This window comes from Pelobates fuscus, chromosome 6 (assembly GCF_036172605.1).
Source record: "Pelobates fuscus isolate aPelFus1 chromosome 6, aPelFus1.pri, whole genome shotgun sequence".
NCBI lineage: Eukaryota > Metazoa > Chordata > Amphibia > Anura > Pelobatidae > Pelobates > Pelobates fuscus.
The window spans coordinates 63,769,629-63,841,717 of NC_086322.1; positions in this window are offsets into that span (position 1 = coordinate 63,769,629).

Here is a 72,089-nt window from a genome sequence, read left to right on the forward strand (position 1 = left end):
TTGTGAAATTTCACATAATCAAGGACATTTAATAGGATACAAATATTCCAGGAAACTCCATCACAGATAGACCAGTAACTAAAAAATATGTCTGTCAGTTTTCTTACCATTTATATATTTGTGCCAATATTTTTGATAATTTATAGAATATATTCCTGTCCTAATGTGTTTTACACCCCACCTCCTATAGAATGTAAGCTCAATTGAGCAGGGTTCTCTTCAACCTATTGTTCCCGTAAGTTTATTTGTAATTGTCCTATTTATAGTTATATCCCCCCTCTCTTAATATTGTAAAGCGCTACGGAATCTGTTGGCGCTATATAAATGGCAATAATAAATAAAATAATATTAATAATAGAGCTTTACAAAGTGTTCTTATAAAATATTTTGGAAAAGGTTCACTGTAAAATATGTCCAAACCAAACATTTGTTTCTTTTTAACATTTATATGAATTTAAAATACATTTTAAAATATTTTTTAAATCAACAGTTTTGGAACAAATTGAACAAGATATCTTCTGCAACAAGCTGTAGTGGCATCCACGACTGAATCAGGACAATAAAAAGAACAATATCTACAGATGCCCTAAAACCCAAAACAGTGTATAATATTAATTAAAGGGATACACCATGCACCTAAAGCACTTTAGCTTGCTGAAGTGCTTTATATGTGAAGCGTGTATCCTCTTTTTTTTTTCATTTTACAAAAAGTATAAATTTCAATACAAAATAGCACTTCTAGATTAACCCTGTTATACCCATCTGGCTGACCCATCCTGGTTTGGTTAGCTCATTGGAGCTAAACCTCAAAGGCAACAATTGCACAGAGCAGCTCCATTGAAAACACTGCTCATTAAGCTATATTGAAAATTCTGTGATTGGACAGCCACAGAAAGTCTGGGTGGGAAAAAAGATGAGTACCTGCAGCTTTTGCAAGCTGTTTTTAGATTAAAATTAAAAAAATGCATTATTAAATTCATGCATATTTTCATTTGGGTGTGTATCTACTAAATTGTTATTAAAAAACACAAACACAATTGGAGTGTTCCTTTTAGTTGCTTGCTAATTAGGTGCATCATCTACATCTTACTTCTGTAAGTTGTTATCTCCTGCTCTGTTAATTGAACTTTGATTACATACAGAAGGCTCCTGCTGTCTTTAGCAGGCTATTAACAGTACATATATTCTAAACTAAACAGACTCTGCAATAAAGGAAGTTTAAACATTAGATCTCTCTTTACAGGATGTACTAACTGTGTAATTCACATGTAGGACTGCATAAACAAAGTGATTTAACACCTAAATGTCAAAAAGAATGCAGGGTATGATCTATACACCAAAACTAAAGTTTAAAGGGACACTATAGTCTCAAAACAACTTTAGCTTAATGAAGCTATTTTGGTGTATATATCATGCTCAATTCTCTGCAGTTTAGGAGTTAAATCACTTTGTTTATGCACCATAGTCACGCCTCCCTGCATGTGACTTGCACAGCCTTCCTAAACACTTCCTGTAAAGAGTCAGCTAATGTTTACACTTCCTTTATTGCAAATTATGTTTAATTTAAAAATTCTTATCCACTGCACTGTTAATAGCTTGCTAGGCCCTGCAAGAGCCTCCTGTGTATGGTTAAAGTTCAATTTTGGAAGCAGGAGATAAAAACTTTCAAAGTAAGTTACATCTGATTTAAAGTGAAAACATTTTTTTTTCATCCAGGCTGTGTGAGTCACAGCCAGGGAGGTGTGGCTATGGCTGCATGAACAGAAACAAAAGTGATTTAACTTCTAAATGGCAGTGAATTGAGCAGTGAAACCTGAGAGGCATGATCCATGCACCAAAACTGCTTCATTATGCTAAAGTTGTTTGGGTGACTATAGTGTTCCCTTAAGTTGGTGTATAGCTAAAGTTGTTTGTTTGTTTTTTGAAGTTTGAAGTTGTTTTGTGCCTATAGTGGCACTTTAATATTTTCAGTCCAAACTTTTAATAAATGTGATTGAACCCGGCCTTTTAATGATGATGGCGGATCATATGTACATATGTCTGTGTTTACTTGGCTATATCAGAATAGCATTATAAAACTTAGTCTGCAAAGGATGATTGCATTTTCACATCACAGACATTTGATAATAATATGTAATTCTGCATTCTGCACACAAAAACTGATAGTCCGAGAAAATTTGGCCTAGTCATAAAAAAATATTCAGAAAGTAAAACTTTATGAGAGGAATGTCATGCTATAAAGTGATTTCTATATCCCCCTGTCATGAAGGGGTTAATATTGTAAGCACTGAATTTAGCGAAGGGTGAGTTCATAAAATGTGTGCTTCAATCTTTAGCTGACAGAAATTGCTATAACTAAGAAATGTGATGCAGGATACAGTGTGAGATAAAACACGACATTAACAAATATATGTAATACCCCACTTTATGTAAAACACAACATAATTACTTATAAATTGTACTTTTACTTTTACTGGTTTTGCACATTTTAATTCATCTATTTTCTTCAGGGGAAGCTCATTCGTACTGGTTATATGGAGAGTACCACACTAGTTTTTGTAAAGGAAAAATAAAAAAAAAGCATTGGTAAGGACTACTAATATTTTTTCATGGGGGGTACAGAGTGGTTGATTTAATGAATTTTTACTTTGAAAGTAGCATATCATTCTTTCTTATTTAGAGTTAGTGTAACATATTGATGACTGCTATTGAGAGCTAAAGTAAGTGTGTCAAAAGTTTGGGGAGTTTTGGGTAAGAAATGCCACGTTTTCACTGTATATATTACAATGATATGCTTATACCCCAACAGGCAGCATGTGGTGAGGGAAAATAATAGAAATGTATTACCGAGGGCAGACAGAATGAAAAAACAGAGCCGGATCAACGATGCCAGGAATCAGAAGCCAAGAAATAGCCACGGCAAAAGTCAGAAAAAGCAAATACACAGAGAAAGCATTATTAGGATCAAGAAGGAACCACAACAGGGCAATGTGCTCCAAAGCAAGAAGGGTATTTATAGTAATTGATGCCCATAGGATTCCTGTGTCATTCTTGCGTGCCCAAAACATAATACAATGTTACAGGAATGATGCAGGACACTGCATCCTTATTTTAACGCAGGTTAGATAGCGTATAAACTGACACAGGTTCATAGAGTCAAAAACGATGCTACATCAGCTAGTTATCTCCAGTTGTCTGATTTCACCCAATATTACTCCATCAATATGTGTACTGGCCTGTCTCTAATGTATTTAGTAGTGTGTGTGGAACTGCACTCACTCCCATAAATCTGAGCCAGGGTGCTTGCTGAACCAGAATCAAACACCAGATTTCCAAAAATGAATAAAGTAATAGAAGTCCAGGCACTCATTGGTTCAAGACAGGTACTTTATAAGGAACCACAACAGCAATGTTTCGACCCCAAAGGTCTTTGTCAAGCCTTTGTCTCTAATGTCTGTCATAGGCTAATATCAACAAGAATGTAGAGTTTTTCTTCTCAAAGTGTCCTATACTACCTACATAGGCATCTTATGGCTCCCTGAGCATAGGAGGGCTGGCTGGGGTCACAATATTACATACTGTGATCAGTGCTGCCATAAGATATTATAGGCAATTATAGGACCCCGTAAACAAAAGTGGTCCTTGATGCTTACTCTCAAAAGAGAGATACAATGCAATAAATGAATAATTGAATGTTTTGTCTGCTCTTATGTTTGTATCCATTTTAAAGGCAAGGGGTTGGTTTCCATGTGGTTTAGTGGGAGCAGAATGAACACATTGACTTCTGTCTTTTTCACAAGTTTGTGATGGGCCAGGAAGAAGTGAAATTCAGAGAACCAGAGCTGCCATACAAGAGTAGCCAAGCTGATCCATCTAGTATGGGGTCTGGGCTGGTTTGAATGATAAACACAGTCCGATTTGAGATGATATTTCCATCTCTCTAGCTTGATCACGTAGTGTTAAAGAGCCTCCTGCAGGACCTGGTTCTTGGGTTAGACACTGATCAGATTATGGTCTTTAACGGTGGCCCTGATTGTGATAATTCAGAATACCGATCAATTCCAGCCGGCCTTCTATGTGTGTAGGAATCTGATTGCTGATTGTAGCAGACACCACACTCACTGGAGCCTTACATACTGAAATTCGCTTTGTACCTCCTTCCACAGCCTCAGCCCTTAATGGACCAACAGCACAAAGAAGAGGAGTGGGTGTATGGGTGAACTGACAGTATTGACTCTGTAATGAAGAATGCTGAATTAAACACTCTAGCTATTTTATAGCTAACTACTAGCAATGTATAGTGACAGCTGTAGTGGTAATATGGTGTCTATTAGTATCCTGCTGCTGAACATTTTGAAAATTGCTGTAAGCTGACAGTCAACCTTAGCTCAGCACAGATAGATTTTCATTTCAGCAACTTCATGACTTATTATCATCACTGCAGATCTGTCACGGCATAATAATAATAGACAGAGAGGATTGGAGGCATACAGAGTTAGAGGATTGGAACATACAGAGTTAGAACAAATAGTATGGCTATCTCTGTCTTGTGCACAGCTCTACATGGGTTTTCATTGCCTTTTACACAGTACTGTATTGAGTATTATATGGGCGTCACTGTATTGTACTCAGCTCTGTGCATTCTATTATTATCTCTGTATTTAAAAGACCACTATAGTGCCAGGAAAACATACTTGTTTTCCTGGCTCTATAGGGTCCTTGGGTCCCCCTCACCCTCTGGATCCTCCTCGGCCGGGCTCTAGGGGGAGGAAGGGGTTATCCCTTACCTTTTTTCTAACGCCGAGCTCCTTTCCTCCTCCTTTCCCATCATCGGCTGAATGCGCATGCGCGGCAAGAGCCGCGCGCGCATTCAGCCAGTCTCATAGGAAAGCCTTCTCAATGCTTTCCTATGGACGCTGTGAAAATCACAGTAAGAAGCGTGGAAGCGCCACTAGCGGCTGTCAATGAGACAGCCATTAGAGGCTGGATTATCCCTATTGTAAACATAGCAGTTTCTCTGAAACTGCTATGTTTACAGCAGAAAGGGTTAATCCTAGAGGAACCTGGCACTCAGACAACTTCATTAAACTGAAGTGGTCTGGGTACCTATAGTGGTCCTTTAATCCAGTTCTTCATAGTGTGTGAGTATCTCTATATTAAATCCAGTTCTATATAGTGAAACTACACTGAACAAAATTAGAAACGCAAAACTTTTGTTTTTGCCCCCATTTTTAATGAGCTGAAGATCTAAGCCTATTTCTCTCAAATATTGTTCACAAATCTGTCTAAATCTCTGTTAGTGAGCACTTCTCCTTTACCGAGATAATCCACCCACCTCACAGGTGTGGCATATCAAGATGCTGATTAGACAGCATGATTATTGCACAGGTTTGCCTTAGGCTGGCCACAATAAAAAGTCACTCTAAAATGTCCAAGTAATTTTGAGGTATGGTAGAACCAATATATTTTGTATGGTACACTTCTTTTTGCCCTCTTTATTACAGGCCTACTGCCTTGCCGGTTCCGTCACACCGCAACAGACTGGTGTTATTAACTATGATGTTTATTACTAATTATATGCTATCTAACCATTACGGCAATATTGCCCTGGCCACACATATCATATATTCATTATCATTGTGTATACAATATTGACCTCAATAATATCTTACTTGCAAGCATCCATATAATAAAAGCTTTATTTTTCTGGAAACCTATACACTTTTTCTGTATCCCTTTCCTTTTTTACAGAATCTAAAACAATGTCAGTTAACTAAACGTAAATCCCAAGTAAGAGCTTTAGCTAAAGTAAAATGATGGTAGGGAACAGCTAACATCCAGGTGACGGTTCCTTTTTTGTAAAAATATTTAATGCTTTCTGTGAATGATAACCTTCGTGTCATATTCTCACCCTGTTTGACATACACAAGACAAAATAAAGATCATAGATAATTCTGTGTTTTGATTTAAAATTACCATTTCTCAAGCGTAATTCAAACAAATGTCAAGATTTATTAAGGAAGTGAATATGAGAACACTGTATTCCCTTAAATATATTTTTCAAATTCTTGCATAAACTGTAGCGAAAAATTATTTTGTAATACTTCAAATTTATAGTTCGTTATGAAAACTATGAAAAGAAGGCTCTATTTGAGTAATTCTTAATAGTTCAGCTTCCTGCTAAAGGAAATGGTTTATGTAGTAATTGTCTCTATCAAAGTGATTTCTTCCTTAGTGTAATTGTATATATTAAGCCAGGCATGTTAATTGACATTGCATTTATCATCCAGACAAGTATTTTTCCCAGTTAACATTTAGTGAGCACTTTCAGTGTTTTGGAAAAGGATGTTACTAAAAAAAATAAAGTTTATGTTACATGGTTTTACTCAATGATTCTTTTCTTCAGTCCTCAAGGATCCAAAACATCGGACTTTTACAGCATTCTCTCTTCTAGAAAAAGTGGTTGGGTTTTTCGAATCATCATGTAAGAAGTTTTGCTCATTGATATGGATGTAATATGGTGAAACAATATGGCAGCCAGTTTGCCCCAATGGCTTCATGGAATGCTTTAGAACAGGCAGTTCTCCCGTAATGGGTAAAAGGTTATGGCAGTGCAAATTTGTATGTATGTGTGTATATGGGATGCGTATCTATGTGTATTTGTGTTTGGGAATGTGTGTTGGTGCACGTGTGGGAGGGTGGTAGTGTCTGTGTGTCTCTATTAAGTATGTGTCTGTGTGTACACTCGTTTTGGAATGGAGTGGCCTCAGCCAATGGTTTTGCCTTGTATTTTCTCACCTTCTGAATCCTCTTGGTTATTTGTCTATTTTAATTTACTGTTATTAGAATAGTGAATCTCCTCTTTTGTGTTCTACAAACTGTTACTTTGACTTCTTACTTGGGGTTTCACTGTGACAAACCGTCCATGAACTACATCTTAGTCCAATTGTCAGTTTCTACATGTTAAATAGCTAAAAGAATAGGTCTACCATACCAGTAGTGCCAGGTAGACCCTAATTAGTAACTCTCTCTGCTAATTACATAATTCCAGTCTGCTCTGATCAAGATCTATTTTTTTAAAAGAAAACTATTCAAAAACAATAAATCAAGTAAAGAAAAGATGTGGTGGAATCTTGTGCACAAAAAAGATAGACTTGGTTCTCCACATATTATGCATGTTAACCCCTTAAGGACCAAACTTCTGGAATAAAAGGGAATCATGACGTGTCACACATGTCATGTGTCCTTAAGGGGTTAAATAGGTCAGCACTTAAATATCCTTTAAAACAAAATAAAAGGTGATTTTCTGAGAAAAAAAAAACATTTAAACGCTTTTATTCAGAAAGTTTGGGCAATTAGCTTACATGTAAAAAAAAATGTATAGCGAGAAAATCGGATATGATTAATTAGCGTATATTAGCCTGCAATTATTATTATTATTATTATTGCAATTTATATAGCGCCAACAGATTCCGTAGCGCTTTACAATATTATGAGAAGGGATTTAACTATAGATAGGACAATTACAAATAAACTTACAGGAACAATAGGTTGAAGAGGACCCTGCTCGATCGCAATGGATATTTTGTAGTAGACATGCTCACTTGTAATAGTCCTGTGTGGCTTGTGATCTCTGGGTGTATTCAATAAATTGTATTACCAACAATAAACAATTATGAAAGCCTAATAAGAAACAGAAGAACCTGGTGTCATAATTAAGTACACAGAATTATAGACCGAGATATTGAATTTCATCCCTACATTTCATCGCATTTATTTGCTTAATTTATTATTGCCCTACACACAATGACTGCCATTGTTTAATTCTGTGTTACACCGACACCATCTGTTTGATCTCTTATCACAGTCAGTTTACTAGTTCTGGTGGGCTACAGGGCACAGTCATTTGTTATTTAAAGGCCAGTGGCATCCAGTTCCTACAATCAAAAGTTTAGATCTGGACTAGATCTCTGCATACAGAGTGAATGTTGGGAGTTCAAAGTAAATTTCAAAGATTAGACCAAAATTGACAGTAAAGAACCACGTTAGTGAATCCGGAATATATCAGACATGTAGTACATATAATGTAGTGTACAAATACAGTTTTTCTTAGAGTTTACAGCAAAACAAAATTCTGTATTCTCTCATATGCTAGTACTTGGTACCAGTAATGGATTATAGACATTACAATTTTAAAGGACCACTATAGGCACCCAGACCACTTCAGTTCAATGAAGAAACTGCTATGTTTACATATGGGTTAATCCAGCCTCTAGAGGCTGTCTCATTGACAGCCGCTAGAGGCGCTTCCACGCTTCTTACTGTGATTTTCACAGTGAGGAGACGCCAGCGTCCATAGGAAAGCATTGAGAAGGCTTTCCCATGAGACTGGCTGAATGCGCGCGCGGCTCATTCAGCCGATGATGGGAAAGGAGGAGAAAAGGAGCCCGGCGTTGGAAAAAAGCCCGGCAGGAGGAGGATCCAGAGGGTGAGGGGGACCCAAGGACCCCCATTGAGAATGCTTTCCTATGGACTGGCTGAATGCGCGCGCGGCTCTTGCCGCGCATGCGCATTCCGCCGATGACGACCGAAGGAGGAGGAGAGTCCCCAGCGCCGAGGAAGTGAGTGTTTAACCCTCTTCCTCCCCCTTCAGCCCAGGGGGAGTGGGACCCTGAGGGTGGGGGCAGAAATCAGTCTGCGATTTTAAAATGGACAGAGTAGATGGCCCACCAATGTGTTTAACTATCCAGCCAATAGTACCTTTAACCCCTTAAGGACACATGACGTGTCTGACATGTCATGATTCCCTTTTATTTCAGAAGTTTGGTCCTTAAGGGGTTAATATGAGCTGTGTGATACAGTTTAGCTGCTTTTCAGACTTGCCTATTTAATTCTGATCCATCTACACAGGAGATCTATACACTAATGTTGGCCCTTCCACCAATCTAACTCATTGTAGTTCACTTTCCTGACATTTGGCAAGTTGTATGTATAAAGATTTCCTTTCAAAGTATAAAATATTCTGTGTGTTGTTTGCACATCCTTTCGGTTACACACACATAGAGCTGTAATAACAATATTCAGCACTATTACAATCACACAAGCCATGCCTTAAGGTGTAATAAAAGGTTGGAAGCTTGTTAACGCTGCAGTACTATTAAACATGTTGGTCCATGAATTAACCGTGTGATAATATTTACTTAGAGTCCCAGCATTGCTCAGTTTACAACAAAAATACAAATGAATACTTGCTACTAATGAGTATATGTTCAACATGCTGACAAAAGTATAAAAGTTGGATTGTTCCCTCTTTTTATATGCCATCTTCATTAGTATAAAGCCACTATTAAATCTGTACTCCAGCAGGTTAGTTAACATGGCTCCGTGATGTTAATGGAACGAGCCAAGGCACTTAGTACGAGGGTTGGGAAGAGGAAGGGAAAGAAGTGGCATATTACAGATAAGAAAATGGGGGAAAAAAAGAAATAATTTGTACATTGGGAAAGTTTCTTATCATAAAATGAAAGTTAAAAATATTAAAATAATAATAATAATAATAATACATGGAAATAGAGGGTTTTGTCTATCTTAAATTCATTCACATTTTTTCAGTGTTTTCGTAATGTAATCTATTTCCCTTACATATCTGGATTTTTTGCCTTACTAACTCAGCACTCTTTCCTTTTTGCCGACGAGTCAGTATTGTAGTATTTCATTTTCTAAATGAAATATCTATTGCCTTGTATTTTCTCACCTTCTGAATCCTCTTGGTTATTTGTCTATTTTAATTTACTATTTATGACAATGGTGAATCTCCTCTTTTGTGTTGTAAAACTGTTACTTTGGCTCAGAGTTACTATTATAGGTGAGCCCAACAGCTAGCTTTATAGGTTTTGGGACTACGACCTCATACGTGTAAATTGCATAATTTATAATACTCTGTTTTGCTGTTAAATCAATGATGATATTGATTTTACATGTGTGTAGGTATCATGTGGATATGTATTACGATGGCTTTGTGCACATATATATTTATATTTATATACATATTCTTATTATCATTTTATTATTTATATAGCGCCAACAGATTCCGTAGCACTGTACAATGGGTATTTATGGATGGATGTAGGTGAATGTGTGAATATTTTGTCCCTGATTAGAGCTGACCTCCATTACATAGATGTACATGTTGTCCTCTCTTCCTAAGAGAGGTTTATACATTTCTGTCACCGATGCTTCATATTGATACAATGCGATTTTAAGATAACTTCTAATGATTATACAGTTAAACAAGCAGTAACAGCAATAAGTATAATAATAAAACATGGTCAGAGTTTTTATTGTTTGTTAAATAAAACTATTTTTATGTTCTAACAAGAAGTGATATTGTTTTTAGATGTAAACATTACCATGGACGATATAGGATATTTCTACAGTGATTGGCATATATTAGTAGATACATTTTCCTTTAGTTACAATGTTATTTTGCGTGATGTATCTGGATTTATTAAAAACAGTATCTATATATCAAGTCTATATATACAAATACCGTATACCTTTCTCCATCATGGTTTAACCAGTGAACCTAGATACATAATATTCATTAATTAATAAAAAAATAAAAAATAAAAAGAATTAAAAAAAAAAAAACATCATGGCAGATGTGTTACCTCTTTTTTTTTTTTTAATTCTTTATTTTTGTGGTGGGAAAATGCCCACCGGTTTTGATGGTAGATTATAAACGTTCGTTACAGAAAGAGAAAAGTAATCAAAAAGGAATGCAATTCAATCAACACAGTAAATAATAATAAACATAATTCACTCTGAGCTTGACATGCTAGCTTCTCTGGTGTCTTCGGTGGCATGTACGGGAAGCAAACAGTGTTAATACTAATCCTGTATAATACACCAGCCGCTAGTACGGATTAGGGGTGAGCCAAGCGCTGTAGCACTTTGTCTTTCCTTTTGGGTTATAGGGTTTCAGTATGGCTCCCCAGTGTAACAGTTCTATCGGGCCTAAGGTATATATTTCCCTTTAGCTTACTTCCTGCTCTTGGGGGCGTAGGGTTAACTCAGGTGCCATGTCTTACCCGCTGGTAGGCTGGGCTTAGGGTGAGCAGTTTGGTGTGTTAGGTTATCAGCCCCTTGTAGTTTCAGTATTTAGGGTTAACTTGCCGGGAACTTAAGCGGACCTAAGGCCCGTATGGAGCTGTACGCAATTTAACAAGAAGTGGGAGAGTACACATGTTTTCTTATCAGCTAAAGTTGAAACACAGTATAATATACATGCTTAGTAAACATTGCCTTGACATGGTGCATGCAATAAGAACACGATTAGAGGCCTAATTCGAGTTAAACAATAGCCGGAATGGGCCATACGTTCAAGTGGGGTCCTGTGGTTGGTTGACGTAGTGTTGAGCCCTATCTTCCCGAGCCAATGTATTATCTAAGGCCGGTGAATAACTACACAGAGGTGAGATAAGGTAATCATTTGGTATGCTCGCGGTAATTGGCTCCTACATATACAGCCTCTCAGGGATTTTTGGAGTTGCAGAATTAAAACGTTTTAAGCGATGATATCTAAATGGATCACAAATTCTATTGCCAACAGTTCCCCAAAACCTGTAAGAGAGGATAACAATAGATGTCAGGTGCATAAGCCGCTGTAGCCTAGCCCTGGCCTATGTGTGGACATTGGCAGGTACTTGTGGCTATCCGGAGGGGGCCCTTGGTCTGGTTCCGCATGGAGAACCCAAATACATCGCTGTGGACATACTTGCCGGCAGCACCCCGATCTCCGAGTTTATTCTGCGAGGCAAGCACGTCCACAGCAAGGCAAAGCGAACAGCAAGAAGTGGCCAGCAGGCCTCGTCCAAAGCAGTGTAACCTATAGTTTACTGGTCGTCCGTGCCGTGATTAAGCACTGCCCCGCGGTCCCACATGGGCTGTGTCGTGCCCGGCCTATGCGAGCAGTATTAAACTCACATTGCAGTGAAGCATGACTCTAACCGCTGTGCGCTATACTACATGTGTCACATGTTATACGACAATAGTAAGTATCCTAACGTGAACTCTTCAGAGCCGGCACATAAAATATAAACAGTAAGCCGAAATAATAGCCAGAAAGTTACAAATGAAAAAGTCCTTAAACGTTCACCCAGCTCAGCACTAATAGGTCAGTCTCGATGCAAAGTTCAGATGTGTGAAATTCTCACAGTGGGGGAAAACTTGTTCAACGTTACTGTGCTGTTGATGAGTGATGTGAAATTGTAAGAGCCTTGGGGCTAAGCTGTAGAGTACGTGGGAGCAAGCTGTAACTATTCGTTGCAGTTCATGAAGTTTTCTTGGTAACTTGGTTGTGTGTGAAGGGTAGCTTGGGTTAGCTGTTGCTAGGTCAATGGGAGTTCTGTTCCCTGGTTTGAGTTTTAACAGCAACTATGAAAGCAGGCAAAAGTACTGATCACTTTTTGTGTAGGACTCAGGTCTTCCCCTGTGGGGCTTACTGTTTATCAGTTGGAGTCCTATGGAGGGTTCTCCGGGCGAGGCGGTTGCTGGCCTCCCCTGGGTTTGGATTGTTGTTCGCGTATCCTTGGGGTTGCCTCCTCTGTTGGAGTCCCCTGTGTGTCCGGAGCGTCCAGGTGTGTGTCCGGGAGCCTCAGAGCAGCCAAGAATCTCGTGGGGTCCTCTCCCGCCGATACGGTGAGCACTTCGTCTCCGTGGGTCACCACCAGGGTTCCGGATACCCCCCACCTGTATCTTACTCCATTTTCTCTTAGTTGCCTGGTAATGGCTTGCAGCTTGCGTCGCTCTAATAGAACCGAGAAAGGTAAGTCATCAAAAATCCTAATACGGTGGTTTTCCACTTGGACAGTGGGTTGTTTCCTGGCTTGGGTCAGTATCGACCCTTTGAATGACACATCTCGGGTGATTGCAATTATGTCCCTGGGAGCATCTACAGGCGCTGTTGGGGCTTTCCGGATTCTGAATGCTGAGACCAGTGATGGTTCTCCGTTTGCTCCTGAGATGCCTAGCGCTTCTGCCGCTTTATTCACGTAATTTAGCAAGGCCTCCGGGCCCACCGTCTCTGGTGCACCGCGGATGCGTATATTCCGTTTGCGGTGTCGCGCCTCCAGGGAGCCCACGGTGCGTGCAAGCCTCTGCACCTGTTGCGAGAGGGCTTCGACTTGGGAGCTTGTGGCTTCTATCCGTCCGTCTCTATTTACTTCTCTTGTTTCCACCTCCTCGATTCGCCTTGTGATGCTTCCCATCTCGGCCTGCACGGCCGCGAGATCCGCCTTCCAGACTGCCCGCAGGTCTAGTAGGAGCTTTTTGATGTCTCCTTTAGTGGAAGGCGAGGTGTCTGAGTCTGAGTCGGCCTTTCTGTGTATCCCACTCGTGGTCTGCGACCCCCCAGATCTCCCTTCATCGTGGAATTCCTCGGACTCGCTGGAACTTTGTGTTTCTTCCAGCGCCATCTTGGGTCGGGCCTGTTGTTGCGGCCTTGCAAACGACCGTCGGATGTCCGGTAAATTAGAATACTCTGCATGCACTGTTTTTCTGTTCTTTCGTCCCATAGCTGACCCGGGAGGGTTAGGGTAGCAGTGGGTGTAGTTTTATGCTCGTTTTTCTCTTTTTCCGTGGTCTTTTAGTCGATTTAGAGTGGTGGAGGTCGGAGCTCTCCACTAGCACGTCTGTTCAGGTTCACAGCTGGCCACGCCCCCCGTGTTACCTCTTTTAACCCATAAACACATCATAACAAAAACTAAAAAACTAAAAAACTAAAAAAAATTTGATTTTCTCCCAAAAGCTTATTTAGCCCTTGTGTTAGATGAAGGAAAGACCCTACATACACAAATACAATACATATAGTAATTTAGCATAATGAGGATAAAAAAAAAATAGCATCAGCTGTCAGAAAAGTATACCTACACAAACAAATAGCTAGCTATGAAGATAATTCCGTATTTACATCTCTATTACAATTCCGTTCTTGTTTTCATATGATAGTGTATTCTGAACTTCAGCCAAAATGGCATGTTGGTTTTTATTCGAACACAGTGACAATCCATGAATGTTTAACAATATTCTGCCAGAATGTTGCTGAACTCAGAAATCATTATTAACCTAAAACCAGGCTTAACTTTTTTCGTCACCGTTACTTTCACAATATTGAGATCAATATCAGAGATCACAAAGTTAATAACAAAAAAATGTTTGCAAGTTGAAGATTAGCAAGAGCCTTCCAATGGCCTACCGTCATGTCTTAAAAACCATGGATGCGTCTATAAAAACCCTTACATAAGCAAAGCATTTTTTTTTAAAACTGAATGCAGTGTTTATTGTTATCAAGCACAAAACTTTAAGTTTACTCATTTTAGAGGCATTGTTCAATTTGTTGAAAAGTGTTGACAGTGGATTAGCAATTTTTTTAATATATTTGATTAGGGGAAGAATTAATGTGTCATTGATGTGTCATTAATTCTTATCCGAAGTGTTTGTAATTGCCTTAGCTGCTGGCTTAACAAAAGGAATAGGTTACAGTGTCAAAGATGTGATTGTGATCACATGAATATCATTAACGACTCATTGGCAGACATTAGCTTGTCAATTATTATCAAACTGTAGATTCAAGAGTATAGTTTGAAAAATGTATATTGTGTTAGTATCCAACCCATACTTAGTCCCATCAGTTGAATAAATTACGAGGTATGGTTAATTTTAACCTGTTATGAACTATTTTTTTATTACATATAATAAATAACTTAACACTTTATAAAAAATTGCTTAGTATTTTTGCAAAAAGAGACAGATTAATTTGGAGATACTCGTATTTATACTAATGATGAATACAAAGAGGCTGGGGCTCTTTTAAACTGTGAGTGCCTAAAATCTGTTTTGGTATTTTTTTTAAAAAAATGTTTTATCCATTTCTGTATATCATGAACTATATTTTTCTCCATTGATGGCATTTATTGAAATGTAGAATGAGATTTATGTAGATTTTAACGGAGAGTGAGATGTATTATGGATTAGCACACTTATACAAAGAACACTTTGTTTTATAGAGACTCTACAAATCCTTTTAACACTAAAGCTGATTTATTTTGACATGATTACTATCCAAAGTTGATGGTTAGCAGAGCTGCAATAAATTAAACTCAACAACTAGATCATATCAGTAAAATTTCTGAAAAAAAGCCATTAACCACCCTGTGACCATATGAACTAATATCAGAAAACATAAAAACTTTGATTGAGCAAAACATACAGCATATACAATAGTATATTTAGATTTAAAAGCATTATAAGTGTGCCAACTACATGTATTTTGTGTGTGCGCTTTTCCTTAATTTATATTTTGTGTAACTATATTATATAAGTGACTTTTCAAAATCACGATGCACATCTGAGGAAATTCTAGTGACTTGTAATTTTATTTTCAACTATATATTTTTATTTACATTTTTATACAACAATACTACAATGACAATACAAGTAAAAAAAAGTTTGTATACACATTTGGTGTAGTTTGTATTTACAGTTGTGAAACAAGTAATTCAGGTAGAACATATTTTTATTTGCAATTATCAACTCATATAAATAAAAATACAAACTATAAAAAAATTATTTTTTATACACTGAATAACTAACTTCTTATACTCCCCTATATTATTTTATTAAACAATGCTCATGCCCAGAAAATATGTATCTGAGACCCTGATGTTACATTGTTGGATAAGCTTTTAGAATGATTTGATATTTTTTGATAGACTTTGTGAAAAGTTATTACATTGTTTTAATATTTTTATTTTATTTTAAATATATCGATGTGATTTTTTAATATACAATATTTTTTTTCTATTGTAATATTTTGAAATAATCATTTTCAAAGTTTATCCAAAAATATTTAATTAATTGAAATGTATTACATTTTAAATTGAGGCCTGAATATTACACATGTAAACAATAGTGTTATAAAATAAAATATAGGAGCTTCTAGAAACGGCAAATTCTTGAGAGAGTTCATGTCCTATCATATTCTTGTATTTAGATGTTCAATTAATATCTTCTTATTGGGCTTAGCCTATGATTTTGCATTGTGAATGTAAATACATAATAGATAATATGACTACTTATAATATTGTACATAAAAACTATAATTCCTCAAAATAACCCTACTGTTTGTCTAAGCACAAATGTTTTCGACCACCTTTATTCTCATAAGACATCTTGAAAGCCCAAAAAGAATATTGAAATGTCAAGTTACTAAGTACTTCTTAATGACCAGAAAATATCTCTCCCAGGGAACACACTGTAGAGTGTTCATCAGTATATATTATGTCATTATTCACACTGCTTATGCTAAGAGAAGACAAATAAACCCTCTGCTTCCCATCTGTTAAGTATTTGTAGGGGATGAATGAGGTTGGTCAAGATGATTGTAGTTATGTGAGACCTTTCGTAGGAAGATAAACAAGCTTCTGACCTACAGTAGAACCTGCCTATAGGTGATAAATGTATCATGTGCAGACCAGTCAACTTAAGCTTCGGAACACACATGCTAATGTATAAAATGCTGCATGGAAATTGTGTTAGTTAATGGGGATTTACAGGTCTTTGCAACAATTAAAAAATACATATTTACATTTTTTCATGATATATATTCACATTGTAACCATATCACAATTGTAGACAGCCATGTTATTCATATTATTATGATGATTGTAATAATAAAAAAAACACTGTCATTTTCTGCAGAACTTATACTACTGAGATGTACAGAGATATGTTACTTTAAAGAGGTACCTAAAAAATTGTAAATTTGCATTTATTAGTTCATCCTTTACAGAAATATTGAGGATATGGAAATGCATATGATTTTATATCAGACCTTTTATCTACAAGCCATTACCACTAAGTGTCCATATGTAGAAAGGACGGTGCCTATTTTGGGCCCAAATCTCTTTGTTCCTCTTTTCTATCCTAATGCCCTGCTTTTCTATGAGCTCCATATTGTTGGTGTGTCCAAGTGTATAGTAGAGCTCCACAGAAATAATACACACAGACATGTGTATAAATAACAACAAAGGATTGGGGGATAAGCACTAGGAATCAGCAGCAGAGTAACCCAGGCAGCATACACTAGAAAACAAAACCCCTCTTAACTACAAAAGAGAAGGATAACCAATAAAATACAACAGAATCAAAGACAGGGTGCACTTACTGATACTCCTTAAACAAACATTTGACACAGTATATATCTCCAAAAATAAACAGTAATAGTTGGTTTCATGCCCAAGTCTTCACCAGGTAATCTTGATCTCTATGTTGATCATCTGTTCCTCAGTGGACACATGCAATTGAGAAAGTGGACACAGAAAGAAAAAGCTATAGTGCAGTATGCTAAAGAAATGTAGCAAAATGGCCACTCACATTCAAAAGAGCTTCATATGAGCTCTAGTAGTACCTGCATACAGAGATATAGTGTATACTTTAGATATGGGTCTGATATGTGTTTCTCTCGTAAATCCAGACAAAATTATGAAATGAGAAGGAAGAGACCTTCAATACTAAAATACTGTAAGTACTGGCAGGTAGAAGGCAAATTAAATAAGTAGCTCACTTGCAAAGAAGGAATTTAAACCTAAAGCTAATAGTATCACCAACAAAATATATTTTTTTATTATTATTTTGTGTAAGCCTGCTCAAATATGAGGCAACAGGACCCTTAACATAATTGGAAAAGCAGTCGGCAGGAAGAAATTCAGGAATCAGGCTTCTACCTAAAGCCATGACAGCATATCTGTCTATTTTCAGAGGTTCTCAATTTTTTATCTTTTTTTTCCCACTGGAACAGAATTAGGAATGCCTAAGTACCTTGAGGACTGATGGTGGAAACCACTGCTCTTTTTTTTACAAATAAAATGTAACAAAGCGGATGAAACTCATGAGAAATGTAAATAAAAGATGTGGACAACATTTCTGGTCGGACATCACAGGGCAAAAACAAAAAAAGTCACTTCTAAGCCAGACTATTCCAGAAACAAACACGTGGGTTCTTATTGGTATTTCATACAGCTTCAATCCAAATGTTCAAACAATCAATATAAATTTGTTTAGGCTGACAAAAAGTATTTTTTTTCCTAAAATTGCTTTATTATGAATCATGTATTTGTCATAAACATAGGTGAACTAAGTATAGTTCACTTGCTACATACAGTATAATTTTTATTAAAACATATTGTTCCATAAAGTGAATTATAACTTTGTTAGCAGCAAACCCTGTAACCTGACAAAATGACTCCACATAACTCAATTTTTTTGCTTATGTTTTAATTCAAAACATGAGGCGGAAATGTGTTTTGTCAACTAGGAAAAATGTGGCCAAGTATAATCCCATTAAATTAGGGGGGGGGGGAGGGAGGAATTATCCAGGGAAGTTTGTGGAATTTAGGTGTAATTTTATAAACAGATTATTTAAGAGAGATACTAAATGCTTAGGGTGATGAATGACAACAGGAGATCAAACATTTATGTATTTTAAATCGTAATTTCTCTCTGGATCCAGCGTACTTAAAATGACCTATAACTTCACGAGAATAAAAGCTCTCACCTAAATTATTCAAGCATTATGCTGTTACCGGGGAAGCAATCATCATTCTGAACAAGATTTTTATTACAGATATGTTTAGTGTGAACATTACCTTAAATGGCAAATAACAGAACCAGATGTATAAAAAAAATAATGTCCTATGCAGGGACAATTCACATTCCTACTCTGCTTTTTGTATTGTACTTCTGCTTATGACAAGTTCACATTCTCTTGCCGCATGTGCTCTGTGTTTTCAAACCCCTGTGACATTCATTGCCGTTTTGTGATGAAAGCATTTTTATGTTAAGTAGTAAAATGGTGGACAGGAGGAGACCTGCTTAATATTTTGTAGGCCCAAAGCACCACCACAGCACATCCTCTTACTGAAATTGTTCTCTTCATTAAAATAAATATCTGTTGTCTCTCAGTTTTTATGCGTATTATGAAGGAAAAAATCTTTGAAAACCAAGAGCGGGTGTCATTATTTTTGTGTTGTAAGGAAACATGGCTTAGAGCCATTTCCCTTTTCTCTTGTTTTGCAAAGGTCTACAATAAGTTGTGCATTTTCTCTGTCTTGACAACTTGTTTTTTAATCCATCCCAACAACAATACACAGGGAAGGAGAAGTTAATTATTGCTAGGAAAATATATACGTATAACATTAAAGAAAATTTAATGTTTTTATGTTATACGTATATACGTATATATATATATATACATATGTCTAGCGAACACAAACATACTTTTTTCCTAACAGTTTAGATTTATGCCCCCTATCTACACTCAAAAAAATTTAAAATGAATTTAATTACCGTATTTTTCGCACCATAAGACGCACCTCACCATAAGACGCACCTAGTTTTTAGAGGAAGAAACCCAGAAAACAATATATTCTGAACAAACTGTCCCATAGTGTTTCTTACTATGGGACAGTTTGTTCAGAATATTTTTTTTCTCCCCTGTCCCATAGTGTCCCCCCTCCCATAGTCTTCTCCCACCCCCTCCCCATAGTCTTCATCCCCCCTCCCCTCCCCATAGTCTTCATCCCCCTCCCCTCCCCATAGTCTTCATCCCCCTCCCCTCCCCATAGTCTTCATCCCCCTCCCCTCCCCATAATCTTCATCCCCCTCCCCTCCCCATAATCTTCATCCCCCTCCCCTCCCCATAATCTTCATCCCCCCTCCCCTCCCCATAGTCTTCATCCCCCCTCCCCTCCCCTCCCCATAGTCTTCATCCCCCCTCCCCTCCCCTCCCCATAGTCTTCATCCCCCCTCCCCTCCCCATAGTCTTCATCCCCCCCTCCCCTCCCCATAGTCTTCATCCCCCTCCCCTCCCCTCCCCATAGTCTTCATCCCCCTCCCCTCCCCTCCCCTCCCCATAGTCTTCATCCCCCCTCCCCTCCCCATAGTCTTCATCCTCACTCCCCTCCCCTCCCCATAGTCTTCATCCCCCCTCCCCTCCCCTCCCCATAGTCTTCATCCCCCCTCCCCTCCCCTCCCCTCCCCATAGTCTTCATCCCCCCTCCCCTCCCCATAGTCTTCTCTTCTCTCCCATACTGTCCCCCTCCCCTTGTCCCATAATTACTTACCTGTCTTGTAGCGTTTCTCGGCAGCACAGGGCGCACCGCGGTACTGGAACTTGAATTTCATGCTCCGGTTTCCGGCGGGACTGAAAGGAAGTGCGCACACTGAGCTGAGTGCGCACTTCCTTTCAGTCCCGCCGGAAACCGGAACATGAAATTCAAGTTCCAGTACCGCGGTGCGCCCTGTGCTGCCGAGAAACGCTACAAGACAGGTAAGTAAAACTTCATATTCGCTCCATAAGACGCACAGACATTTCCCCTCACTTTTGAGGGGAAAAAAAGTGCGTCTTATGGAGCGAAAAATACGGTACTTTTGTTCTCCAGAAGCCAGTTTTGCCTGTCTATCTCAGCATTCAGGGACTATAGTGCATGTGCAGCATATCAATGTGTATTTATGACTCTATAGTGTTAAAACCACTATTTAGGTGGCCCACTCTCCCTTGCCCTTCTTTGTCCCCCCTCTTAAAATTTGATAAACTCACCTTTACTACAACGCCACACAGTAACGCCAGCGGTGGCTCTAATGCCACCCTACTTCCTTGGCTGAGAACATCAGAATTCTGATGATCTCAGCCAAAGAGGTGGGGTGGGTGGGGCGGAGCCAAACATAGCATTGGCCAATCAGCATCTCCTCATAGGAGCATGAAATTAATGCATCTCTATGAGGAATGTTCAACGTCTCCATGCAGAGCATAGAGACGCTGAATGTCAATGTTGCACGTTGTGAAGCACTGACCCAGGAAGTACATCTAGTAGACGTCTGAGTGACTGCCACTTGAAGCAATGTAAACTGGAAAGACAGTGTTTGCAGCAAAAAAGCTGACAGTGATATAGTATAGACTATAGGGATATACTATTTTCTTAAAAAAGATAAAAAAAATACAAATCTGTAATAGACACTAATCCATCTAACATCTACAACATGATGCCATCATTTAAAAAGCAGTCCCTAACTCATCTGCATGTTTCTTCTTTCTCAGAGGGTTAATTAACATACAGAGCTGTGCACATAACATATGAAAGTCACCGAAATAAGGTGTCTGTGTGAATGGAGCATTGTACTGCAGCCGGTGACTGTGAAAGGTTTATTAATACAACACAAATGTATTTAGTACAGACATGCCACCGTAAGACTGAGCACCTTTTCAGAGAGACTAAATATTTATGAGCCATGAATCTTGTCTGCTTCTGAACGAATACATTTAGCATTGTAAAATCTGTATGTTATTCTTACAGTATCCATGGGTGTGAACTGCTCAGTTTAATGATATGCTATAGTTAAAGACAAGGATTATACTTCATCTGTAGTAAAAAGCCACCATATGATAGAGAAGAAGGTGAACAGATGTGCAACTAGTTACACACACTCATATACAATTATGTATGCATACAGAGAACACACATGTAAACATTGTGAATTGCTCTGCACGTGCTCGCAAGTTATAAAAACATTAAGAGTAATAGAATCAGAGTTATTCAGAGTGATAGATGATGAGGCGTTGAGACATATTTCAGAATATAATTGAACCCTTTATTTTATTATGAAGTAACTAAATAACCCATCGAGAGGTTCTAAGCTGCTGAATGTAATTATGTAACACTGAGTTCTGTGGGATCTGAAATCTTTTAGGAGTAAGAAGGCATTAGAGAGTCTGATTCTCTATATCTGTGAGTGGTATCACACATAATTGCAGGTTCCATCTAAGCAATTACTTGGAGTTCCCATTTAAATGTTGATCCCCATCTGATTAGCTGGATAGTCATAGAAACATAAAACAGACTTTTTATAAGGTAACTACAGCCACATCATGGCCGGGAATGGCACACCTCCTGCATGGTTACAGTCTCTGCGCTGACAGGGCTGGTCTAAGGCCTTTAGGCGCTATGTGTGAAAAATCTTCACAGCACTCCTGTAAATTAATATTTTTTTTATTTTGTTTTTTTAAACAAAAAATATTCCCCCAATAACTAATGAGTGTGTACTTAGCTTGCAACACAGATGTGCTTGCTGTTTTTAGAACGCTCATAATCATCTTGAGTCTAGCTACTTTACCACATAAGGGCGTACCTGTCCTAAATATACACGGTTCTCGAGATATAATTTGTTCCAGTATACATAAATATAAAATTGTGCAAGTTTCATCATGTAAAAAAATAAATAAAAATAAAAATATTCCCATCCAGCTCTTATTGGATACAGTTATAGTACACTCTCACTGTATACAGTAACCATCAGCTCTCACTGGATGCAGTCATAGTCAGCTCTCACTGGACATGGTCACAGTATGCTCTCATTGGATACAGTCATAGTACACCGTCACTGGACACAGCCACAGTACACTTTCACTGGATACAGTCATGGTACACGCTCACTGGATACAGTTATGGTACACGCTCACTGGATACAATCATAGTAAACTCTCACTGGATACAGTCATGGTACACGCTCACTGGATACAGTTATGGTACACGCTCACTGGATACAGTTATGGTACACGCTCACTGGATACAATCATAGTAAACTCTCACTGGATACAGTCATAGTACACTCTCATTGGATACAGTCATGCTACACTCTCACTGGACACAGCCACAGTACGCTCTCACTGGATACAGTCATGGTACACTCTCACTGGATACAGTCATAGTACACTCTCATTGGATACAGTCATAGTACACTCTCATTGGATACAGTCATACTACACTCTCACTGGATACAGTCATAGTACACTCTCATTGGATACAGTCATGCTACACTCTCATTGGATACAGTCATGGTACACGCTCTCACTGGATACAATCATAGTAAACTCTCACTGGATACAGTCATAGTACACTCTCATTGGATACAGTCATACTACACTCTCACTGGACACAGCCACAGTACGCTCTCACTGGATACAGTCATGGTACACTCTCACTGGATACAGTCATGCTACACTCTCATTGGATACAGTCATGCTACACTCTCACTGGACACAGCCACAGTACGCTCTCACTGGATACAGTCATGGTACACGCTCACTGGATACAATCATAGTAAACTCTCACTGGATACAGTCATAGTACACTCTCATTGGATACAGTCATACTACACTCTCACTGGACACAGCCACAGTACGCTCTCACTGGATACAGTCATGGTACACTCTCACTGGATACAGTCATGCTACACTCTCATTGGATACAGTCATGCTACACTCTCACTGGACACAGCCACAGTACGCTCTCACTGGATACAGTCATGGTACACGCTCACTGGATACAATCATTGTAAACTCTCACTGGATACAGTCATAGTACACTCTCATTGGATACAGTCATGCTACACTCTCACTGGACACAGCCACAGTATGCTCTCACTGGATACAGTCATGGTACACTCTTACTGGATACAGTCATAGTAAACTCTCACTGGACACAGCCACAGTACACTCTCATTGGATACAGTCATACTACACTGTCACTGGATACAGTCATGGTACACACTCACTGGATACAGTCATAGTACACTCTCACTGGACACAGCTACAGTACACTCTCATTGGATACAGTCATAGGACACTCTCACTGGACACAGCCACAGTACACTCTCACTGGATACAGTCATGGTACACTCTTACTGGATACAGTCATGGTACACGCTCATTGGATACAGTCATAGGACACTCTCACTGGACACAGCCACAGTACGCTCTCACTGGATACAGTCATGGTACACTCTTACTGGATACAGTCATAGTAAACTCTCACTGGACACAGCCACAGTACACTCTCATTGGATACAGTCATACTACACTGTCACTGGATACAGCCACAGTACGCTCTCACTGGATACAGTCATGGTACACTCTCACTGGATACAGTCATGGTACACTCTCACTGGACACAGCTACAGTACACTCTCACTGGATACAGTCATGGTACACACTCACTGGATACAGTCATAGTAAACTCTCACTGGATACAGTCATACTACACACTCACTGGACACAGCCGCAGTACGCTCTCACTGGATACAGTCATGGTACACTCTTACTGGATACAGTCATAGTACACTCTTACTGGATACAGTCATAGTAAACTCTCACTGGACACAGCCACAGTACACTCTCATTGGATACAGTCATACTACACTGTCACTGGATACAGTCATGGTACACACTCACTGGATACAGTCATACTACACACTCACTGGACACAGCCACAGTACGCTCTCACTGGATACAGTCATGTTACACTCTCACTGGATACAGTTATAGTACACTCTCACTGGACACAGCCACAGTACGCTCTCACTGGATACAGTCATGGTACACTCTCACTGGATACAGTCATAGTACACTCTCACTGGACACAGCTACAGTACACTCTCATTGGATACAGTCATAGGACACTCTCACTGGACACAGCCACAGTACACTCTCACTGGATACAGTCATGGTACACTCTTACTGGATACAGTCATGGTACACGCTCATTGGATACAGTCATAGGACACTCTCACTGGACACAGCCACAGTACACTCTCATTGGATACAGTCATAGGACACTCTCACTGGACACAGCCACAGTACACTCTCACTGGATACAGTCATGGTACACTCTCACTGGATACAGTCATGGTACACTCTCACTGGATACAGTCATGGTACACTCTCACTGGATACAGTCATGGTACACTCTCACTGGATACAGTCATACTACACACTCACTGGACACAGCCACAGTACGCTCTCACTGGATACAGTCATGGTACACTCTTACTGGATACAGTCATAGTAAACTCTCACTGGACACAGCCACAGTTCACTCTCATTGGATACAGTCATAGGACACTCTCACTGGACACAGCCACAGTACACTCTCACTGGATACAGTCATGGTACACTCTCACTGGATACAGTCATGGTACACTCTCACTGGATACAGTCATGGTACACGCTCACTGGATACTGTCATAGTAAACTCTCACTGGATACAGTCGTACACGCTGACTGGATTCAGTAACTGTCAGCTCTCACTGGATACAGTAACAGTCAGATGTCGCCGGAAACAGCTGAATGAATCCAACAACAGACAACTCTAGTTCCTTAGCAGGTGGTTATGGACCAAATAATTAGGTACCTTCTCCTAAACACAGTTTCTTCTTTAGAAATTGCTGAGTCAACATACTATTTGCTGGGATTCCATTAATGGAAATGAAAACAAACATTTTGGTTAGACAGAAAAAATTACTTAGGAAATAGTGAATTTACAGATAATGAACGAACAGTGTTTTAAATGAATAACATTTCTGAATAACTGACAATTTTATCACATAGTCTATAATCTTTTTCTCAAATATACCTCTTTGGAAACAAAGACACATACAGTAATATGTGCTAATGCAAACACACTGATACACAGAGTCACACACATACTAGCAAAGTGTGTCTGGCAGTGATTAACAGTATCTATGTTTACATGTTTAACATTTAATACACATGTATTAATGTGCCTGAGAGTGTGTGTCTAGCAGTGAATATTCTTGTATGTGTGTGTCTGTGAATGCATATCTATGTGTATCCATTAGTGTGTTTGAAATGTCTGTGGGCATGCACATCTTGTGGTTTGCTGTGTACAGGAGAGGATGCTTGTGGGCTTGATGTCTGCGTAGGGTTTGTTTGCAAGCTTGTACTGACTGTGTGTCCATGTTGGAGACTGCTTGAATATTTGGGGTGATTGTGTGGGAGGTAATTGTAGAGGATGACTGTAGGGGTGTGAATGTGTGTGTGGAGGCTTTGTTTACATGTCCATCCCCTGCACACATTTTTCTTACATGACTACTCTCTTTATGCGGACTTCACTATTATTCATTATTATTAGTAGTAGTATTGCCATTTATACAGCGCTATCAGATTCCACAACGCTTAGGATAATTACAAGAAAACTTACAGCAACGATGGGTTGAAGAGGACCCTGCTCAAACAAGCTTATAGTCTATAGGAGGTGGGGTATAAAACACAATAGGACAGGAAATAGCATTCAAATAAGGTGGGAGTGAAGCAGAGCTGGAGGAGAGAGTACAGTGCTGCCCTTTAGGAGAGAGCAAGAGACAGGTATTTGAGATAGAGGTTACTCTGAGAGGCCATAAGCTTTCCTAAAGAGGAATACTAGGGGAGAGTCTGATGGCGGTAGGCAGGCTATTCCATAGGAAGGGAACAGCCCACAAGAAGTCCTGCAAGCGCAAGTTAGCCGCACGGGTGCTAGCAACAGACAGGAGAAGGTCACGGGCAGAGCGGAGAGACCGAGAAGGAGCATATCTATGGATCTGTGAAGAGATATAAGAGGGGCTAGAATTGTTCAATGCTTTATAGATATGGGTTAGCACTTTGAATTGACTCCTATAGAATACAGGAAGTCAATGTAAGGACTGACAGAGGGGTGAGTTGTGAGAGGACCGACGAGAGCAAAATCAGAAAGGGTTACAATAATCCATTACTAGAGCATGGACAAGCTCCTTGGTAGCATCTTGCGTAAGAAAGGGGCGGATGCGGGCTTCGTTTTTAAGGTGGAATCTACGGGATTTGGCAACATACTGCATGTGAGGTTCCAAGGTGAGGCCAGAATCAAGTATGACGCCAAGACAGTGCACTCGCAAGGATGGACTTATGTGGATACCACTAACTTGAAGAGAGAGCGAAAGAGGAGGATCAGTATTAGGAGAAAGAAAGACAAGGAACTCAGTTTTAGAGAGATTGAGTTTTAGAAAGTGGGAGGACATCCAGTCAGAGATTGAAGAAAGGCAAGTAGTGACACGCTGCAGGACGGCAGGGGAGAGGAGGTATATCTGGGTGTCATCAGCGTACAGGTGGTAGTGGAATCCAAATGAGGTTAGTTTGCCAAGAGAGGCAGTATAAAGAGAAAATAGAAGGGAACCAAGGACAGAGCCATGTTCCTTGTTTCCTGTCCAGCCTTCCCATACTGTCACGGCACAGCCCGAGCCCTGCAGACAGCAAGGTGTGGCCGCCCCTTTAAGAGACCTGGCTGGGTTTGAACTCAGAGCTCCAACATCCCAGTCAGGTTCTCTACCATGATATCCACCAGGGGGCTTCAGATTTGGTTTGCATTCTTCTGCTTTCTGACCCCTTGCCTGGATTAAGCAGTGCTGATCCACCTGCAGCCCTTTTCCAATTAGGGTCAGCTGCACCTAATTAGCAGACTGTAAAAGCCAGCCCTGCCTGAGACCTAGTATCTGGTCATTTTGCCTGTTTGGTGTTTCCTGCCGGATCTTTGCTACACTACTGACTCCTGGACTCTGACCTCTGCCTGCTGTACCGACTATGTTACAGTGGAGAATTATACTACAGATTTCCGGGAGCTAGCTGCTGACACCGGTTATAATGAGACTGGTCTAATAGAGCAATACAGATTGGGTCTGTCTGAGGCAGTAAACGATGAACTAGCCAGAATTGGGTTACCCACTTCATTGGAAGATATGTTCCTTCTGGTCACCCAGCTAGATTGCCGGTTCAGAGTAAGAAAGCAGGAGCAATTTGAAATCAGCTTTTTGCCCCATCAATGTTCCAAACTGCTGGTGAGACCTATCCCCCTATCCCCACCATGGACATAGAGGATCCCATGCAAATTGGAACACTGAATACCATGCTCACTGTAAATGAAAAAGCCAGAACTCAAGGTTGGGCTTCTTTAGAATTGGGGATACAGTTGCATGTTTGAAGGGCGCTGGAAATATCCCAGAGGAGAGAGAGAGAGATTGAGAATTTTAGTGAGAGGTGGAGAAAGAAGAAAACAGAGTACGGATGAGATGCGAGGGAATTGGATCTAGGGAGCAGGTGGTGGGGCGGGAGGACTGTAGCAGAGCAGAAACCTCTACCAATGTAGCGGGTGCGAATGAACATAGAACAGCAGAGGGAGTGAAGTTAGGTGAAGTATTGTACTGGGAGGAAGAAAGATGAGAGATCTCTTCCCTGATTGTAGAGATCTTGTCAGTGAAGTGAGCTGCAAAGTTTGAGGCGGTCAAGTTAGTAGGTGGAGGAGGAACAATAGGGCGAAGAGGAGCGTTAAATATGTGAAATAGTCATTTGGGTTCGTGGGAGAGTGTGGTTATGAGGGTATTGAAGTAATGTACATTTGCAGAGGAAAGAGCCAAGCTGTATGAGCTCAGCATAAATTTATAGTGGAGAAAGTCAGACGCACAGTGAGACTTTCTCCAACAGCGTTCAGCAGTTCTGGAGCATTTTTGGAGGTATCACGTCAGCTTGGTTTGCCAAGGTTGTTGTTGGGGGCTCCTGCGGCATTTAAATGTACAAGGTGCCATGATTTCTAGTTGAGAGGAGAGGGTGGAATTGTAGAAGGAGGTTGCAGAACTAGGACAGGTGAGGTTTGAGATAGGCAAAAGAAGAGTTTGGAGATTCGTGGAGAAATGCTCTAGGTCAAGACATTGGAGGTTTCTATGTGATGTTCAGCTGGTGGTGTCAACTGAGTCTTAGGTATGCCAATGTCAAAAGTCAGCAGATGGTGGTCAGATAGAGGAAAAGGAATATCGGAGAGATTAGAGGCAGTACAGAGGTTGGTGAAGGCAAGATCAAGAGTGTTTCCTGCTGTATGGGTTGCTAAATTAGACCATTGCGTAAGGCCAAAGGAGGAGGTTACAGAGAGCAGACGAGAACCATCAGTGCAATTGGGGTTGTTGATTGGAATATTGAAATCCCCAAGTATAAGGGAAGGAGTGCTAGATGAGAGGAAGTGGGGAAGCTAGGAAGAAAAGTGCTCAATGAACAGTCTAGGATAACCAAGGGTGCGGTAGATGATAGCAATTCTTAAAGGAGTGGGTTTTAATAGGCAGACAGTGTGAACTTCAAAAGAAGAAAATGATAGGGCAGGGGGAGTTATGATTGGTTGAAATGTACATTGATTGGTTATGATTGGTTGAAATGTACATTGAGGGGAAAGAAGGATGCCTACACCACAGGGCCTACACCAAAACATACAGGGAGTGCAGAATTATTAGGCAAGTTGTATTTTTGAGGATTAATTTTATTATTGAACAACAACCATGTTCTCAATGAACCCAAAAAACTCATTAATATCAAAGCTGAATATTTTTGGAAGTAGTTTTTAGTTTGTTTTTAGTTTTAGCTATTTTAGGGGGATATCTGTGTGTGCAGGTGACTATTACTGTGCATAATTATTAGGCAACTTAACAAAAAACAAATATATACCCATTTCAATTATTTATTTTTACCAGTGAAACCAATATAACATCTCAACATTCACAAATATACATTTCTGACATACAAAAACAAATCAGTGACCAATATAGCCACCTTTCTTTGCAAGGACACTCAAAAGCCTGCCATCCATGGATTCTGTCAGTGTTTTGATCTGTTCACCATCAACATTGCGTGCAGAAGCAACCACAGCCTCCCAGACACTGTTCAGAGAGGTGTACTGTTTTCCCTCCTTGTAAATCTCACATTTGATGATGGACAGGTTCTCAATAGGGTTCAGATCAGGTGAACAAGGACGCCATGTCATTAGATTTTCTTCTTTTATACCCTTTCTTGCCAGCCACGCTGTGGAGTACTTGGACGCGTGTGATGGAGCATTGTCCTGCATGAAAATCATGCTTTTCTTGAAGGATGCAGACTTCTTCCTGTACCACTGCTTGAAGAAGGTGTCTTCCAGAAACTGGCAGTAGGACTGGGAGTTGAGCTTGACTCCATCCTCAACCCGAAAAGGCCCCACAAGCTCATCTTTGATGATACCAGCCCAAACCAGTACTCCACCTCCACCTTGCTGGCGTCTGAGTCGGACTGGAGCTCTCTGCCCTTTACCAATCCAGCCACGGGCCCATCCATCTGGCCCATCAAGACTCACTCTCATTTCATCAGTCCATAAAACCTTAGAAAAATCAGTCTTGAGATATTTCTTGGCCCAGTCTTGACGTTTCAGCTTGTGTGTCTTGTTCAGTGGTGGTCATCTTTCAGCCTTTCTTACCTTGGCCATGTCTCTGAGTATTGCACACCTTGTGCTTTTGGGCACTCCAGTGATGTTGCAGCTCTGAAATATGGCCAAACTGGTGGCAAGTGGCATCTTGGCAGCTGCACGCTTGACTTTTCTCAGTTCATGGGCAGTTATTTTGCGCCTTGGTTTTTCCACACGCTTCTTGCGACCCTGTTGACTATTTTGAATGAAACGCTTGATTGTTCGATGATCACGCTTCAGAAGCTTTGCAATTTTAAGAGTGCTGCATCCCTCTGCAAGATATCTCACTATTTTTGACTTTTCTGAGCCTGTCAAGTCCTTCTTTTGACCCATTTTGCCAAAGGAAAGGAAGTTGCCTAATAATTATGCACACCTGATATAGGGTGTTGATGTCATTAGACCACACCCCTTCGCATTACAGAGATGCACATCACCTAATATGCTTAATTGGTAGTAGGCTTTCGAGCCTATACAGCTTGGAGTAAGACAACATGCATAAAGAGGATGATGTGGTCAAAATACTCATTTGCCTAATAATTCTGCACTCCCTGTAAAGAGGAAGGAGTAGCGCTATCAGAGGGGGACAGCCAGGTCTCTGTAAGTGCAAGCAGTGTGAGTGAGTTTGAGATGAAAAAGTCGTGTATGGTTGTTGATTTTAAATTACTGCAGATGGAGCAGGCATTCCAGAGTGCACACTGAATGTCGGTAAGTGAGGGTATAGGGCAGGGTATGGTGATGAGGTTTGTGGGGTTTCTGGTTTTCTTAGTGTGTGTAGAGAAGGTGAAGGGCCCTGGATTGGGAGAGACATCACCAGCTGCTAGAAGCAGGAGGAGAGCAAGTGAAAGGAGGTGTGATTGGGTTTTGTATGCATGGGGTCTAGGATGAGATACATGAGTTGCAACATTACAAACTCATTTTGTTTTCACAGTTTGCCATTATTAAGAAGACCGCCTAACCTCAATGTCACCGGCACTATGGCATCCGCCGGGGACATTGCATGCCAAGCTGCCATATAGAGAGCTGCAGGGAGGTAGAGGATGAGAGGCTGGTCGCAAAGACCACCAGAAGAATTGATATACCTTGCGGCAGCGAGGAGAGTAAGGAGAGCAACGGTTTCAGCAGCAGCTTCTCTGCGGACCACAGTTCCATTGGAGGCAATTACACAGTCTGGGAACAGAGTCTCTGTGTTGGAGCAGGAAACGTTAGGGGAGACAGAGGCTGAGGATTGTAAAGTAGCCACAACAGCCTCCTTTTGAGGCTCTGGAACAGGATCAGGGTTAGCTGGGACCATGATGGTGCCATTGGTCTGGTTAGGTGGTCTGCTCGTTATGGTCGCATGCAGAGTTGTACCACAGCAACAAAGGTGTTACATAGGCTGCCATGGAGGACTTGCTGGATGGTGACACAGAGCCCCCACATGGCTATGTTTAGGGCGAGGAGGACTAACTCCCCATCCATCTACAGTCCTGCCTTTTGCATCCAAGATCCTTGAAAGAGTTGTGTATGCGAGATTGTCAGACTTCCTTGAGTCCAACTCTCTGCTAGACCCGCTTCAGTCTGGTTTCCGCGCTAAGCACTCTGTGGAAACGGCACTGACCAAAGTATCCAATGATCTACTTGCTGCAAAATCTCGTGGTCCCTGCTCAATCCTAATACTCCTTGACCTGTCTGCGGCTTTTGACACCGTTGATCATCAACAGCTTCTTCTCATCCTCCGCAACATCGGTCTACAAGATATTGCTCTCTCCTGGTGCTCCTCCTACCTCTCCCAGCGCTCTTTCAGTGTTTTTTTTTCTCTGGCTCTGCTTCTTCTCCCCAACTCCTCTTTGTTGGTGTCCTCCAAGGTTCTGCCCTTGGTCCCATACTGTTCTCCATCTATACTGCCTCCCTTGGTAAACTCATCAGCTCCTTTGGCTTCCAATATCATTTCAATGCAGACGACACGCAAATCTACCTGTCCTCTCCTGATCTTTCCCTGTCCCTCTTGACTAGTGTCTCTGACTGCCTCTCTGCTATTTCTAGCTGGATGACGGCCTACTTCCTTAAACTCAACTTGACCAAAACTGAAATTCTGGTCTTTCCTCCCTCAAGTGTTGCTACTTCTGCGTCTGTCTCCCTCCAACGGTGCTACCATCAGCTCCACCATGCAGGCTCGCTGCCTAGGTGTTCTCTTTGACTCCGACCTCTCCTTCAAGCCTCATGTTCCGTCTATCGCCAAATCCTGTCGTTTCCATCTCAAAAACATTGCGCGCATCCGACCCTACTTAACGCCAGATGCAACTAAGGTGCTGGTCCATTCCACTGTCCTTTCTCGCCTTGACTACTGTAATCCGCTTCTCAGTGGTCTTACGTGCTCCCAACTTGCGCCGTTATAGTCCATAATGAATGCGGCGGCAAGGCTCATCTTCCTGTCCGCCCACACCTCCCACGCCTCACCCTTTTGTCAGTTCCTACATTGGCTTCCTATAAGATATGGAGCTCAATTTAAAATTCTGGTTCTTGCTTTCAAATCGCTACATAATGCTACTCCCACCTACCTATCCTCCCTAATACGTATGTCCCATCTAGGCCCTTACGATCTGCTGAAGACTTACGTCTATCTTCTGTCCGTACTCCCACCTCTGATGCTTGCCTTCAAGATTTCTCGAGTGCTGTACCATTCCTGTGGAACTCGCTTCCCTCCTCTGTTAGATGCTCACCCAGTCTCCACTCCTTCAAAAAAATCATTAAAAACCCACTTCTTCATAAAAGAGTATCAATTAAACTGTTAATAGCTCCCAACTGATTCCTCTCTTGCAACTGTCATTAGTCTAATACTACCCTTACCTTTTGTGTCACTTTACCCCACTCCCTGTAGCATGCAAGCTCATTGAGCAAGGCCCTCAACCCCTCTGTTCCTGTGTGTCCAACTTGTCTGGTTATAACTACATGTGCATTCGTCCACTCGTTGTAAAGTGCTGCGGAATTTGATGGCGCTATATAAATAATAACATAATAATAATGTATACGTGATTGTGGGTTATGGATGCATACCCTGGCAATCGTGTACACACAAATGCTGATGTAAGGGGATTAAAGCTCCAAGTATATGCAATCTAGAATTCTTTTGACCTCATTTGTGACTGTCTTGCAGCCTATTCTCAGTCATTTTTGCTGCCTAGCCCGGACCACTGACAGAAGCCAGATATTTGGCATCCTTTACAATGTTTACATAAACACCTACATTGGACTAAGAACAAGCTGACATGCTTCAGTTTAGTGTTTGATTTTTCTACCAAACATACTACTTGGACAATATTGTAAGATTTGTTTATTAATGGAGAGCTAGTCACAATATTTACGTTATAGATATCATATTACTGCATATGCCAAATTAGAACACATTTCTGTTAGCACACTGTTCCCAGTATATATATATATATTACATTATATGATTAAAATAATAGTAATAAATAATATTATTTACTACTTTTCTTTTTGTTGCCTATCACTCCAGCTATTTTGAAATACAGCTTCTTCAAACTAACACACAGTGAGACACACACATTCTCTCTTTCGCTCACATGCACACACACAAATTTACACAGTGCAGATCAGGTAGAGGGGGCCTCGGCGGGTCAGGATAACAGAATTCCTCCTTTCACACTTGATATAATGGGACACTGGACACTAAAGTTAATGTGTCCGTTGCCAGTAAGACAGCACCAGTACTAACCAAGGGCTTGTCCCTAACCAATGGTCCAAAAACTGAAAAAAGGAGCAAACTGCTGAAAAACTGCACTCTTAAAGCAGCACGTTCACCCCCGCCCCTCTTCTCATGAAAAAAAATAATAATAATTTATTAAATATTTATTTTGACTGTGTTGGAATTTCAGTAAATAAGTAAGGACTACTTTGTTTCTATATATATATTTCCTATGCCTGACACTTGGGTAGAGCTACCGCTGTCTAGAAGTGACAATTCCCCCCAGCCGTCATAAGTGATGGCTGCAGAGAATGGGTTCTGTCTTTGGAGGATCCCACGGTCTTGTACTCATGCATGCGAGAGTGTACAGGAAAGATGTCAGCTCCTGGCACAGAAGAGGACCCTTCAGAGGAAGATGTCGGTGCCCACAAGGGGCAAGTTCAGGTAAGTAGAAATAGCAATTTCTTAATCTTGTTACACATGTCCTCCTCCAACAGGTTTTATTAACTTATGGCCAAACGAGGAGGTACTGTATACCATATAGTCCTGTACAGAGGTGTTAATATTTAATGCCTAATGATAAAAAAAGTTGTGAAAAGTACTTGCATTCTTTAATGGGATAATCTTGCGCTTATTTACAAATACAGGAATGGGCTCACTTTAAACTTTAAGTGAAGAATGCCGAAGGTAACCCATTTTCTAATAGCCAACAAAGCAATATTTGTATATAGTTGTGCTTATTTAAAGGAACACTATAGCGTTAGGGATCCAAACATTTTTCCTAATGTTATAGTGCCATTTAGGGCATTATTTCACCATACTTCGCAGGTTTGCTTCCTTTTTAGAACTCCTCCGTTGCATGCTCTCTGTGGAACGGAAGCTAAAGAAATTGAAGGCTTATTCCTGCCTCAAATAAAAAGGTGTGTGGGGGGGGGGGGGAGGTTGACTGTATTAGATGATACTGGCTCCCACCATCCCATCAAGATTAGGCAGATATAGCCATACATACAGACAGGTATCTCAGTATCTCCATATCTTTATATGTAGGACTATTATTTAATCACATATGTATATTTAAATATATTTACTTAGATTGTAAAATTTGGAAACAAATGATAGGAAAATTATACCTCCAAAGGGTTTTGGATAAGTCATAATAGAAGTGATTTCATTATGTCTCAGGACCCTGCAATGGCATTATTTTTTCCCTAAAACACACTCCAGTGCCATAAATTCTTATGTTTCTTATTTTATTCTTTTAAATTAAGGTTAGGATAAATTCCCTAATTTGTCCAAGATTGTAGGAGTTACACTGCGGCTTCTGTCTCCTCAGCTCTTGTACAGCTATAATATTATTATTGGGAGAGGGTTGAATTTAAAATGGCCTCAGCTGCAAACAGTGACATATACAACACACTGCATTTGAGTCTAGATTTAAAATCTATATAGTTTATAAAAAAGAGAGAATAGGGAGCACTCAAATGAACAAAATACGTTAATAATATGCAGCTGAAATGACCAAACTTTATATATTATACATAGGGGGATAAGTTCATTCCGTGTACCTCAGGTTATAGACCTTTCAATGCTAAATAAAAGCATCTAAAATGAGAAATTGGATTTTAGTCTCTTAGTCACAGGTGGCTTGGTAAAAGTATCCAAGGAAAGCTGTAAATTACACCAGTCTCGGTACTTAGATTAATCTCCACCAGAAGTAGAAGCAGCAGAAATTAAGGGGATTAAAAACAAATACAGATTTGACTTCTGTGAATATAATTAAATACGATTAGAATCTGCCAAAACTGTGGTACATTGACATAGCTCTCAGGAAAAGAATGTGTATGGCCATTGTATGTAACTAAAACCAATCCAAAAATCAACACAGTATATATATATGTGTGTGTGTATATATATATATATCATACTATCAAGATCCTGCACACTCACTAAACAGCAATTTTAAAGCTCACAGAATGTATTTTTATTTATTTATTATTAAACACATTACCTAGGCAAATTTTTTTACCCTGGGGTACATTAGCATTGTGGCAGGTTTATGCAATGTATGATCATATGTTATGTGTTGGGGGAAAAAAGATAGATGTTGCTACTGTATCCTTTCGGTCATCTGAAGGAAGGATATATCAATTAGCACTCCCCAATCCATATCTTTTCACACATTCTGTCTGCATTCCTTTTTTTTATACACAGGGAGAATGTATATCTAAATGGACACACTGTAGACAGTAAGTGGAACAATTTAACTTTTCAAGCTACAATACTAAGTTCACAGAGAATGTGTATTATAGCAATTTAATTATTACTTACCTGCAGTGCACAAACACAGCCTACAACCCAATATATGTATGCTTGAATCCTTCATGTACAGTTATACTTTCTATCATGTAACGTTTTTTTGCACTATCCAATGTTTAGCTATGTTTGTTTTTAAGAACTGGTAGTGTTTTACTCAGAGGAAAATGTTACTGGAGCCTACTGGTGAAACTTGGTGATCAGAAAAAGTCTGGGTCTGTTTTAACAAAGGAACCATACACAAGATGTACATTTTAATTAAATATAAAACAGAACACTTTGTGAGTTCCTACTGATCTCCTTAAGTGTCCGACATTTAAAAGAAAAACAAATCTAGCTTATTATATTCCAGCCACTGGGGCTCACTTAAGTACTTTTCCATCTCTTAGCGTCTTTTTCAATAACGTCTACAACTAGATTTTCAAATCACCTGGGATTTATTTGTAAATGCCTGCTTTAGTAGTTTGGATGTTTTTAATGCCTGAACTGTAACTGTTAGCATATTAAGATAGATATTTTAGGAGAATTGGAACTGTGTGACCTCAAGAACATCTGGATATTGACGACACAACACACAAGATCCTATGGTATCTGTATATTATTTTCATAACCAAACTGAGCCACGAAAAATAACGTATTTGTATAACCTATGGCTGTTTCAGTATAATAATGCATAAAGGGCTGGCATATTTAAAAAAAAAGTCACATTGTAATCATGTGGCTACTTTATCCACATGCAATATTATATTTACTATAAAATAGTCATGATGTTGCAGCCCAAATAAAACAATTACGTGAGTGTGTAATGAGAAGATTAGATATAATGCATGATTCATATGTAACTATTATTTTTATTAGTGTAAACGCAGGCAGTGAAAGACCACTTAAAATAATTGATCAGTTTTCCTGGATGATATAGAATATTTGCTAATAATTTGCATTTAAAACCAGTTTTCCCACAACTGTTAATTTACGTTCTTCATGGATGTGGCACGGTAGTGGGTGATATGTTTGTTCTCTGTTTCTCTTATTGGGAATACAGACACATCTTATGAGGAGGTAATACATATAGGAGTTAGTAAATGGTGTAAAAATCATGTATGGTAGATTTATTTAAAAATATAAAAGAGGGATTGGAATACTACAAGTTAGTTTTTTATTATTCAGCTTAGGCACCAATTTTGATATTGTTTTGTTATTATACAAAACCATAAATAAAGCATGCTTACCAAGTGTACTGCATTGTTGGTAAGAGAAATACCAGAGGAAGCACTTCTGAAAAGTTCTGCCAAAGATATTACTAATATGGAGTAGGTGTCATATGTTGTCAGTCTGTCATAATGTATAAGTTGTTGGACTGGTGTTAACCTGTCTGGGCTTAAACTGCAGATTTTTGGGAAATGGTTTAATGTTTGCATGCATGAAGAGGGACATGGTTTAAGATTTTTATGATCATGTTTATATTGTGAGTTGTTTAATTCCACTAAAATAACTTGTTGCATAGTGTCATTTAATTTATTTGAACTTTACATTTATTACCAGCAAATAATTGTGTGTTCCTGTTTAAAATATATATTATATTATTTACCGAAAACAACAATTTTTATTGTAAGGGGGCGGGGGTAAGGGGGCGGGAATGTGCCAATTATCACTTCAACTGATCACTATCATCTGTAATAGTAGCCTGATGTATAGGGTTTTCATATTCCTAATTAAAATATAGATCCATCAATTTCCTAAGAAGTTAAGAGAGAAGATAGAGGTCAAGGTCCTATTGTTTGACCACACAAAATATATACTAAAGTTGTCAGGTTTTTTTTAATTTTGCCATAGTGGCACCTGACTTCTTGTGGCCATTCCATTCCTAGGAAATGGATTGAAAAATTCCTCCCTTCCCCTTTGAATGTTCTATTGGAATATATTTTTAAATGAGGGATATTTGGGGATTTAAATTGAAAGTTCAGAGCTCCAGGAGAAAAACTCTTAATTTTCTACCACAAGACAAAGTCTGGAAAAACCATTAACCCCTTCACCACTGAGGACTTTTTATTGAAAAATATTAGCAAAGCATACATTATATGAACAAAAGTATGGGACACCTGATCATTACATCAACAGGGATTTTTATGATCTGATGAATCAAGGCATGGACTCCACAAGACCTCTAAATGTGTCCAGTGGTATGTTGCGCCCTGCAAGTTCTGAGGTGGGGCCTCCATGGTTAGGATTTGTTGTTCCAGCACATCCCACTAGACTCTGAATTGGATGGAGATCTGAGGAATTTGGAGGCCAAGGCAACACTTTGAACTCTTTGTCATGTTCCTCGAACAATTCCTGGCCATTTTTTCCAGACTGGCAGGGTGCAATATCCTGCTGAAAGACTCTTTAGATGGTAGACAGAGGTAAATAAATGTACTTTTATCGGGCTGCGGCTATGCAGCAAACCGTGATACACTGTGTGTTCTGACACCATTCTATCAAGGCTAGCATTAAGATTTTTACCAATTTGAACTACATTAGCCTTTCTGTGTAACCAGATTTGTATTATTTATATGGGCTAACCTTCACTCCCCATGTGCTCCAGATGGGCTATCTTTTGCTCCCCACATGCTTCAATGTATCTTGGACACCCAAGACCCAGACACTGGCTCACCGGTTGTCTTTCATTGCACTACTTTTGGCAGGCACTAACCACTGCATACTTGAAACACCCCACAAGACTTGCTGTTTTAGAGATTCTCTGACCTATCTAGCCATCTCTGTTTTACCCTAGTCAAAGTCTTTTCACTTGCACATTTTTCCTGCTTCCAATACATTAAATTCAAGAAATGACTGTTCTCGTTCTGCCTAATATATCCCACCCCTTGACAGGTGCCATTGTAGCAATTTAACAAATCTTCCCTTCACTCATCAGTGGGATTAATGTTGTGGCTTTGTCAGTGTAATATATATATAGATATATATATATATATATATAGAGAGAGAGAGATATCAATGTTAAGGAAGATAAGTTAAAGGGACACTATAGTCACCTGAACAACTTTAGCTTAATGAAGCAGTTTTGGTGTATAGAACATGCCCCTGCAGCCTCACTGCTCAATCCTCTGCAATTTAGGAGTTAAATCCCTTTGTTTATGAACCCTACTCACACCTCCCTGCATGTGACTTGCACAGCCTTCCATAAACACTTCCTGTAAAGAGAACCCTATTTAGGCTTTCTTTATTGCAAGTTCTGTTTAATTAAGATTTTCTTATCCCCTGCTATGTTAATAGCTTGCTAGACCCTGCAAGAGCCTCCTGTATGTGATTAAAGTTCAGTTTAGAGATTTAGATACAATTATTTAAGGTAAATTACATCTGTTTGAAAGTGAAACCAGTTTTTTTTTCATGCAGGCTCTGTCAATCATAGCCAGGGGAGGTGTGGCTAGGGCTGCATAAACAGAAACAAAGTGATTTGACTCCTAAATGACAGTGAATTGAGCAGTGAAATTGCTGGGGAATGATCTATACACTAAAACGGCTTTATTTAGCAAAAGTAATTTAGGTGACTATAGTGTTCCATAGAGAAAATTGCAATCCCAGCGAGAAGTATCTATTTTATCGCCAAAGAATAAAGGGCCCAGATAGCTAGCGCTATCATTAGTTCTAAGATCAAATACTGTAATGTACATATGCTTGCTTATGCTAAACGTCACAGAATAGGGCTGTTCTCCTAATGGTTCGTCAAACCCAGCTCATAGAACACGTTGGACAACCACATTCCATATATGATGTTGTGTCTTAGAGGGCTTTTAGTAGCATACCTTTTATTACACTTGTGCAAAAAATTAGTCTGAATAAAGCTCATGTTAAATGATTAAACAAATCAATTCTGAATTGATCTCACCTGCAGACGCCATAGGAAAAACTACAGGTAAAATGTTTTGGAATACATTTTTTTTTACCAGGAATTTTATTTTGATGAATTGCATGAAATACATTTTTGCAAAGGTCTACATTGTTATATCTTGCTGATTAAAAAATCTCAACATATAGTGTCTAGAAAAAACAATACAGACTTTTTTTTTTCCCCCAAGCTCGATAACATGAGCATCATAAAATGAAGTAATAATGACATCTGGACCACAGGACCTACTGAGAAACAGGCAACAATCAAAGTGTACCTATCCTGATTTAAGAATGTAGCATTGTTGTTATTACAAGAGGCAATATGGTTTGCAAAATGTTAGGTTAATAAAAAGTTGAACATAAAATAATGTAACTTGTTGCAACCATAAACTTAAGTTACCATGAAGCCAATGCAAACTAACAATGTGAGAATGTGTAAAAATAACTTGAAAATATCCAATGCAAAAGTATGATTGGGTGCCAATTTCTAATCAAATAGCACTTGATACGTGAAAGTAATACTCTATCCAAACACTATATTCTTCTTGATCTATGTTATAGGTTAACGTCAAAAAACAGTTCTGCTTTATATCCCATGAAGCTTTGGACATGAAAGCTTGAACTAAATGCCAAGAACAATTCACACATTGCCGGCTACAACCAAGTGATACAAAACTTGTAAGGATAAATATCGGGTAAGGAACAAGAATGGAAAGGGAAGTGCGTAAAGCTTTGGGTGACAAAATGATTAATGTTTTTTTGACATTGTAAATTGTATTGCTTTAGGTGTAATATTTTTTCTTACACTCTTCAGTTTATTGATTTTATTTTTTATTACTATAAATTAAGTTGTCAATCTGAAACATTTTTGGGTGGTGCCAATATGGGTGAGTCGATCATATTTTGCTATCAAACCTCGGATTACCATCTGTTTATACATTATTAGAGAGACAAAGTACACATACGCATTGTTCTGCTTCTAAAGTAACTCAAGTTCGTTTTAACAAAAACATGCAATCAAGTGACATGTACTCAGTTCTTAGTAAATGTGTAATGTTTGAAAAAGACCACATGTTGTTCATTCACTAAAGTGGGTTTTGTTTATGTCTTGGTAGTTGCCTTGTGTCTATTTTATGACTCATGACAGTGCTGTCTTTTATATAGCACTCACCTCAATATCTTTAACTCTTAGAAAGATGAGGTGAGAACTTTACTGTTTTAAGGTCATTTTGAAAGCGCTAACAGATGAAAATGTATATCACAGGTATTATTAATGCTATAGGTAGCACGTCACATATTTGATCCTGCAGTATACCTAGAGCTACTCTGTTCCATGAAGATTCCCTATCCGTGGTATGTTCTGTGACTCTTAGTGGAGTCCTTTCATGGTAGCTTCACATAACCAGGAGAACATTTCACAAGCAAACTCCTGAATGAATCTTGGCAAGTAATTGCTCCCATCCAAGACAGTACCGTGCATCCAATAAACCCAATCCAGCTACCGTATCTTGGGCAAAGATTCATTAAGAACCATCATGAAGCAAGCTTATTAGTAATTGTGGGTTTCACTAAAGTTTACATTTTGAGATTCTACTTCAAGCAGAAAACAGGTGTCCAAATGGATCTCAGTGGTTGACCTCATCACATGTAAGAGTTATATCTGTTCCTAAAAAATGTATTACTCCAATTTTACAATCAGTATATTGAATGCGACTGGAAATGTGGGATTCACTCTCCCCACTCTGCAGAATGTGTTTTTAGTTACTGTTTATAGTTGGACATTATGCTATGTCTGTAGGTGTCAAAGCATATTCCAATTCCTTTGAGTTATTCTAATTGTCTACATACAATTGTATTTGCTCCATGCCATTCTTTATACATATTTATTTTTAGAGATCTGTTTATGTGGCTACACAATTCTAAAGTTAAATGCATTTTAATGTGTGCACATAGCTCCCCATTCCTGCTTTAATGTTTTGGCAAAAAAAGTGTTGACCATATTGTTTTGGAAGATGTTTTTTTGGCCAGTTTTCTGTCCCTCAATTCTAGTTCTCTCTCATGGCTGCTCTTTGTTGTATAAACATTTGTGTGTATAAATGTGCAGAACAGTAATCAGTTCTCCAACTGCACAAAATCTCTGGATTGCATGTTCTCGGAGATGTGCCAAACTACCTTCAGATAGACTATTCAAGCTATGGTCTGCTATCTCAGCTGTGCTGAGGAGAAAAGGAAAGCTGCCACTCCACCTTGTGGCCCATGGATGGATGATGTTGTGGGAACAGGTCTGAATCCCACGTTGGAGGAACTGGCATCCTCCAATTCCCATCTCTTGAACAAACAATCCCTAAGCAAAGTACACCAGTACACCAGTATGCATATCAGTCGGCGGTTATCAGGCTGAGCATGATCGAAAGATAAAGATGGTATCAGGAGCCCCATATGCAGATATCGATAAGACAGGCCTGGACAACTGTTCTCCACCTCAGGGTAAGCCATCAGAATAATAATGGCGAGGTCTACAAATAGACTAGGGGAAAGGAAACCAGAAGTATCCCAATCAATATCTTGACAATCAGTCAATAAAAGAACAGGACACAAAGAGTAGACAGAGTCAGAAAAGGGCGAGTTAATTCTACAGAATTCTGAAAGTTGCTGCCCTGGAATCTTGAAACTAAAAAATACAGTTATCTAACACAGGGAATAAGGAATGTGGATGACCAAGGAAATTGGAACAAAAACAAACAAGGCATAACAGGAGAATGGTAAACACAGTGGCTGGACTAGGACAAAGTAGAGCAGGTCCAGCTAAGGAAACACATAAACTACGACCAAGCCAAAGACCCAATGCCATAATAAAGTTATATTGGTACCAAACCAATGATGCATATACCCATCAAAGGACATAACAGCACACCACTCCAAGTAAAGAGGTGTGGCGTGTCCCTGCACTCGCATTATCCAATACAATGTAGCGAGAGAGGACAAACAGAATTTGCTAAGGCATGAAAAAAAAAAATAAAAGCAGTTATAGCTAACTGCCCCATTTTGGACATAATGCATACTGATAATGCAGAGGTGTAAATTCTGCATGATCAAGTCTGTTGAAGAGAGAACAGTTTTTGGGTGCTGGGAAATGCCCTTTTTTGTCAAACAGCTTACCCCCCCAAAAAGGGGGGAGGGGGCACCCATGTACTTTTGAATTCATAACCACTTCAATGAGCTATAGGGGTTCTGTTGCTTAGAGTGTCCCTTTAAATTTAACAAAGACCATTTCCTTTACCACTTAGATATATGGTAGGCTTTCATTTTATATTTTATTGAAAGTAGAGCTGATGTGAGGAGAGTTGATATTGTTTTAATACATTTACTCTTATGTACTTGATGATTGGAGACGTTTTGGTAACTGTACATGTTCCTCAAGAGGGTCTATTACTCCATTCAAGGACACAGTGTAAATCTTCAACTGTCTACCTTTTCACTAAAATGAAATGAAGTGACAACATATCATCCTCCCAGTCTAGACAGCGTACATAATGCTGCCTTAATAGTGTTTCTCTTTAAGATTATCTGAAACTGAACATACTTTCATCTATGAAAAATATTTTACTTTTCTCTTAGTACTGTAATCAATATTCTGTCACACTGCAACATGTAACATAGATGCATATTTTTGGTTTTGTAATAAACAATGCCGATATCCGTCTTTTACTCCCACATTCATAAAACTGGGCATCTTATTACTCTCTCACAGTACCATGGCAAAGTACTTAAAAAGGTATGATAGTTATTATAATTTCTCTCTGGCGTATATTTCATTTTAATTACCCTGTCCCACTTATTGTTTTAAATTTCAGAAATAAATACTGTTGAAAAGAAAGATTAACATTCTGAATGAACATACCTTGGGCTGCAGGCTAGAATTCTAGATAGGAAAAGAATATCAAATGACCAGTGTAACTATCAAACAGTTCAAAAATGGAATAATAGCATTGTAGCTCCACAGTTTAACATTTAGCCACTGGCTTTTATGCCTTTGCTAAGCAGACAGCTTTGACTTTTTGTAAACCTATAGTTGCAACCAAAATACCTTTTCATTCATATATATCTACAGCATATATGAGCAAGGCTGTAAAGTCAAAGACACAGGGGTCAAAACATTTCCCTTTTCATTTTTTAGATTTCTTTCAAGCAACTTTAAATATTGAAAACAAAAATCTTAAATACTAAAAATAACCAAAAAATGTATACTAAATTGATTAGATCCGAAAGCTTTAATGCAGACAGGTTTTTTTAATACATTAATGCTTTGATATGCCAAAGCTTCCATCTCTTGTTTCTGTTCAAAGGGTAGACAGCAACAATCTAAATCGATCATAGACAGGCAAACTTACAACCGTACAATTTAGCACATCATACTTTTTCTTTCAGCCTGGCCCGTAAATCATCATATAGAAAGATAAATTCCCAACGGGAGGATGTGAAGATCAGCGTGTCATCTCAGTATATAACATTAAGAGTGTTGAATGTCCTATGCACACATAGTTGAGAAAATGTTGAAATTTGGCTGACTGCAAAGACTTGAACAGCATTAAGAGGCCTTCAAAGTGTTCAAATCCCAGCCAAAGGATGTCTTCCAATCAGGCTCCTTAGAGACACATAGCACGACAGAGGTCAATATTTATGAAGATGCAGAAATGACACTGTCTAGAAGTTCAGGGATCAGAGGAAATATAAAACAGTTCTTAATGCTTATAGTGTTAAGGTCCTGCTGATTTACTTAACGATCAATACGCACATGGAGGAAAAGGAAGGGAAAAATAAAGATTACCGAAACACAGATATTGACTGTTTTTCTCAATATGTCTAAATACGGTCTAAAAGTAGTAGTATTCAGCAAGCTGGTATTCAGGTACAGGGACGTCGAACTATGTAAGAACTTTTTGGGATTTTGATGGGAAAAGTATAGAGTGGATCAGAGCCAGGTGGGATGCAAAAATCTGTGCGTTCTTTGGTTAAAGCAGACAGTTAAAGTCATCCAATTTTATAACAAGACAGGAGGCTCATATCATACATTAACTTTCTTTACTAAACTCCAGCAGCAAAGAATATTTTAATAAAGTTTAGTTAAATAATATAAGAAAAAAACTGTCAAGTAAATGCAATGGAATATCCAATAGCCAATCAGCTACACACATTACAGTTATTCTATATTCTATTTTAATCTTTAGTTTTGGCATATTTATATTATAATTTTTATTGGTTTTATTTACACCATTATTGTAAAAACAAATATTTATTTTTTGGATATTTTGCTAATTATATTTTCTAATTTTCTGAGGTATATATATTTTTCAGTTATTGCTACTGGCCAAAGTTAATTTGCGAGGCCATTTGCGGAAAAACCCTCAAATTATATTACTATTACATCTTATTATATTCGTTTGCGAACAGTTTGGTCATTTTGTGGATCTTTCGTGCGTTTCTAATCGAACGCTATTTGCGTGTCTGTTACTTTTCACGAACACCCCTTTCGCAATTCAAAGCTATTCTGTTTGTTTCAATTCAGCAGTTTTTTCCTCTCATTTGCGACGCAAACAGGTTTAACCGTTCGGTTGTTTCATACATTCAATTTACCTCAGATTTAATCTAACGTCATTTCCCGGTGTTTTTTTTTTTACAGCTGGTTGGTTGTCAGCTAGCTCTCTCCAGCCACTTTTTACCCGCCCATTACCACCTACTTTACCTCAGCAGATTCCTTCAGCCGAATGGGTTCCGATTGCTCATGTAGTCAAATACCTTGAATATTGGCTAAGGAAACCCCTTACTAGGCAGCTAGGAATAAGTCCGGGCTGAATGTCCTAGAACGACTTTAGCTAAAAAAAAAAGTCACACAGACCCCTGACTTAGACCCTACTCTCATAAGGTTTCTAACAAAATCAGGGAAGAATCCTAACAAAGGACTTGACAGGTCACTAAAATCCTGTCAGGACAAGCTAGTGGATATTTCTGGTCCCCTGGCTAAAAATTTGAAGTCCGAAAACAAGCTTCTGCTTCAGGGAGTTCCCCCAGTACTGACATCCTTAGAGGATGGACACAACGAATTGTATGCTTTATAGGAAACGCTTATACAGCTCTAACCACAGAAAGACAAAGGTCAATACTCATGAAGATTGACCCACAATTAGCTAACCTAGCCACTACAGAACCAGGACCAGTGGCAGAAGGACTCCTGTTTGGAGACTCATTTATTAAGGACATTAAATATGTAAACCTATTTAGTTCCTTAGACAAAGAACAAACTTCACTGAAGAGAGTTTTCAGCCCTAAGGTTTTTGGAAGGGCTGGAAGAGGATGTAACCACTCTTCCAGCCACTTCTCTCAAAATAGACAGGTTCCAATAAGTCTTTCCTGGCAAACAGATCCTCATTTAACACACAACAGACATCTCCATTTTTCCACTTCGTGGCAGACCATGGAGATCCAGAGGTCATCGAGGAATGTATCGCTTCAGATCATAGTCTAGTGAGTTCGACAATTCTCCTTTCTTCCCCCCAAAAACTGGGAGGCAGACTTTCTCACTATTTCCATGTCTGGAATCAGATTACAAACAATGCCTGGATCTTAAGTACAGCTCTTGGATCCAAAATAGATTTTTTATCAAATCCTATTCAAAGACAGGTATCTTTCCAAATAAAATTTTCGAGTCAAGACCAGACTCAGACTTGATACATCAAGAAATATAAAATTTGTTGTTTTTTTTAAAACTGCCATTATCCAAGTCCCCATGAACAGTCCAGGTTTCATAAGCAATTTATTCCTGGTAAAAAGAAAGATGCTGGTCACAGGCCAGTCATAAATTTAAAATACCTAAACAATTTTGTCAGATACCATCATTTCAAGATGGAAGGCATTTATTATCTTAAAGATTTGTTAATACTCAATGACTGGTTGATAAAAATAGACTTGAAAGATGCGTAACTCACAGTACCTATTCATCACTCTTGTCAGAGTTACTTACAATTCATATGGGAAGGGAAGAAATGGCAATTCAAATCATTGCATTTTGGTTTATCATCTGCACCTTGGTGTTTTACCAAATTACTCAAACCAATAGTATCCCTTCTTCAGAGCAGAGGCATGAGAATGATAATATACTTAGATGATATTTTAATCATGTCACAGAGTTTACATACTCTTCAGATATATTCTCAATGGACATTGAATCTATTACGAGCCTCTGTTTCATAATAAACTATGAAAAAGTAAATTTTAACCCCCTTACAAGAGATTTCTGGGGTTTCTAGTAAACTCCAAATTGGCTACTCTCAGTCTTCCATCGAGGAAATTAAAGACAATACGGAAATGATCAGATCATTTTTGAACAAGGAATTGATTTCCATCAGATCTCTAGCACGGATTGTATTCAAGCAATATTTCCGGACCCTTTACATTACAGAGGCCACCAAAGGCTAAAAAGAGAACATTTACACAATGGCCTGTGTTATTCAGACTAAATCGCCTTGACTCCAGATACAAGAACAGAACGGTTCTGGTGGCTAGATCATGTTCAGACATGGAACGGGAAATCATAGTTTCCGGATCTTATAATAGAATGCGATGCGAGTCAGATCGGTTGGGGTGCCCATTGCGGAGGAAATTCCACCAAGGGTAAACGGTCTCTGACAGAGACACGCATGTATATAAATTACCTGGAACTCATGGCAGGATTATTTGCCTTACACAGTTTTGTGAAAGAAAAATGGATAATTGTTGTGTCCTTGTTAAGATGGATAATATTTCAGCGGTTCAATACGTGAATCAATTAGGAGGCACGAAATCCAAACAACTAGCAGACATTGCCAAAGAATTTTCGCATTTTGGTCTCGATCACAACATAGTTTTGCGAGCACAATATCTTCCCGGTCTGTCCAATACGATAGCAGATTGGAATTCCCATTTCCTAGTGGATTACAATGACTGGATGCTGGATCCCAGCATTTTTCAATGACTTTGTCCCCTATGGGGCCCATTGCAATTTGACCATTTTGCGTCACGTCTCAATTGCCAGTTAAAAAATCTTTTTAGCTGGCATACAGAAACAGAAGCATTAGATCAAGATGTGTTTCTTCAATGCTGGAACAATGCATTCCCACCATTTGCGATGATATCTCGGGTTCTATTGAAAGCATGGTCTCAGAGATCAACCCTAGTGTTAGTGACTCCTCATTGGCCATCATAGCCGTGGGACCCTCAACTTCTCAGCATGCTGATAGATTATCCGAGACTCATACAAATGCGTCAGTATTCTCTTCGCGATCTGGACAGGAACCTCCATCCACTTGTGGTGTCAGACCAATTACCACTAATAGCATCACTTATATTGGGTCACAGGACTCTAATAGAGAATTTTCAGATTCAACTAGAAATATTCTCTCAGAAGCATGGGCACCAGGTACCCATGCAAGTTACGGATCAGTCTGGAAAATTTGGCTTAATTAGTGCATGGAACGGGCTGTGGATCCCATATATTCCGATTTTGCAAATGTACTTAATTTTTTGTCTTCCACTTTTGACTCAGGGAACCAGTAATGTGTATCATTCAGTTTTATCAGCAAACCATAATCCAATTGATTCCTTTCCAGCGGACAAACACCCCTAATGAAGGGCATTAGATTCAAACCTGGGTAACTATATTTCAATATATATCATATGTACTGGCATTTCAGCCCTTAGGAATTTTACTATTTTCAATTCATCTGGGCTACCTTGACTCAGAATTTCCAGTTACATGGGTCTTATCTTACCAATGACAAGATATTTTAAATGTGTTGTATTTTTTAGTTCCTTTTTTTTTTCATGGTGAATGGTTATGTTTTTTTCTTTTGCATTGATACTCTACATGCAGTTGTTAGATAGTATTTTATTAATTCCAATAAAGGTTTTATTTTAACTATCACAGGTGTTTCACAATATCTATTGTTTCCAAATATGTTTGAGGGCTAAAACCCCTCTTAGGAAAGCAGACCTGATGGGTCAGAGAAAATAGGGCGCCCCCTAGTGAATATCCGTGCATATATACAGAGGATGAAACATAACCTTTAATGATTACTGTATAAAAGAAATATACCTACAATAGGATTACAAAAAACAAAAAAATAATAGTAAAAAATGAAAAAATGGGAGGATATAATCGAGAGAACGTGCTGGATGGGGTAAAGTATCCTAAAATAATCACCTGAAGGATGCTTAATATTCCCCCCAGCATGTATGGTATCTCTCTAGTACACTAATGCCTCAATGCAATTCCTAAAAGATGCAGAGGACCCTCCAGCTAGCACCCACTGACTGTGACCAAAAACCAGAATCTGATGTGGTGAAGGAAGTAGCTAAAAAATAGCAAACTTAGGAGGGAACTGTAGCAAACAAGGATAACAAAACAAGGTCAATGTACCATATAATAGAGCACTGTCCTGAAAGGATACAATGTATCTGAAGAACGATATAGCTACTAGAGCACAGTCTCAGGGGGCCAGGAAAATAGATCTGGCGTGAAGAGAGCACAAACTATGATGAGAAAAATCACAGCAAACAGCCCTTCGCCCCTTCCCCCTGCCTCTAGTTGAACTAGCTCAGTACTCAGATTCCTAGTGTAACTAGTTCAGATTTCTAAGCTTACTAGCTAATCATTCAAGAGAACAGTGTCATCGGATATCCTCCCTGCCTGCCTGGTGATTCGGCGCCACTGTATGCGCCTTCTTCGGAGGCTAACCAAAAGATATGTGAGCTTCGGAGGGCTCCTTAAATACCCCTTCACACTGAATCCAATCTATGGGCGTGTGCAATGCGTCCGCGCCAAAATTGGCCGGCGTTGAACAAGCCACTCCTCTAATTGACGTGCCGGAATGGGATAGGGTTATGCTAGCTAAAACCCCTCTTAGGGCAGTGATTCACCTCCCCCTACCTAGCATCTACAGCGGTAGACAATATCTGCTCCACTTATTATATCATACTACTGGGTTTCAATACCCGTTATTGTTTTGTCTCACCACTAGATCCAAACATATATCAGTATTTGATTCACATAAAATAAAGCCTAAATATGACAGATTTACTCGCATATGTGGTCAATCCAGAACAATGGCAGAATGACACTTCATGTATTTTCCACTGTTCCACTCTTACAAAATCACACAAATCCACAGACAAATATTAACCAATGCTTTTTTTCCAGTGCAAAAATCAAACAAAAAACAAATTAGCACATGGTAGGAAATTAAAAGCCTTGAATCCTATTCATCACAAAAAAATGGTACCGAGAGGGTTACGTCCGGATATCCCCATGGCACACAGAATTACCAAGAAGGCACACTTACAGAGATGGCAAGAACTGCTATTACAAAGTTCCTTTAACCTAATGTCGTTCCTAATAGAAATTGAAAAAGAGAATTTATTGGAAATTAATGGAGCCCTTGAAAAAGAAATAAATAGACCTAACCCAAAGATTCCTTATTTCCTTCAATGGAAATAAATTAAAAACAAATATTGAAGAATATCAGAATTTCATAAAAGATAAAAAAAACATATAAATTTCCAAAGGGACTACCAAGACTTTAATGAGGGATGTATTTTCACTTTCCACAAACGCAGATATAGGCACGACAGTAGAGGGACTACCAACTCCTCCCACCCTAATACATCAGATTCCAAAGTATCTGAAAGTGGCTGTGATACAGATAGTTCCAAATCAGACAACTACAGGAAAAAACAAACTAGGGGAATTTTACGTCCCCCTAGAAATGTATGGCAAAGCAAAGAACAACTAGGTAAACCATTAAGTAGGTAAACCCTTTTACACCAATGAGAAACCCAAAAAGTAATTAAAACATGAATTTTAATATATTAATTAAAATATTCCTATAGAGTAAATATCCCAATCAAAAAATAAAATAAATAATAAATAATAGGACAAAGAGAATCCTAAACTTATAGATGAACCCATAGAGGATTATATTCCTTCTGTTCCGAAGTTCTATTAGAACTACTGATGTACCGAACTGTTCGCTGGCGAATAGTTCCTGGCGAACATAGCGTGTTCGCGTTCGCCACGACGGCCGAACACATGCGCGGTTCGATCCGCCCCTATTCATCATCATTGACTAAACTTTGACCCTGTGCCTCACAGTCAGCAGACACATTCCAGCCAATCAGCAGCAGACCCTCCCTTCCAGACCCTCCCACCTCCTGTACAGCATCCATTTTAGATTCATTCTGAAGCTGCATTCTTAGATAGAGGGGGGAAAGTGTAGCTGCTGCTCATTTGATAGGGAAATGTATAGCTAGGCTAGTGTATTCAGTGTCCATTACAGTCCTGAAGGACTCATCTGATCTCTGCTGTAAGGACAGCACCCCAAAAAGCCCTTTTTAGGGCTAGAACATCAGTCTGCTTTTTTTGTAATCTAATTGCAGTTGCCTGCCTGCCAGCTTCTGTGTCAGGCACCAGTGGCAATGTGCACTTGCAGAGGTTGGCAGAGTACACGCTGTAGGCCTGACACACCCGCTTGAAGACAAGTAACTGCTATTCAATTTATAACAGTGAAAAAAGTTTTTTGGTTTTAAATGCATGCTATTGTGACACCAGATATGAGTGGCAATGTGCACTTGCAGAGGTTGGCAGAGTACACGCTGTAGGCCTGACACCCGCTTGAAGACAACTAACTGCTATTTAATCTATAACAATGAAAAAAGTTTTTTGGTTTTAAATGCATGCTATTGTGACACCAGATTAGTGATGTACCGAACTGTTCGCTGGCGAATAGTTCCTGGCGAACATAGCGTGTTCGCGTTTGCCACGGCGGGCGAACACATGCGCGGTTCGATCCGCCCCCTATTCGTCATCATTGACTAAACTTTGACCCTGTGCCTCACAATCAGCAGACACATTCCAGCCAATCAGCAGCAGACCCTCCCTTCGAGACCCTCCCACCTCCTGTACAGCATCCATTTTAGATTCATTCTGAAGCTGCATTCTTAGATAATAGAGGGGAAAGTGTAGCTTCTGCTCATTTGATAGGGAAATGTATAGCTAGGCTAGTGTATTCAGTGTCCACTACAGCCCTGAAGGACTCATCTGATCTCTGCTGTAAGGACAGCACCCCAAAAAGCACTTTTTAGGACTAATAGCTTGCATTTAAAAACAACAATTTTTTTCACTGTAATAGACTGAATAGCAGTTAGTTGTCTGTAAGCGTCTGTGTGTCAGGCCTACAGCGTGTACTCTGCCAACCTCTGCCAGTGCACAGTGCCGCTCATATCTGGTGTCACAAAAGCGTGCATTTAAAACCCAAAAACTTTTTTCACTGTTATAGATTGAATAGCAGTTACTTGTCTTCAAGCGGGTGTGTCAGGCCTACAGCGTGTACTCTGCCAACCTCTGCAAGTGCACATTGCCACTCATATCTGGTGTCACAATAGCGTGCATTTAAAACCAAAAAACATTTTACACTGTTATAGATTGAATAGCAGTTACTTGTCTGCAAGCGGGTGTGTCAGGCCTACAGCATGTACTCTGCCAACCTCTGCAAGTGCACATTGCCACTCATATCTGGTGTCACAATAGCGTGCATTTAAAACCAAAAAACTTTTTTCACTGTTATAGATTGAATAGCAGTTACTTTGCTTCAAGCGGGTGTGTCAGGCCTACAGCGTATACTCTGCCAACCTCTGCAAGTGCACATTGCCACTCATATCTGGTCTCACAGTAGCTTGCACGCATAGTACCACTAATCCCCCAAAAAATGACAGGCAGAGGCAGGCCACCCCGCAGGGGCCGTCGTGGTCGTGGTGCTGTGATTCCCTTTTGCCCTAGAATAATGCCCAATTTTCAGAGGCCACGTACCCTGAACTTGAAAAGTTCTGAGGACACAGTTGACTGGCTAACACAGGACACCCAATCTTCTACAGCTTCCGCTCGGAACCTTGACGCACCATCCTCCTCCAGCTTAGCTTCGGGCACCTCTCAAGATACCACTCACCCGCCTGCCGCCACCACCAACACTAGCACCACAGCCGCTTCACTTTATCTGTCAGAGGAGTTATTTACACATCCGTTTGAAGAAATGAGTGATGCGCAACCATTATTGTCAGAGGATGTAGATAACAGGGATATGTCTCAGGCAGGCAGCATTACACACATGGACGTACGGTGTGATGATGATGATGATGATGTACCCGCTGCTGCTTCCTTTGCTGAGTTGTCAGATACAAGTGAAGTGGTTGATGATGACGATGCGTCCATGGATGTCACGTGGGTGCACGCTCGGCAAGAAGAAGAACAGGGCGAAAGTTCAGATGGGGAGACAGAGAAGAGGAGGAGACGAGTTGGAAGCAGGGGGAGGTCGTCTAAAGGAGCTAGTGGCACAGTCAGACAGCATGCATCGGCACCCGGGATCAGCCCGACAGCACGCCAATCACTGCATGCTGTGTCCACCACCAGAATGCCGTCATTGCAGAGCTCAGCAGTGTGGCATTTTTTGTGTGTGTCTGCCTCTGACAACAGCGATGCCATTTGCAACCTATGCCAAAAGAAACTGAGTCGTGGGAAGTCCAACACCCACCTAGGTAAAACTGCTTTGCGTAGGCACATGATCGCACATCACAAACGCCTATGGGATCAACACATGAGTACAAGCAGCACACAAACTCAGAGCCGCCATCCTCCTCCTGGTCCAGCATCTACCGCCACGTCAACCACTGCTGTCCTGCTTGCCCCCTCTCAACCATCCGCCACTCCGTCTCTCGCCTTGAGCAGTTCCCGCTCAACTGCCCACAGTCAGGTGTCTGTCAAGGACATGTTTGAGCGTAAGAAGCCAATGTCAGAAAGTCACCCCCTTGCCCAGCGTCTGACAGCTGGCTTGTCATTAGCCCGCCAGCTTTTACCATACAAGCTGGTGGAGTCTGAGGCGTTCAAAAAATTTGTGGCTATTGGGACACCACAGTGGAAGGTACCCGGACAAAATTTCTTTTCACAAAAGGCAATCCCCAACCTGTACTCGATTGTGCAAAAGGAAGTAATGGCATGTCTGGCACAAAGTGTTGGGGCAAGGGTCCATCTGACCACTGATACCTGGTCTGCAAAGCATGGTTAGGGCAGGTATATCACCTACACTGCGCATTGGGTAAACCTGCTGACGGCTGCCAAGCATGGAATGCGTGGCTCTGCAGAGGAGTTGGTGACACCGCCACGACTTGCAGGCAGGCCTGCTGCCACCTCCTCTACTCCTCCTACTCCATCCTCTTCCATATCCTCCTCGGCTGAGTCCTCTTCTGCTGCTGCGTCTTGCTCCACATCAACGGCACCCCCCCAGCTCCCAGGTACTATTCCACATCCCGGATACGGCAGTGTCATGCCGTCTTGGGTTTGACTTGCTTGAAAGCAGAGAGTTACACCGTACAAGCACCCCTGTCCACCCTGAACGCACATCTGGAAAAGTGGCTGACTCCGCAGCAACTGGATATCGGCAAAGTGGTTTGTGACAGTGAAGTTGGGCAAGTTGACACATGTGCCGTGCATGGCACATGTGTGTAATCTGATCGTACAACGCTTTGTGCATAAGTAGACAGGCTTACAGGACGTCCTGAAGCAGGCCAGGAAGGTGTGTGGCCATTTCAGGCGTTCCTACACGGCCATGGTGCACTTTGCAGATATCCAGCGGCGAAACAACATGCCAGTGAGGCGCTTGATTTGCGACAGCCCGACACGTTGGAATTCAACACTCCTAATGTTCGACCACCTGCTCCAACAAGAAAAAGCCGTTAATGAATATTTGTATGACCGGGGTGCTAGGACAGCCTCTGGGGAGCTGGGAATTGTTTTGCCATGTTACTGGACGCTCATGCGCAATGCCTGTAGGCTCATGCGTCCTTTTGAGGAGGTGACAAACCTAGTCAGTCGCACCGAAGGCACCATCAGTGACATCATACCATTTGTTTTCTTCCTGGAGCGTGCCCTGCGAAGAGTGCTGGATCAGGCCATAGATGAGCGTGAAGAGGAAAAGGAAGAGTTGTGGTCACCATCACCACCGGAAACAGCCTTATCAGCATCGCTTGCTTGACCTGCGGCAACGCTGGAAGAGGATTGTGAGGAAGAAGAGTCAGAGGAGGAATGTGGCTTTGAGGAGGAGGAGGAAGACCAACTACAACAGGCATCCCAGGGTGCTCGTTGTCACCTATCTGGTACCCGTGGTGTTGTACGTGGCTGGGGGGAAGAACATACCTTCATTGAGATCACTGAGGAGGAGGAACGGGAAATGAGTAGCTCGGCATCCAACCTTGTGCAAATGGGGTCTTTCATGCTGTCGTGCCTGTTGAGGGACCCTCGTATAAAAAGGCTGAAGGAGAACGACCTGTACTGGGTGTCCACGCTACTAGACCCCCGGTATAAGCAGAAAGTGGCTGAAATGTTACCAAATTACAAGTCGGAAAGGATGCAGCATTTGCAAAATAAATTAAAAAGTATGCTTTACACAGCGTATAAGGGTGATGTCACAGCACAACGGGAATCTAACAGGGGAAGAGGTGAAAGTAATCCTCCTCCTCCCACGACCACGCCGGCAAGGACAGGACACTTTAAAGACGTGTTGTTGATGGAGGACATGCGGAGCTTTTTAAGTCCTACTCATCGCCACAGCCCTTCAGGATCCACCCTCAGAGAACGACTCGACCGACAGGTAGCAGACTACCTCGCCTTAACTGCAGATATCGACACTCTGAGGAGCGATGAACCCCTTGACTACTGGGTGTGCAGGCTTGACCTGTGGCCTGAACTATCCCAATTTGCGATACAACTTCTGGCCTGCCCCGCTTCAAGTGTCCTGTCAGAAAGGACCTTCAGTGCAGCAGGAGGTATTGTCACTGAGAAGAGAAGTCGCCTAGATCAAAAAAGTCTTGATTACCTCACCTTTATTAAGATGAATGAGGGATTTATCCCGAAGGGACTGACAGTGGGCGATACATTCGACTAAAAAAGGCCTGATGAGATGAGCTGCCTTCGGCTAAAAATGGTGACCCTATGTAGGAGGAATTCTGCTCTGTGTCAGTGTGTATCAGGGTCCCTGAGGACAGGTGTCAATGCATATCTGCCAAGTGACCCTATGTAGGGGGAACAGTCCCTATTCTGCTCTGTGTCAGTGTGTATCAGGGTCCCTGAGGACAGGTGTCAATCCATATCTGCCAAGTGACCCTATGTAGGGGGAACAGTCCCTATTCTGCTCTGTGTCAGTGTGTATCAGGGATCCTTAGGATTGGTGTCAATCCATATCTGCCAAGTGACCCTATGTAGGAGGAACAGTCCCTGTTCTGCTCTGTGTCAGTGTATATCAGGGTCCCTGAGGACAGGTGTCAATCCATATCTGCCAAGTGACCCTATGTAGGGGAACAGTCCCTGTTCTGCTCTGTGTCAGTGTGTATCAGGGATCCTTAGAATAGGTGTCAATCCATATCTGCAAAGTGACCCTATGTAGGGGGAACAGTCCCTATTCTGCTCTGTGTCAGTGTGTATCAGGGTCCCTGAGGACAGTGTCAATCCATATCTGCCAAGTGACCCTATGTAGGGGGAACAGTCCCTATTCTGCTCTGTGTCAGTGTGTATCAGGGTCCCTGAGGACAGGTGTCAATCCATATCTGCCAAGTGACCCTATGTAGGGGGAACAGTCCCTATTCTGCTCTGTGTCAGTGTGTATCAGGGTCCCTGAGGACAGGTGTCAATCCATATCTGCCAAGTGACCCTATGTAGGAGGAACAATCCCTATTCTGCTCTGTGTCAGTGTGTATCAGGGTCCCTGAGGACAGGTGTCAATCTATATCTGCCAAGTGACCCTATGTAGGGGGAACAGTCCCTATTCTGCTCTGTGTCAGTGTGTATCAGGGTCTCTGAGGACAGGTGTCAATCCATATCTGCCAAGTGACCCTATATAGGGGGAACAGTCCCTATTCTGCTCTGTGTCAGTGTGTATCAAGGTCCCTGAGGACAGATGTCAATCCATATCTGCCAAGTGACCCTATGTAGGGGGAACAGTCCCTATTCTGCTCTGTGTCAGTGTGTATCAGGGTCCCTGAGGACAGGTGTCAATCCATATCTGCCAAGTGACCCTATATAGGGGGAACAGTCCCTATTCTGCTCTGTGTCAGTGTGTATCAGGGTCTCTGAGGACAGGTGTCAATCCATATGTCAAGGTGTCAATATGTCATATGTCAGGTGTCAATCCATATCCATTGTGATTTAGGAATGTTAGGTGATTTATGCCCTTTATGGATTAAAACCAGACTCTGCATCAACTGTGTAATTTTCCATGGGAGTTTTGCCATGGATCCCCCTCCGGCATGCCACAGTCCAGGTGTTAGTCCCCTTGAAACAACTTTTCCATCACTATTGTGGCCAGAAAGAGTCCCTGTAGGTTTTAAAATTTGCCTGCCCATTGAAGTCTATGGCGGTTTGCCCGGTTCGCCGGTTCGCGAACGTTTGCGGAAGTTCCCGTTCGTGAACCGAAAATTTTATGTTCGCGTCATCACTAATTAGAACATGTCCAGAAATGAAATAGCTCAAAAAAGCAATCAGTGTAACCCAAATTATTATGAAAAAATATATATAAATACCTAACACAAAAGAAAAAAAAAAAGAAACAAATATGTACAAAAAGGAGATAATTAATAATGCGATCGCTACATACAGATTTGTATGTTACCTAACTCTGACAAGTTGTCAATGGTTGTCTGTCAGGGAGAGAATGTATTGTTTAACAGATAGGGGACAAAGCGGTAATCAGTAAGTCATAAAATGTCTTACTCTGTTGTGCCTTCGAGGGCACCCCTTAACAAATTCTAAAACCCTCCTCCCTTCTCTTGTAATATATAGTTTGTCTATAAGTCCATCTCGTGGTGATAGGTGAGTATAGTGAAAAAGTGATCTCCCAATGGATTCCCTATGCAGGCAAGTAGTGATAGGAAATCAAAAAAATAAATGAAATAAAATTAAATGAATAAATGAAAAGAGTAAAGCTGGTAAAGTCTGGTGCATCTTAAAGCATATCGTCCCATATCAGTGAGACCAGTATGATACTCTATACAAGTGCCGACGCGCGTTTCGCCGTTAAGGCTCTTTCAGTCCCCTCTGTCTCTTTTTTGGATCAGGGCCCCCAACAGCGCCCTCCCAAGATCCAATTGAGAGATTGCAAACAATGGGTATACAAGGGTTGACGAAAGTAACTATCAACCACAACCAGATTAACATATCACACTTTGAATAACAAAAAAAGCATAGAATGGTATTGGAAAGTGGACTTTCTTTTGTCCCCAGCCCTAACTTTGATTGTTTTGAATGGATTAAAGACCTCCATTTTTTGGGTATAAAACTAGCCTTGCACTTGTAGCAGAATGGACCCTGCTATCATATTTTATACGATCTCTGGGCTCTTCGTACCCCCATTTCCCCCCTCTTCTTGATCCCCTAGGTGTGAAAGTAACAATAACTGTGCAAGACATACTTCCCTGGCTTTGCAACCTAAGGTTTCCCCTGTTTCACCTGGCCATTTGTCAAAATCCATTCCCTTAAGTGTTCCCATGGTTTTATTCATCAACCGAACAAACAACTGAATGGTAGACCACCCAGCTATGGAGTGTGCAGCTTATTAACTCAGTTCACACCTCCATAAACTGCAATCGAACATTCTAAGCGGTCGGCTGGGTGGTCGCCGTTCGTATAGATGAACACGTGGCGGCAGCGGCCATCTTGGGATACGAACAAAGGCAGTGGTGTTTGGTCGTCGAGTGCATGGAACTAAAATCGTACACTCGGCGGCACAAACACCTCCACCTAAGTTCACCTAGAAGTGCACGAACAAAGGGCTATTCAGTAGAAACAATCTACCAATCCAGATACCTGAAATAAAGTGATGCATGAATGGATCCGTTCAGCAATTTACACATTATTTGACTGAAAAGATAGACCGGCCGCACAGCCTAATTCTCTGGAACTATTTGGGGCATGAAACCATGCGTGTGGTCGGTCAAAAGTGACTTCCAAGGAATTTGTGAACTCCTGCTCTGATCTGGGTGATTTTTGGATATGTTCACCCAGATCAGAGCTATCCAGGGATGTGCCATTTATGGGGATATGTCATGTTTTTGGGGTACTTCTGGAATATTGTGAAATATGTGGTTTTCCTGCCTGGAGATAATTGAGTTATTACGTTATCTACCTGAATTATCTACAAGGCAGAGGGGAGAGCTTGTACATACTGTATGGGAGTGTCTCTGTGTATAACCCTGTTTTATTGACTTGTTAACTTTGTGTCTCGGTGCCCCACAAGGTCCACCTGGGCGGCAACCTTGGGGAAAATAACATAAAAGGCAGTGTGCCACAATTAAACAGTTATTTACCCAAAATTGAGTGTCGTCCAGTTACTTGGGAGGTGTTGGGAGAATCTTGTCTTGCCTTGCTGTATATAGCTGTTCCTGTAAAGAATCTTCTTTGCTCCTGAGTTCACCTTGGAGAAACCAGCGGAGAAAAGTCCCTGCTAAGACTAGCGCTGCACTACAGCACTCTTTTCAGAAAAAAAGAGCAGAAAGAGAAACAAAACACCTGGGTCTGGATACATCGGATTATCAATATTTACAAAGTCTAATATCACTATTAGATGAACAAGACAGACCTGACCCAAAAACAGACTTAAAGCCAAAAAGCACATTCACCCCTCCTCTCAGTGGTTATTCGCATATCGATATGTTTATTAAGTTAACCTGTAAGAGTCAAATGACTAAACAGGACAACTTATCAAAGCATGAACGGAGAGCTTTACGTGAACTATCTACTGATAACAATCTTGTAACTAAACGAGTTGTGGTGGTTCGATCCCTATACATTGAAATGTGCATGGTACACCTTAATGATAAAGAAGGATACCAATTGCTTGCAAGCGATCCCACGGCTAACTTTGTAAGCAGTTTGTGCCAACTTTTACCAGAGGCTCTTGAGAACAACCTAATCTCTCAAAATGAATATCGTTTCATGTTCAAAGTCAAACCCAGCATGGCCACTATGTACTGCTTACCAAAAATTCCCCCCCAAAAAACAAAACCTCCAGGACGCCCGATAATTTCAGGTAATGGATCCCTCACTGAGAATTGCAGCATTTGTGTTGACAAAATCTTACGTTCTTTAGTAGTACAATCACCTTCATTTATCCAAGACACCAATTCAGCCATCGGGAAACTCACCCAGGTGAACTGCACAGATAACTCACATCTAACAAGTTTGGACGTGGTTGCCCTCCACTCTAACATTCCCCACAATGTGGGCTTAAAGGCATGCCTTTAATATCTATTGTTTCCAAATACGTTTGAGGGCTAAATACCCTCATAGGACAGTGATTCCCCTCCCCCTACCTAGCATCCACACTAGTAGACAATATCTGCTCCACTTATTATATCATATAAATTATGTATATATTTTGCATAACACTGATAGGTGTAATTTCCCGTTGGGTCCACAAAACATTGCATCATTACAATAAGACACACTAAAACACAAAAACAATATTAATACACAACACATACAAAATTTAATATAGCCCAAATAAACAAACTCAAACACACAAAAGAATTATATGAAATTAAGGTGCGCTATGTATTTAAAGCAAATAACTCTAATGTATATATACAACATATATATAGTGCAAAAACCAATAAAAGTAATTGTCAACGTACAAAGTGTTAAATGTGCATATCCAATATACAATAAAGTACCACTGTTAGCAAAAAAGTGCATCAAAATAATGCTAATATGTAAAGTGCTTAAATAAATGCAAAGTGCTTCTAGTGCATCAAAGAAAAAAATGAGCACTTACTATATAAATATTTGCACAATTATAATTCACACTTAGGGGTAAAAAAAAACTAAATCTTTACAGCCTTTCCTCTTTAATAACTAAATTAACTTTTACACAGCTGTAAGTTAGGAATATCCTATTTAAGGTAAAAAGATATGTATTTCCATTACCAGTAGCATTTTAAATGAGATAAGTCAATATTTAATAGAAAAATGTCTACAATGCTATATTTTGAACAAAACCTTGAAAAACAAAAACAGGAACGTTCGGGATATTTTTGGCTATGAAGGGGAGTGTTCATTCTTCCACACTCTTTTGTTTTATAATGAAATGGGAACAATTAAATACACCTGTACTGACCTAATAAGTGTCAGTGTTGTTAAAATTTGTATTTCATTAATAAGCAGGTGGTCTGCGGTAGATTGATCACAAAACGTATAACATACGCCAATGTCACAGTTTGACTGTTTATGAAATCTCAAAAGTATTCTCAAAAAATGTCCATCTGGGAAATAGACCTACTGGCAATTATTTTCTGCTTATTAAAATGATTACTCTATAATGCTATTCAATTTTAGCCTACAGACTTTGCGTTCATTCAACTACCAGATCGGAAAAGTTTCACCTGTCTGTTATATAATCATAAATCTATAATTGATCAAACCTGCTTTGTCTATTATATAAATAGGCCCAGAAGCACATATACTAAATATATTGAAAATAACATGACTTCATTTGGGCCACCTGGGGAAAACCAGATATATATTTTATTGGCTTTCTGTGGTTTATTTTTAGTATTTAGATTTGTGTATGAAGTATGTTTTTAATCAAACTTCCATTCATGGAAACATGCATAAAAATAATATCACGGACAAAATGTTTTCAAATATAATATTGCTAATTTAAAAATGTATAAATATTGTTTTAAAAAATAGAAAAGAATGTTTGTATTGGTTACACAACCCAAAAAAAATTGAAAATGTCAAATTGAAAATAACTACATGTAATTTTATCAGATATTCAGTCAAACTTTTAAATAAAAGTTTAAACAAAAAATATATATTATTTTATGTCTGGGTGATATCCCAGGCTTTTTTCTCTTCGTAATATGAAGAAATTCAAACATAATATTTCAATTAAGAAAACCAGTCAACCAGTTGCATTTATCACATATTGATAAGACCATTGTACATTTGTGATACCAAGTAATGTGTTATGAGTAAACTCCACATATAGATGGAGTCAGCATTAAAAAATGTTTAGGATTTTATGTGTTTTAGTTCAGCTAACAAAATATGTACAACAGAAAAAGTGGAGGGGGTTGAAAGAAAAAAAAAAGGAAAAAATTGGGGTTGTTATATTCACATTTGATTAGAATTTCCTAATATTATGTAATTCTGGGAAAATAATAATTAAGATGACCTGTTTATTATTATTATTATTTTTATTTTTTATGCACGTATGCGGGAGGGGGGGGGGATCCGGGCTACCAGGGTTACAGGGAGAGGTCATAGGTTGGAAGAGGCTCGCCCTCCGGGCCCGGGATGGACCTCAGAAACTCCTCCCCCCCCCCCCCAAAAAAAAACACAAAGACGCACGTATTTTGAACGACCTAGGAACCACAGGCCGCATATCACGAAGATTAAGCGCCCAGATGGCACGACAACGTCCAAACCCAGTGAGATAGCCAGAGTATTCGAAGACTTTTAAAAGCGACTTTACAACCACACCAGAGAATGAGCCGGCCAGGACCTGATGGCTTTGATGGAGCCTACTACAAAGCCTTTAGGGAGGAATTGACCCCACATCTGGTACGTCTCTTCGCAGACTTGCGGGAAGGAGGACACTTAAACTCTGACATGACCTTGGCCACCATAATCTTACTGCCCAAAGCGAACAAGGACCCCCTATATCCTGAAAATTTTAGACCCATATCTCTGATCAGCCATGACTTGAAAATATTGGCTAGGGTACAAGCAGATAGGTTAAACCCACTTCTGAACTCGCTTATCCACGCAGACCAGGTAGGCTTCATACGGGGCAGGCAGTTGTTTGAAAACACCAGGAGGAACATCGATTTAATATGGAAACAAACAACTGTAGCTGCCCCAACGTTAGTAGTGTCTATCGACGCGGAGAAAGCCTTCAACAGGGTCCGCTGGCAATTCCCGTTTACGGTTATGAAACACTTGGGTTTCTCTAGCGAATACATTGCAATGACAAAAGCGATGTATCACAACGTGAGAGCCCAAATACAGATAATAGGTGCCCCATTGTCTCCTTTCTGACTTTTTACCTTAGCACTGGAACCTCTACTGCAAGCTATATGCCGTAACCCGGGGATTTGCGGGGTGAAAGTGGGCGATGAAGAATTTACCGTATCAGCGTATGCAGATGATATCCTCTTGACACTAACGAACCCGGAAGAATCGATAACAACCTTGCGGACCGTGATAACGGAATATGGGAATTCCTCAGGCTATAAGGCCAATATGCAGTAATCAAGTGCCTTACCGATAGGTGTACCAGAGGAAGTGGTGACACGGATATGGGAGACCCATAAGATCCAGATCGAAACTGGGACACTGACCTACTTAGGGATCCATCTGACGGCGGACATTGGATGCCTATACACTGCCAATAACACCCCCATGATCCGATCTCTAATCGGCGACCTGGAAAGGTGGGACGACAAACCAATATCTTGGATAGGTAGGATAAATGCGGTAAAAATGAACATCCTTCCGCGCATCCTGTTCTTGTTTCAAGCCCTACCAATCCAGGTTGCTAAATCTCAACTGGCTCCGCTACAAAAATCAATAGGAGATTTCATTTGGCACAACAAGAGGCACAGAATATCCAGACAGGTGCTTTACAGACGCAAAGATAGAGGCGGACTTGGCCTCCCAAACTTGTACTTCTATTACCTGGCTGCACAGCTGACGCAGATTGCGATGTGGCACTCACCACCCGCCGAGAGGAGGTGGGTGGACATAGAGTCCATGATGGTTGGATCCGACATCCCTCAATTCGCCATGTGGGCCTCCAAAGACAGCAGACCTATAATACGGACGACGTGCCCAGCCGTTCTTAACTCCATTCACATTTGGGACCGTAGTAGATCCAGATACTGTTTCGCATCAACGCCATCCCCTCTCACTCCAATATTACGGAACCGCGATTTTCCCCCAGGAATGGCACCTAGGGAATTTCAATGAATTGAAAGAACCGGACTACAAAGGATTCACCAGCTGTACCCGAATGGAAACATAATTCAGTTTGCAGACCTCCAACAAGGCACCCACTTGACCCCCACAGATTTCTTTAGGTATCTCCAAATCCGGGACTACGCCAGACAAGCACACATCAAAGCAGCAGCTATGAAACAGATGACATTCTACGAGTCGATGTGCTTACACGGAGTAACTCCCAAGGGATCGATCACGCTCTTATACGCCCACCTAAGCGAGAAGAACAAGGAATGGGGAAACTTACCGTATACGGATAAATGGGAATCAGATCTGGGAGAAGTGCTAGAAGGAATCGAATGGCAAGAAATATGGGAAGCGAACACAAAAGCTTCCATTTGCACCACTTTTCAGGAACAGTCCTGGAAGACTATGCTACGTTGGTATACTACACCCATACAACTTTACCATATGCACAAAACGGATACTGACAATTGTTGGAGAGGCTGTGGTGAGTGCGGCACTTATCTACATATGTGGTGGGAATGCCCGAAAGTTCAGGTCCTTTGGACAGCAGTCAAAGACATACTGATAAAGATCTTCGGCAGGCCATTGCCTCTGGATCCTTGGACATATTTGCTTAACCGATCTGCAGAGGGATGGTCCAAACGAGAACAGGCGTTAATACACAAAGTGACCCTAAGTGCTCGCAGAGCAATTGCTACCGCATGGCTGTCGCCGGAGGGTCCTGATATACAAACAGTAGTACCCAAAATAAAGGACTGCAGGTTAATGGATGACCTGACGGCAAGGGTGAAAGGCTCTGTGGAGAGATTCATGAAACTATGGGAACGTTGGGACAATTGCGTTCTAGGACTGAACAGAGATGGTGGTAGATAGGCCTATGGCCTCTGACCAGGTGCAAACGGAAGTGGAGGCTGAGTCTTGATTACTACTCGGTGGGCTCCCCCTTCTCCCTCCTCCTCCTCCCCTCCATCCTTTCTGCCAGGACGAATCTGCCAGAAGTAGATTCGTCCTCGTCTCTTTTCACTCATACTTCCTCTTACCTCTCTGAGGGGAACTCTCCCCCCACTCCCTCCCTCCTCTCACTCTCCTTTCTATCTGTTTCTTTTTTCCTATTTTCTCCTCCTTTTCTTTCTTATCTCTAGCCTGATTGACGGGTTGGAAGGTACAGCGGAGCCGTTTGGCTACCCTACTTGGGTGTCACCGAGCTCTGGCAATCCTGATATTGGGCTTATATAAAAGTTCAAAAATTATCCTCGATAGGGTGGCGACCCATGAGTGGCCCGGGACCGGGCTGTAAGGGGGGAATGCCATTATGCCAGACCATGTGTACGTACGAATATATAATGACCACACACAACGAGCTGACTTCTGCGTAAGCAGCACGGTTACGGTGCATTTACACCACCAGACGAGCATGACTGGAGAAATGATAACCCGAGATCCTGGATTAGGGGCGGGTTATTTAAAAGTCGAAAACTGATGTATAATTACGCTTGATGTTATTACTTATATTTACAAACTTGATTTTTCTTGAGTCTGGCTTCTGCGCAAGCCCCATGATTGTTTTGGCTTTGCCTTTTCTGTCGAGTATAAAAATAAAGAATTTAAAAAAATAAAATACATGTACAAACAAGTAGGGGGATATTTATGAAAATGTTCTAAAATTGACATTATTTGGATTATATTTAGTGTTCTAAGAGTGTTGAGTTTCTTCTCTTTCTAGTATACTTTGTCAGTTTTCCCATAAATTTCCATTTCAGAAGGCTGCTAAATTTAGAGTAGAAGAAAAAAAGACACTTGAGACAGAGCGAGTTTCTGTTAAGAAATAGTGATAGATAAGTTGCGCCATCAAAATATTGGTGTAAATTTAAAAAATGACAGAGCGCAAAAGAGGAAACACACAAAAACAACAGAGAAATTTGATAAATTGCACCAACAATTTGCAGCAATTTAATGTCAAAATGCCAGTAGCGATTTGAAAAATAGCCCCCATACAATCATAGACACATGTTTAATCTGCTTACTACCATAAAAACTGGTACCACAAACCATTCAAAGCTACGCAGTGACCTCCGTCTCTGTAATTTGCTGTATTTTTAAGTCCTGGAGTTAGCAGGACATAAATGCTACAGAAAGCTGTACAAATGTCTACAGAATACTGACACGCGTAATTATATCAACACACAGCACACAGAATAAATAGTGCAGACAAAAATATGCAAATCATACAAATAAAAAGCTGTAAGAAATACATTCTAACATCAACACAACTTTCAAATTCTTTAAACGAGTGCATTCGTCCATTTAGAAAATTCATTAAAAAAATTTTTTAACTTCGCAAATGTGTATGTTTTTCAAATCTACTTAATATTGTTATTGATGATTTTACAGATACTTTGCTGCTATGAGCCTTTCTTTACTGATGTCAATTAAAGATAAATACACTTACAGTAATTTAGGGTTTCTAAGTAATGCCACCTTATTCATCTTGGGAAATGTAAAGACTGCAGAGCCGTGGAGCAAGTTACAGAATCTGCCAGAGTTGGATTGGACTTGGCAGGAAAAATACACAAGTCTCTGTTTTATTTAGCAGTTGGCATGGAATAAAACTATTTATTTAGAAATACTTCTGCCAGACACCATCAGGTCTTCTGAATAACAAATATAATTATATTTTATGGTAAACTCTTATTAAATATAAAAATAAAAAGTCTGTGAAACATTGTGTGAACCTCTCTAAATGTTGTTCTAGCCTATTGCGAGTTAAATTAAAATAAAATAAAATAAAAATACATGTTGGAAAAAAAAAATAGGAGAGAGGAGAGGGGAAAAAGACAGCACTTAACTTGTCTAATGAAAACAATAAGCATTTCTGCGATTTCAACAGAATGAACTAACCAAAGAAAAATGCACTCAAATTTATCATCACTTTTAAAGATAAATCTTAAATAGGTCCAAATGCAGAGGTCAGGCCAGGCTATTAAGTGTCAATAATTTAATGGCAATGAGGTAAATTGTAGCCAAGATCGTTGCAACAGAATATTATTTAATTTTTGATGTTATGTATGTTTTACTGGCAAAAGACTAATGTTTTCAATCACATCCCTCGGGAATTTTCAATCTGATTCCCAATCATATCTCCAAATAGAACGTTTAAACAAAACTCATGTCAAAAGTAAGTGGAATTCTCCTAACTATTGCACAGCTGTCAAGCTTGGGTGGATTATTGAATCAACAATGATGCTATATTATTAGGCCTATGGTAGTATGTCAGACAGCACAAAGTTTTATGGAAGCCATTGTTAGCCAGGATTAACCCCTTAAGGACACATGACATGTGTGAAATGTCATGATTCCCTTTTATTCCAGATGTTTGGTCCTTAAGGGGTTAAGTATACTATGTACTTACTTAGAAACGCTAGTTTAGGTTGTGAGCATTGCACAGTCTTGCCTTGCACTGCTCTGTTTTGTCAGTGCGCCATGCTGCTTTTTTCACCGCTCCACAATTTATGTACACCACCTTGTTTTATTTTTTTCAACTTTTAAGTGCTTTTTTTTTATTGAGGTAAAAAGATTTTTATACACAAAGTTTCGTATACAGAACAAACAAACAATCATTCATTAGTTTGCACCAATATGAGTCGTTTTTGTGAACCTTTTATATATCGCTACTGCAAGACACCAACTAGTAAAACACAGAATAATACATATACATGAACACACACACATGGTCGTAGAGTCCAACTTAAATAAGGTTACTCTGTTATCCCCAACAAAAGGTCAAAGAGCTGCGTAGCTCAAAAAGAATGGCTGAAGGTAACATCTCAAAGCCTTTGATCTTATCAATAAGGCTCGTAAGTGTCAAGATACCTGTGATTAGAATATATATAAGTGAGAATTATGCCCCTCTCCATCTCAAACTGATTTATCAGTTGAGATTTTTTCTGGCAATTAGAGTCTTGTCTGCCATAAAGCAGTGTACTATCAGGATGTCTAATTTTCTAGCCTCTTTATTATCAATTAAGTGTAGTAATATTATTTCTGCTTTTTTTCGAGTATCACCCCTACTTTGTTAATTAGATCAAGAGCTACATTCCATAATTGCATAATTCTTGGGCCCATTTACCACCTATAACTAATCTTTATTTGGGTCTCTAGTATGTTTAAACAGTGGATATATGTTTTGATGTTTATAAACGATTGACACCACTTTCTATAATGTAAACCTATTGGTAAATCTTTTTCCCATTTCAATAAAGCCTTAGGGATGTTTGAATCTCCCTTCGAATTTAGTAATTCCATTGAGACAGAGTATATATTTTTGTGTATAGCACCCAAGAAGATTTTCCTAAATAGTGTCTCCATGTTGTCATCTAATCTTAAGATGTGATCTTATAAGAAACTCTTAGAAACATAGAAACATAGAATGTGACGGCAGATAAGAACCATTCGGCCCATCTAGTCTGCCCAGTTTTCTAAATACTTTCATTAGTCCCTGGCCTTATCTTATAGTTAGGATAGCCTTATGCCTATCCCACGCATGCTTAAACTCCTTTACTGTGTTAACCTCTACCACTTCAGCTGGAAGGCTATTCCATGCATCCACTACCCTCTCAGTAAAGTAATACGCAGGTAACTAAAAATCTCTTTGGAAGGCAAATTCAAGATATTTTTTTTTTAAATCATCATACCTCCTAATCTGATGTTCCATATATAAGTCCTTAGTAGGAAATTCTGTTCTAATATACCAATTTTTCAGATTTTCAATTTCAGACATAATTAGTTCTAGAGATTTAATACTAACATTATCATAAATCTTATTATTGATTTTTTAATTCTGTGGGCCATTTCCAGGCTATATGGCCTCAACATTAAGTAGAGGGTAGTATATGCTTTGGATTATTTATAGGCAGAATACAAAAAAAAAAAAAGGTACAAAAAACCTTATTTGGGGGCACAACACAAAACATGCATTATTTAGTTGTGGTGCTGTTAGAGCCTAAAACGACAAAAGTGTATACATAATACAGCAATATGACTCTTCAAACAGATAAACAATCTTTCAAGAAAAATTTTTTTATACTATATATAGTGTGTGTTACCTATGGTTTTATATATTATGTAGTGTTATTTAGTTATTTTGTATTTTTATTTTTTTTAGACATGGCTCCATACTCAAAATATAAAGAAGATGGAGAGAAAAAAACAATTATAAACATATATGGATCAGCTGCTTCTGAATAACTTCTAACAAAGTACTGCTGTAGCATATCATTTCTTTGTATTGGTTAGGTATGTAGAACACATTTTTAGTACATATTCAAGTTTGTTATTGTTTGTATGGTTTGTTCCAGCTTTAAATTCCGTCTGCCTTTATGCTTTGTCACAACAAGTCTCAAGCCTCATCGGAACTTTCTGAAGTGGTTTCCCTGTGTGGAATGTCAAAATGCTACTCTCCACAACCAGAGTACAATCTCGGTATAAGGTGGTTACTTATAGATGCATTTTAAGTGGTTCTGCAATATTTACACACAACATCAGTCTTCCGTTCTGATTCTATATAATTTAGTGTAGTGATCTGTCCCACAGTATGTACATACAAGCAAATCTATTAGTTTTCTATTGCACAACTTGACACAATTGTAGTTGTTTATTATTAAAGTAATACAAGTGGAGGTTACTGAAAAACAATTTCAGAAATTTGTTTAATACTAAATAACAAATGATACCAAATTGTCTATTTATTTTCCCTTTAAAAATATCAAGGGAAAAAGGCAAAATCAGGAATGGAAAAAAGTATATATCTATAAATAGATAGATATAGAGATATAGATATATAGATATATATAGTGAGGGGAAAACTTGTTTGATCCCCTGTTGATTTTGAACGTTTGCCCACTGACAAAGAAATGATCAGTCTATAATTTTAATGGTAGGTGTATTTTAACAATGAGAGACAGAATAATAAAAAGAAAATCCAGAAAAAGGCATGTCAAAAAAAGTTATGCATTGATTTGCATGTTAATGAGTGAAGTAATTATTTCTGGCTCCCAGGTGTCTTTTATACAGGTAACAAGCTGAGATTAGGAACACTCTCTTAAAGGGAGTGCTCACAATCTCAGCCCCTTACCTGTATAAAAGACACCCGTCCACAGAAGCAATTCCAAACGCTCCACCATGGCCAAGACCAAAGAGCTGTCCAAGAATGTCAGGGACAAGATTGTAGACCTACACAAGGCTGGAATGAGCTACAAGACCATCACCAAGCAAGTGTGTGGCTTGCGCCAAACAAAGGCCATCCATCACATATCTCCTGCCATAGAAATAGACAGACTTGTGGCCAGACCCACGACGGGCCTGCAGCAAGTCTGTTGGACCCCCCTGAGTCCACAGTCCAAGTCCTTGAGAGTCCAATGTGCCTGGACAAGTGGGTGCAAGACAGTCCCTGGTCTCTTTGGGTGTCTGGGCAAAACGGTAGCCATTCTCCCCTCCCAGCCCCCCTCTCCCAGGACAGAATCAGTCCGAGGGAAAACACAAGGGGACCTCACAAACAATGCATAGTTAAATAGCCCTGACCGGAGCGCCCAAGTTTTCCAAATAGCGCTCACATCCATACAGTGTAGTTAGGTCCTCTATCCTGCTACATATATAATAACTCCCCAACAGTGTCCCAGACCTGGACCATAGCTGGTGGGCAGGAGGCCCGCTTCTACACTCCTCCAGCAGTCCATGGCAAACGTACGTGGGAAGGAGCGTTTGTCACAGGATCTGCGTCAACCGTTTGAATACCTAAGTTATTGATGGCGCAGGAGTTTGTTTCTTTAAAAAAACATTACTGTCAAGTTAACCAAAAATGTTTGTGCTAGTTTTACTACATAAAAGTACTTTTGCTTAATAAAAGTTAAAAAATCTCTCTGATTTCTACCAAATTAGTTTGGAGATTTGTAAATGATTTGCCTAACTTGCTAAATAGAACAGTTAGGCTCAAACAGGAATTTGTATTTTCTTTGCTTTACATGTTGCTCTGTGCTAATAAACACTCTTATAACCAAATGTGGTTTCCAATTTTATCATCCACTGTTATAGCACCTGACCCACATAAATTACAGGTATGTAATGGGCCCACAGAGATCACTTTGTCGCAAGCACGTTCTCAGCTTACTGTTACATTCTTTGCAAATTTATTCAAGACGTGCACATTTGAAGATCCAAAGGAAAAATAATGCCATGGGTCTTTATTATCAGAGAATGTGTAATATTTCTACAGAACCAAATACGAAAAAACTCATTACTGCTGGTAAAACTATTAGAGTAATTAATTAAGGGCTTGGTATAGAGGGGAAGAGGAAAAAATGAGAGTCAAAGAGATTGGGAAAGAGACACACAAGAGTGAAGAGTAAAAGGGGAATACAATGACAGGACTGGGGCTGAGAGATATTGGACTGTAGTGGTTAAAATATCGCATTAGGGATTGTACTTGGATGCAGCCTTGAAGGAGGACTTCTAGCATTTTGATATGGGTAAAGCTACAGAAGGTTTTACAACTTAGCAACAACCCTTCTACTTCCTGATGTTGAAAGCTGAACACAAGCCATTGTTTTAAAAGGAGTCGAAAGAGACCAATAGAGGGGAGGGGGGGGCGAGGAGGAGCAGAAAAAATAAAAAAATAAAAATAAAATGTATATATTATATAGATATAGAGATTTTTGGTTTACTGCCTCTCCGTTTTCCCTCTATAGGATTACTTCATCTCACTTGATCTGTGAACCAAATTACACAAAAATGTTCAGTAGAAAAGTGCCCTGCAAAAAATATACATAATCACTTTTCCCTAGATTAACTGAATACATCCAAACTAAAGCACCACATGAATGAAAACAGATAGATTAAAGCCTTTCTCCCCCCCCCCAGATGAATATATTCGGATGAATCAAATAAAAAA